The sequence below is a fragment of the Phoca vitulina genome, unplaced genomic scaffold (assembly GCF_004348235.1).
Source record: "Phoca vitulina isolate PV1807 unplaced genomic scaffold, GSC_HSeal_1.0 scaffold27, whole genome shotgun sequence".
In the NCBI taxonomy this organism is placed as follows: Eukaryota; Metazoa; Chordata; class Mammalia; order Carnivora; family Phocidae; genus Phoca; species Phoca vitulina.
In genome coordinates this window covers 15,425,897-15,497,985 of record NW_022589730.1, presented here as the reverse complement: position 1 = coordinate 15,497,985, position 72,089 = coordinate 15,425,897, and the positions used below count along the sequence as shown (strand labels likewise).

The 72,089-nt window shown below is 38.2% G+C and overlaps 1 protein-coding gene across 1 annotated transcript; it reads right to left on the bottom strand.

Annotated features, from left to right (window-relative positions):
* Positions 1–31,638: 31,638 nt before the first annotated feature.
* On the bottom strand, positions 31,639–33,502 carry MC4R (melanocortin 4 receptor). Its single transcript, XM_032422744.1, has one exon. It carries the CDS (start codon positions 33,090–33,092, stop codon positions 32,094–32,096), a length of 999 nt encoding a protein of 332 aa, XP_032278635.1. The 5' UTR covers positions 33,093–33,502; the 3' UTR covers positions 31,639–32,093.
* Positions 33,503–72,089: the final 38,587 nt, after the last annotated feature.

Sequence of the window (72,089 nt, the reverse complement as noted above, 5' to 3'; positions counted from 1 at the left end):
TTGGGTGTTGAGTTTGATAAGTTCTATATAGATTTTGGATACTAGCCCTTTATCTCATATGTCATTTGCAAATATCTTCTCTCATTCTGTTGGTTATCTTTTGGTTTTGTTGACTGTTTCTTTAGCTTGCAAAAGCTTTTTATCTTGATGAAGTCCCAGTCCCAAGTTTTTGCACTTGCTTCCCTTGCCTTTGGCGATGTTTCTAGGAAGAAGTTGCTGCGGCTGAGGTCGAAGAGGTTGCTGCCTGTGTTCTCCTTTAGGATTTTGATGGACTCCTGTCTCACATTTAGGTCTTTCAACCATTTGGAGTCTATTTTTGTGTGTGGTGTTAAGGAAATGGTCCAATTTCATTCTTCTGCATGTGGCTGTCCAATTTTCCCAACACCATTTGTTGAAGAGACTGTCTTTTTTCCATTGGACATTCTTTCCTGCTTTGTCGAAGATGAGTTGACCATAGAGTTGAGGGTCCATTTCTGGGCTCTCTATTCTGTTCCATTGATCTATATGTCTGTTTTTGTGCCAGTACCATACTGTCTTGATGATGACAGCTTTGTAATAGAGCTTGAAGTCCGGAATTGTGATGCCACCAGCTTTGCTTTTCTTTTTCAACATTCCTCTGGCTATTTGGGGTCTTTTCTTGTTACATACAAATTTTAGGATTATTCCATTCCATTCCATTTGAAAAAAGTTGATGGTTATTTTGATAGGGATTGCATTAAATGTGTAGATTGCTCTAGGTAGCATTGACATTTTCAGAATATTTGTTCTTCCAATCCATGAGCATCGTACATTTTTCAATTTCTTTGTGTCTTCCTCAGTTTCTTTCATGAGTATTTTATAGTTTTCTCAGTACAGATTCTTTGCCTCTGGTTAGATTTATTCCTAGGTATCTTATGGTTTTGGGTGCAATTGTAAATGGGATCGACTCCTTAATTTCTCTTTCTTCTGTCTTGTTGGTGTGTAGGAATGCCACTGATTTCTGTGCATTGATTTTATATCCTGCCACTTTACTGAATTCCTGTATGAGTTCTAGCAGTTTTGGGGTGGAGTCTTTTGGGTTTTCCACATAAAGTATCATATCATCTGCAAAGAGTGAGAGTTTGACTTCTTCATCTGCAAAGAGTGAGAGTTTGACTTCTTCTTTGCCGATTTGGATGCCTTTTATTTCTTTTTGTTGTCTGATTGCTGTGGCTAGGACTTCTAATACTATGTTGAATAGAAGTGGTGATAGTGGACATCCCTGCCATGTTCCTGACATTAGGGGGAAAGCTCTCAGTTTTTCCCCATTAAGAATGATACTCGCTGTGGGTTTTTCATAGATGGCTTTTATGATATTGAGGTATGTACCCTCTATCCCTATACTCTGAAGAGTTTTGATCAAGAAAGGATGCCTTACTTTGTCAAATGCTTTTTCTGCATCTATTGAGAGGATCATATGGTTCTTGTTCTTTCTTTTATTAATGTATCACATTGATTGATTTGTGGATGTTGAACCAACCTTGCAGCCCAGGGATAAATCCCACTTGGTTGTGGTGAATAATCCTTTTAATGTACTGTTGGAGCCTATTGGCTAGTATTTTGGTGAGAATTTTTGCATCCATGTTCATCAAGGATATTGGTCTGTAATTCTCCTTTTTGATGGGGTCTTTGTCTGGTTTTAGGAACAAGGTAATGGTGACCTCATAAAACGAGTTTGGAAGTTTTCCTTCCATTTCTATTTTTTGGACCAGTTTCAGAAGAATAGGTATTAATCCTTCTTTAAATGTTTGGTAGAATTCCCCCGGGAAGCCATCTGGTCCTGGGCTTTTGTTTGTTGGGAGATTTTTGATTACTGCTTCAATTTCCTTAGTAGTAATAGGTCTGTTCAGGTTTTCTATTTCTTCCTGGTTCAGTTTTGGTAGTTGATACATCTCTAGGAATGTATCCATTTCTTCCATATTATCTAATTTGCTGGCCCGAGAGTTGCTCATAATATGTTCTTATAATTGTTTGTATTTCTTTGGTGTTGGTTGTGATCTCTCCTCTTTCATCCATGATTTTATTTATTTGGGTCCTTTCTCTTTTCTTTTTGATAAGTCTGGCCAAGGGTTTATCGATCTTGTGAATTCTTTCAAAGAACCAGCTCCTAGTTTCGTTGATCTGTTCTACTGTTCTTTTGGTTTCTATTTCATTGATTTCTGCTCTGATCTTTATTATTTCTCTTCTCCTGCTGGGTTTAGGCTTTATTTGCTGTTCTTTCTCCAGCTCCTTTAGGTGTAGGGTTAGGTTGTGTACTTGAGACCTTTCTTGTTTCTTGAGAAAGGCTTGTATTGCTATATACTTTCCTCTTAGGACTGCCTTTGCTGCTTCCCAAAGATTTTGAACAGTTGTGTTTTCATTTTCATTGGTTTCCATGAATTTTTTTAATTCTTCTTTAATTTCCTGGTTGACCCATTCATTCTTTAGTAGGATGCTCTTTAGCCTCCATGTATTTGAGTTCTTTCCCACTTTCCTCTTGTGATTGACTTCTAGTTTCAAAGCATTGTGGTCCAAAAATAGGCAGGTAATGATCTGAATCTTTTGGTATGGGTTGAGACCTGATTTGTGACTGAGGATGTGATCTATTCTGGAGAATGTTCCATGGGCACTAGAGAAGAATGTATATTCTGTTGCTTTGGGATGGAATGTTCTGAATATATCTGTGAAGTCCATTTGGTCCAATGTGTCATTTAAAGTCTTTATTTTCTTGTTGATCTTTTGCTTAGATGATCTGTCCATTTCAGTGAGGGAAGTGTTAATGTCCTCTACCATTATTGTATTGTTGTTGATGTGTTTCTTTGCTTTTGTTATTAATTGCCTTATATAATTGGCTGCTCCCATGTTAGGGGCATAGATATTTACAATTGTTAGATCTTCTTGTTGGATAGACCCTTTGAGTATGATATAGTGTCCTTCTTCATCTCTTATTATAGTCTTTGGATTAAAATCTATTTTGTCTGACATAAGGATTGCCACCCCATCTTTCTTTTGGTGTCAATTAGCACGGTAAATGGTTTTCCACCCCCTCACTTTCAATCTGGAGGTGTCTTTGAGTCTAAAGTGAGTCTCTTGCAGACAGCATATCGATGGGTCTTGTTTTTTTTATCCAATCTGATACCCTGTGTCTTTTGATTGGGGCATTAAGCCCTTTTACATTCAGGGTAACTATTGAAAGATATGAATTTAGTGCCATTGTATTGCCTATAAGGTGACTATTACTGTATATTGTCTGTGTTCCTTTCTGGTCTATGTTAGTTTTAGGCTCTCTCTTTGCTTAGAGGACCCCTTTCAATATTTCTTGTAGGGCTGGTTTTGTGTTTGCAAATTCCTTTAGTTTTTCTTTGTCCTAGAAGCTTTTTATCTCTCCTTCTATTTTCAATGACAGCCTAGCTGGATATAGTATTCTTGGCTGCATATTTTTTTCATTTAGTGTGGGAAACAGAATGCCACAATGACCACTGGTGCATGTTCGCTGACGCCGAGATCTCTGAGAAAACTCGAGATTGCAGGGCTAAAAATAACCCAAAAGGATCAGAGTGAAATGCCCTTGGAACGTGTGGTCAGTTCTAAAGTACGCAGCAGAAGATGTTCTGGAGATAGGAAGCCAGCTGTAAACAGCACACTGTGCACTCTCCTCTTTGTTACCTTGTCCTGTAAATAGCACACTGGGCACTGCCCTCTTTGTTCCTTTATACATGGAGGAATGTTTCTGTATACATGGAGGAATGTGCCTTACTACGCCCCTGCTGTAAATCATTATAGATCTATATCGCTGTAGAAGGTATATAAGAGTATGGAAAATAAACCTCGGCACCTCGGGCTGTTTGCTCGGCGTCCCCTGTGTCTTGCTATACTATCGTCTCTTTTTCTCAGTTCCTTCACCGCCCCAGGTCCCCAACTCTCAGAAGTCGACAAGTGGCGCCCAAACAAGGACCTGAAGCCCCCATCGAGGAGTGATCGGCCAGCGCTAGGAACCCTACAGAAGGTGGTAAGTAGGAAAGTTTATTACAGGGTTATGGGGCAATCAAATTAAAAAACATCAGGTTTTGCTGCATTGATACATCATTTTCTTAAAGAATATGGAGCTAAAGTTACTAAGCAGCCCATAGAAAAATGTTTGGAAACAGTAGTTGAATATAATCCTTGGTTTCCGGACGAAGGCTCCTTAGATGAGGAGACTTGGATCCGAGTGAAAAATAATGTCTTGAGGGCTATGAGACAGGGTGAAACGATTCCCCTTGATTTCTGGCCCATTTGGGCTTTAGTACGAGTGGTGATCAATACTATGGAAACTGGGGATAAGTTATCCCCGGCTGAGTTTGCTAAAGAAACTACCAACTCTTTACATGTGTATGAACTAGATGATGATACTTTAGAAAAGGCTAAGACTGAAAGTAAAAAAATTTTCGTGGCTTCACAGTCCTGGCTGTTACCCACGGCCCCTCCACTTTCAATGGAGGACCCTGCTGAAGATGATCAACCCCCCTCTGCAGTAGATTTATTTCCTCTTAAACGATCTTCTCTAGCTCTCTACCTCTCGAAAAGGAACTCCGACGGCAAGGGGCTAATGATTTGTTTATGGCTTTCCCCATAGACCGAACACAGGCTATTGGTCCTGTCTATGAGGGATTAGATTTAAATACCTTAAGGGAACTGAAGAAGGCTTGCCACTCGTATGGACCCACAGCCCCTTATACTATAGAGATTTTGAAAGCTTGGGCAAATTCTGGGGAGTGGATCCCTTATGACTGGCATATGGTTGCCCGGGCTTGCCTTAAGCCACAGGATATATTAGAATGGAAAATGTGGTTATTGGATGCCACCTATATGAAAGCCCAGGCGAATTGGGCTAACCCAGCCATGCATTATATTTCTTTTGAAATGCTCACTGGCTCTGGCCCCTTTTCAGATGTTCGAGAGCAGTTGGTCAACACTCCACCTGCAGCCACAGTGCAGTATCTGAAATCGCCCTCGCAGCATGGGGAAAGCTAACCCCTTCAGGGGAAGTGGGGCAAAGTTATATAAAAATTGTGCAAGGCCCTACAGAAGCATATACTGATTTTATTTCTTGGCTTGAAATGGCTATTGACCGCCAAGTCGATAGTAAACCTGCCAAAGAGCACTTGCTAAGACAGCTTGCTTTTGAAAATGCTAATGAGGACTGCCAAGCGGCCATCCGGCCACATAGAGAAATAGGAGGTATTCTCGATTATCTTCGTCTATGTAGAAATATTGGCACTTTTACACATCAAGCCCGAGTAGCCTCCCTTCAACTCAAGGCCCTACAAAAACAAAAGGATATAAAATGTTGTAATTGTGGGAAAATAGGACATGTCAAGAAGGAATGCCATAAAGCCCCCCAACCTAGAGCCAGTTCTCTTTCTAATACCAACTCTAGCCTCTGCCCTCATTGCGGCAAAGGCAAACATTGGGCCAAGGAATGCAAATCCAAATTTGACAGGCAAGGTAACCCACTCCCATTAAGGTTGGGAAACGGGATGCGGGGCCACTCCCAGGCCCCGAACAACAACGGGGGATTCAATATGTCGCCTCTCCAGCAGCAACTTCCTGCTGCGCACATAAACCCTCTGTGTTATCACTCAGTCCCGCCACCCAGGGAAGTGCCACAGTAGATTTAACCACTCCTTTTACAGTAAATCTTCACCCTGATCTCAGGCCTCAAAAAATACCCACGGGTTATTACGGACCTTTACCAAGAGGAACCGTGGGGCTTATGTTGGGAAGATCTAGCCTAAATTTTAAAGGTATCCAGGTGATGACTGGAGTGATAGATTCTGATTATGAGGGAGAAATAATGGTGGTAGCAGAGACTCGGGTTCCCTGGACTTTTAAGGGAGGAGATAGAGTTGCCCAGTTATTATTATTACCCTATGTAGAAATTGGTCAGTCCCAACAGATCAGATGAGGAGGATTCGGTAGTAATGATCCTCTCATGGTTAAATGGGCTTCATTATTGAGTCAGACTGATCATCCTTGTATGACTCTTAAAATTAGAGGAAGGACTTTCTCAGGTCTATTAGACTCTGGAGCCGATATTTCAGCAATAGCCTCCCAGCATTGGCCTCATACCTGGCCCACGCAAGCAACCTCTAGTTTGGTAGAAGGAATAGGTTTTGTGATGGCAGAAGAAATTCGACAAAGTAGTGTGCCACTTAAATGTGAGGGACCAGACGGATTAGAAGGAGTTATCCAGCCTTTCATCTTAAATACCCCCATTAATCTTTGGGGAAGAGACCTCTTGCGACAGTGGGGAGCAGAGCTAATCATCCCCCCAAGTTGACCAGTTAATCAAATCATGACAAAGATGGGCTAAAAACCAGGACAGGGCTTAGGCAGACAATGTCAAGGAATAATGGAGCCTATCATTGCCCAAGGACAAACTCATAGGGCTGGACTGGGTTACCCTTTTTTCTAGGGGCCATTGAGGAAAAGAGGCCTGCCCCTATTTAAATAACATGGAAAACTTCTTCCCCGGTTTGGACTCCTCAATGGCCCCTTCTGATAAAAAAATTGCAGGCCTTAGAACAAATTATTCAAGAGCAATTGCAGGCAGGACATATAGAGCCTTCGCAATCTCCTTGGAACTCTCCCGTTTTTGTTATCAGAAAAAAATCAGGTAAATGGAGGCTCTTAATGGATCGTCGGAATGTTAATGCCGTCATGAGCCTCTGGGTGCCTTGCAGCCTGGGTTTCCTACTCCTACAGCCATTCCCAAACAATGGCCATTGATAATAATAGATCTTAAGGATTGTTTCTATACCATAGCCATTCACCCTGAGGATAAGGAGAAATTTGCCTTTTCTATTCCCAGCACTAACAATAAGGAACCAATGAGACGATATCAATGGACAGTTTTCCCACAAGGCATGACTAATTCTCCTACCATGTGTCAGTATTATGTTGGCCAGGTCCTCAGACCTTTAAGAGATCGTTATCCTTGATCCTATATCATTCATTATATGGATGATATTTTACTAGCGTCACAAACTGAAACCGAATTACAAGATGTATATCAGGCCACTTCTCAACATTTGACTTCCACCGGTCTCTTAATAGCCCTGGAGAAAATCCAAACAACTACTCCGGCTTCTTATCTAGGCACTGTGGTAGATAGAACCACAGTGAAACCTCAAACAATGCAAATTCGTAAGGATACCCTCCTTACTCTTAACGATTTTCAGAAACTCCTAGGAGACATTAACTGGATTCGCCCTCTCCTGGGGATTCCAACTTATAAATTACAAAATTTATTTAACACTTTACAAGATGATTCTGCTTTAGATAGTCCTCGCGCTTTATCCTCAGAGGCAGAGGCCGAACTGCAGTTTGTTGAGGAGCGATTAAAAACTGCCTTTGCTTACAGGTATGATGATTCTCTCTCCATGCTTCTTCTTATTTTCCCTACTCTCATTCTCCGACTGGTGTCATAGCACAAGAGGACAAAGCTCTCCAATGGGTGTGACTTTACATACAAAAACTTCTCGAACTGTTACTTCATATCTATCTCTTTTCGCTTCACTCATTCTCCAAGGACGAAAGCGTTCTATTCAAATTCTTGGTTTTGACCCAGTGCTCATTGTTTTACCTATCTCTTCCACATCTTTTAAGGAAGTCCTTCCCTTCTCTACTAATCTGCAAATATCTCTTGCTGATTATACTGGCGCATAGGTTGCCACTATCCGTCAGGTAAACTATGGGACTTCCTAAAGCGCACTGCCTGGGTTATAAATCGCGTGGTTCGTAACATTCCAATCCCCTCAGCTCCTACATACTTTATTGATGGCTCTTCCTCCGGGCGCACCGGAGTCTGGGGTCCCTCTATTCAATGCTCCGTAAAAACCCCTTACACTTCTGCTCAACAGGTCGAACTTGCAGCTTTATTGTTCTTATTGCAGAATGTTCATTATCCTATAAATATCATATCTGATTCTGTTTACGTAGTTGGCATTGTTGCGCCTTTAGAAACAGCTCTCATTTCCACAACTCATTCTATCATTAACCCTGTGCTTCAGGAATTACAATTAGAAATTCAATCTTGAACTCACCCTTTGTTCATTACTCATATCCACTCTCATTCTAACCTCCCTGGACCTCTTACATAGAGAAATCAGTCTGCTGATTTATTGGCTACTCCTATTTTTGAAACTCCACAAGCAGAACATGCCCATCTTCATACCAACACCAACCGCCTTCATTCTCACTATAAAATACCCTTGTGCTCTGCCAGGCAAATAGTCTCTTCCTGTCCTATTTGTCAACCCCTACATTTAACTGAGCATCCGGCGGGCATCAATCCGAGAGGCACAGCTCCTGATTGTATTTGGCAAATGGACATTACTCATTTTCCCCCTTTTGGACGCCTCTCGTATATTCATGTCACAATAGACACTTTTTCGGGATTTCTTCATGCTACTCCATTGACGGGAGAAAAGGCTGGGCATGTTATTTCTCATTTGCTTGAATGTTTCACTATTATGGGATTACCCACTTGTATCAAGACAGATAATGGCCCAGCCCAGCATATACTAGCAAAAAAGTAGAAGAATTCCCTGCAGAATGGCAAATACAACATATCACAGATATTCCTTATAATCCTCAGGGACAAGCTGTAGTGGAAAGGGCACATGCCATCATTAAGAAACAACTGCATAAAACTATTTCTAAAACGATGGGGGGAATCTCCCCCCCAAGACGTGATGGCACAAACCTTATTTATTTTAAATTTTTTAAACTTACCCCAAGGAGAACCATATACTAGAGCTGACAAACATTTCTCGCCAGCCTCAATCTCAACTCAGGACGCACCCGTGTGGATAAAAAATGAGGAAAATAATTAGTTGCCTGGGAAATTAATTACCTGAGGCCCTGGTTATGCTTGTGTCATTCCATATGGATCCAGTCAAGCAATTTGGATACCTCTTCGGAAAGTCCGGCCCAGGACCAGCAATGAGGACGACCCTCAAAAAACAAATGAGTGCCCAAAATCTCCATCACAGAGTGCTTACGACAGTGGCTAATTTGAAAAAAGAAAGGGGGAGCTGTGGGGAACAGAATGCCACAACAACCACTGGTGCATGTTTGCTCAGACTCCGAGATCTCTGAGAAAACTCGAGATTGCAGGGTTAAAAATAACCCAAAAGGATCAGAGTGAAATGCCCTTGGGACCTGTGTGGTCAGTTCTAAAGTACGCAGGAGAAGATGTTTTGTAGATAGGAAGCCAACTGTAAACAGCACACTGGGCACTCCCCTCTTTGTTCCCTTGTCCTGTAAATAGCACACTGGGCACTCCCCTCTTTGTTCCTTTATTCTGTTTTAAAGATTCTTATGTGCTTGACTAATCCTGTATACATGGAGGAATGTGCGTTACTACGCCCCTGCTGTAAATCATTATAGATCTATATCGCTGTAGAAGGTATATAAGAGTATGGAAAATAAACCTCGGCACCTTGGGCTGTTTGCTTGGCGTCCCCTGTGCCTCACTATACTGTCGTCTCTTTTTCTCAGTTCCTTCGCCGCCCCGGTCCCCGACTCTCAGAGGTCGACAGTTTAGTGCTCTGAATATATCATGCCAGTCCTTTCTGGCCTGCCAGGTCTCTGTGGATAGGTCTGTTGCCAATCTAATGTTTCTACCATTGTAGGTTACAGATGTCTTGTCCTGAGCTGCTTTCAGGATTTTCTCTTCATCTCTGAGACTTGTAAGTTTTACTATTAGATGTCAGGGTGTTGACCTATTTTTATTGATTTTGAGGGGGGTTCTCTGTGCCTCCTGGATTTTGATGCCTGTTTCCTTCCCTAAATTAGGGAAGTTCTCTGCTGTAATTTGCTCCAATATACCCTCTGCCCCTCTCTTTCTTTCTTCTTCTTCTGGGATCCCAATTATTCTAATATTGTTTCGTTTTAGGGTATCACTTATCTCTCGAATTCTGACCTAGTGATCCAATAGTTGTTTATCTCTCTTTTTCTCAACTTCTTTATTTTCCATCATTTGGTCTTCTATATCACTAATTCTTTCTTCTGCCTCATTTATCCTAGCAGTTAGAGCCTCCATTTTTTATTGCACCTCATGAATAGCCTTTTTGATTTCTACTTGGTTAGATTTTAGTTCTTTTATTTCTCCAGAAAGGGTTTCTCTAATATCTTCCATGCTTTTTTCAAGCCCAGCTAGTATCTTTATAATTGTCATTCTGAACTCTAGTTCTGACATCTTACTAATGTCCTTATTGATTAGGTCCCTGGCAGTCGGTACAGCCTCTTGTTCTTTTTGTTAAGGTGATTTTTTCCATCTTGTCATTTTGTCCAGAGGAGAATAGATGAATGAGAGAACAAAATGCTAACAAGGTAACAACGACCCCTCTTAATTTACACTAACAAATATACACTAACCAAATCAGAAGAGACCTGAAACCGGGGGAAAAGAAAGGGAAAGAAAGAAAAATGAAAAAAAAAGAAAAAGATTAAAAAAATATATATATGATCAAATATGATCAGGCTGGTGAATAGATCAGTGCCACACACTAGATTTTGGGTGTATTTTGGTCTGTTAGAAGAAACTGCCTCCCAAAATTTTAAAGAAAGAAAAGCTTATGTATGTACAAAAATAAGGGTAAGTACGATGAAGGATGGAATATGACTGTAAAGATGAAAATTATAAGAAGATTTTATAAAAAGAATTGATAGGATAAGAAGTTGGTTGAAAAAAGAAAGAGAAATAAAAAAAAAGAATGTGATCAGGCAGGAGACTAGAACAAAGCCATACACTAGAGATTTAGGGTATATTTTGGTCTGTTAGAAGAAACTGTATCCCAAAATTTTAAAGAGAGAACAACTCTCTCTCTCTCTCTCTATATATATATACCAAAAATAAGGTTAACTACTATGAAGAGATAGAATATGACTCTAAAAATGAAAAATAAAAAAGATTTTTAAAAAAGGGATTGATAAGATGTTGTTTGAAAAAGGGAAAAAGAAAAATTCAAAAAAAAAAAAGAAAGAAAGAAATTAACTTTGAAAGACTAAGGAATCAGGGGGAACAAGCCATGAATTCTATGTGTTATATTCCCCTACCGCGGGGGTTTTGCCGTTCTCCTTGATCGGTAAAGTTGGTCTTGGCTGGCTGTTCTTGCTGATCTTCTGGGGGAGGGGCCTGTTACAGTGGTTCTCAAATGTCTTTGCCGGAGGCAGAATTGCCCCACCTTTGCCAGGTCCAAGCTAAGTAATCTGCTCGGGTTTGCTCTCAGGAGCTTTTGTTCCCTGCAAGCTTTCCGTACAGCTTTGGAGGATGAGAGTGAAAATGGCAGGCTCCCAATCTCCGCCCCCCCACCCCCCCCAGGAGCTGAGAACTCGGGGCCTCACTCCTCAGTGAGCCCCTTGAGAAAAGCAGTCAATCACTCTTGTCTCCCTGGTCTCCGGCACACTCTGAGCTCACCCGGCCTATGACTGAACATTTCTATCTCTGGCACACGACCCCGTTTGGAGTCTCCAAACCCAGTAGATTCCTGTGGTGCACTCCTGCGCCGCCCCTCCTGGGGGAGGAAGGGGAGTCTCCCTGGATCTGCCGCTTGTTGGGTCCCTGCTTCCAGAAAGTGGTCGCTTTTCTGTTCAGAGAGTTGCTGCTATTCTTTTCTTCAGTCTCCTATTGAGTTCGTAGGTGTGCAGAATGGTTTGATCCCTATCTAGCTGAATTCCTGGGACCAGACGAAATTTAGGTCTCCTACTCCTCTGCCGTCTTGCTCCTCCAATAAAATATAATTTTAAATAGAGCTTTGAGTAGGGAGATATCTTGGGATAGAGGTCTTTAAATCACATCACTTAGTTTCCAACTAGCATTTAAAATTAATCCTGAGAAGATGAGGTCATGTTGGTAGTCCCCCAAAAGTGCCATCATCATCTCTCCCTCCATGTCACTGCTTGTCTTAGGTTTTCTCAGATGAAGAATAATGCAGAATGGACCTATCTACATAATACTTGTCCAGAGGGAAAGAAATATAACTTGGAACTTTGGTCTCCATCTTTTTCAGCCTTATATACTTGGGGACAGGTATACTGTATCAGTTAAGATACTTTCTGCTGTAACTAAACAGAAAATCCTGACTAAAAAAGCATAAATGATAAATAGATTATCTCATACAATTGTTAGCATGGAACTAGGGTGACAGTAACAAGTATTCTTTATTGAAGTTATATGTCAGGCATTATTTTAAGCACTTTATATATATTGACTTTTTAATTCTTGATAGTAACCCCTAAGGAAAGCATTATCAGTTTCTCTGTTTTACAAATGGGGAGAGTGAGGCACTGGCTTGTTCACACTCAGGGCTGGTTCATTCTGTGGCCCAGCGATGTCATCAAGAACCAAATCCTTTCTGTCTCTAGGCTCTGGTCTCTTTAAGCTATCAGATCTTTCTCTCACACTGATTAACTTAGTGATAGCAAAATGATTCCAGTGGTTCAAGGCATCATGCCCAAACAAAACAGTATCCACAGTAAAATGAAGGCCCATCACTAACGCATCTCTTGTTTTAGTGGTGATGAGATTACTATTATTATAATTATTATTTTTAGTTTCAGTGGTAGAATTTAGTGATTCATCAGTTGCATATAACATCCAGTGTTCATTATATCAAGTGCCCTCCGTAATGCCCATCACCCAGATACCCCATCCCCCAACCCACCTCTCCTCCAGCAACCCTCAGTTTGTTTCCTAGAGTTCTTCAGCATCTCTTATGGTTTGCCTCTCTCAATTTTCATCTTATTTTATTTTTCCTTCCCTTCCCCTATGTTCATTTGTTTTGTTTCTTAAATTCCACATATGAGTGAAATCATATATTTGTCTTTCTCTGACTTATTTCACGTAGCATAATACCCTCTAGTTCCATCCAAGTCATGGCAAATGGCAAGATTTCATTCTTTTTGATGGCTGAGTAATATTCCATTCTATATATAGAGCACACCTTCTTTATCCATTCCTCTGTCGATGGACATCTGGGCTCTTTCCATATTTTGTCTATTGTGGACATTGCTGCTATAAACATTGGGGTACATGTGCCCCTTTGAATCACTATGTTTATATTCTTTGGATAAGTACTGAGTAGTGCAATTGCTGGATCATGGGGTAGTCCTATTTTTAACTTTTTGAAGAACCTCCATATTGTTTTCCAGAGTGGCTGTACCAGTTTGCATTCAGTGGTGAGGAGATTCTTTTGGCCAGGATTTGATCACATGTTTATACTTACCTTTGGCAAGGGGAATCCCATTACCATGACTTGCTTAGGCCAATTGTTTGGAATGGAATGGATGTTGAGAGATCAGTTATCATAACAACTACATATATCTTCATAGTGAGCTCTCAGGGTAACCTAAAAATATTGGGAAATCACTATGGAAAAGGCAAAAGAGACTTCAAGTCTATTTTCAGCAAATTTTGATTGGATTTTACCTTGGGGGTCTTACTACACTCAGTTTGTTTGGCAGAACTTCCTCAGTATAGGCATTTATTTGAACTACCTATCATCTGTGTAATTGTCACAGAACACACTATTGTGTGTATCATTAAAACTTCTGTCATGTTGTGTTGAGATCAAATGTATCTTGTAGTGCAGTAAACTCAGCTAATTTAGATTGTTTCTTCACAGTTTGCTGCATATATAACAGCATCTTCTGTTGCAAACTAATTTATAAGTATTGTGATGAAGATTCTTCATTTTGCTTTATATGACTTAGTGGATCATTTGAAATTTTAATGTGTGTGATCCATAAAGATGAATAAAAGTGTAAGTTGTGCCAAATTTAATTTTTACAACACAATTCAAACTCAGAAAATCCGAATTCTGTAATACTAGTTTGTTCCTTGAATGGAAATAAAAGTTCTTTGGGTTAGGCCATTAGTAGAAAAGAAAAGTAGGCTGACAGCAGTTGAGTGTAAACTGCCTTTAAACCACTGACTACATTTGAAACTTCATGGGAAAAATTTGTAGAACTCTTCTGCAAGTTCCACAAAGAGAAGTCTCGGAAGGTAGTATGTCTATAAAACATTTAAGCACACAACTTGTCCCCTACAGGAACTGCAGTTCAATGGGAACACCACCCTTTAATTTCCCAAGGTGCTGACAATAGTTTATTACTTTCTTCAAGCCTTTCCTTTCTCATAGTTTCTATCCCTCCAAGCAAATACATTTCTTTTTTTAGATTCCTACTGTTCCTCTCCTCAGTTCTGAAAAGTTCCTGCACTTCTAAGATTTTTTTAAAGGGTTATAATCAACAGGGAAAGAATTTGGCCAATTTAAGAAAAATTTAGATTTATTAGGACAGCTGGTCACAGGTTCAAAAGGAGGACGGAATAATCCAGGTTTGGAGAGTCGGAGAAGCATGAATTTCTGCCCAGGGGGCCGCTGTTAGGTTGACTCTTCTCCCCTGACTTCTGGTCCTGTGTTGCAATGTTCACAAAATAGCAGAGTCTCCCTAAACTGAGAATGTTTGACATAAATGCCTGCCTGGAGGGCTGGAGAGGAAAATCCTGTCTATTGTCCTCTGATATTCTTTTTAGTCCTGTGTTTTTATGACTTAGTTTTTATGGACGTTTATAAGTTGCATACCCAAGCATCTTTTCTGCCTTTCCATTGAATACTTTCTATTTGTTCTCCCGGATCCACTCTTTACTCCTCTGTACCATACTTTGTGCCCAGGGAGGCTAAATACCACAGGCTTCTTCAAGGCCCACATTTCCCTCTGTCTTCTAGCAGAAGTTGGATAATAGGAGTAAGGAAAATTAGGAGGTCCGGGTGTTCATTTCCCTGGCTCTTTCTTGAATGGGTTTCCATGGATTGGCAGGGTTCCTTTTCCAGAACCTGGAGATCCTCATGAGTACTCTGTCTACAGCTCTAACTTCTTCAGATTTCTCCAACTAACCTCCCTTGTTAACACAGGTCTAGGGCTGTTACCAGTTTTCTGCTTTTGCTTTACAAGGTACTTTAACATGTCTTGTTCTCCTTACCCCTGCCCCAAACTTCATAAATATTACCCTTGTTAGGGCACCTGGGTGGCTCAGTTGGTTAGGCGACTGCCTTCGGCTCAGGTCATGATCCTGGAGTCCCGGGATCGAGTCCCGCATCGGGCTCCCTGCTCAGCGGGGAGTCTGCTTCTCCCTCTGATCCTCCCCCATCTCATGCTCTCTCTCTCTGTCTCATTCTCTCTCTCAAATAAATAAATAAAATCTTTAAAAAAAAAAAATATTACCCTTGTTAAACTCTTCTCAATTACCCATTGGATCTGACATCAAACTTGCTGGAGCACTCACTAATAGATCTCCCTTCCTAAGCGCACAATATCCTTTGGGGAATTGCTTCTCTGCTGTGGTGTAGCACCCTGTTAGTTTCATCCATAGCTCTAGGGGTGGGTCCTAATAGGCATAGGTCAATAAACATAATCACATCTCCCCTGTCCAGTGATTGCTACAGGGATGGGGAGTGACTCAGCCTAAACAGATTAGCTGAAGCTTTTCCATGGCTACATATTGGCTCAGTTTGGGGCAATGAGAAGGATGCTTAGGACTTCTGTTGGATGTTTTGGGAAGCAAACTTTCTCTATCCCTGGCTGTGAACAATAAAGAATAACCAATAAAATCTTATTTACTGCTGACACCTATAACACAAACATAAAATAAGCAACCCTGACGATGAACCTAATCAATGGAAGATGGAAAGCGCATTCATTGGGTTTCAGAGAAACACAAATGAATCCCTGAACAAGCTATGTCTGACTGGCATTATCTCTGAACTTTCCAATGTTGTGAGACAGTAAACTCCCATCCCCTCTTTTAAATAATGCTTTTATTGAAGTATAACAAACATTTACAAAAGTGCAAAAATCATGATTAAACACCTGATGAATTTTCATGAAGCGAACATACTCATGTAACTGTTACCTCAATCAAGGAACAGAATATTTCAGGGGTGACTGGGTGGCTCAGTACGTTAAGCGTCTGACTCTTAATTTCGGCTCAGGTCATGATATCAGGATCATGAGATTTAATCCTGTGTGGGGCTCTGCCCTGGGTGTGGAGCCTGTTTACGATTCTCTCTCTCACTTCCCCTCTGCTCTGCCCCATGAGTGTGCACGTGCTTTCTCTCTTAGAAAAAAAAGAAACTAAATATTTCAGATGCATCTCTCATTTCTCCTCATTCCTAAAGTTAACCAACACCAGAGATCAGTTATGCTTTTTTTGAACTTACTGAAAGATAATAATACGGTATATACTTTTATGTGTCTGGCCCCTTTGCTCAATTTTATGTTTGTAAAATAAATCCGGATTGTTAGGAATAATTGAAGGCCATTCATTTTTCATTGCTATATATTATTGCTATATTTCATTGCTATATGCTATTCTAATGTAAACCATAATTTGTTAATTGATTATAGATCGACAGGTTGGTTTCAGTTTTACAAATAATTTTACACCATTTTCACACTATTACAAGTAGTGTTATTATGAATATTCTTGTACATGTTTGTTTTCATTTTTTATTGAGATATGATTGACGTAACATTGTGTAAGTTTAAGGTGTACAACATGGTGGTTTGATACATTTATATATTGCAATATGATTATTACAATAACATTAGTTAACACCTTTATCATGTCAAATGTTTATCATTTATTTTTTGTGTTGAGAACAGTTAAAAATTAGTCTTTTAGCAGTTTTGAAGTTTATAATATGGTATTGTTGACTATAATCACTATGCTGTGCATTAGATCTTCATTGCACATCTTTAGATGAACACACTCACATACATATATTTTCAGTATATACCTGATACTAAAATTGCTGAATCATAATATATGAATATATTCAGCTTTTAGTGGATGCTTACAAAGAGTTTTCCAAAGTGGTTATACCTAATTATAATCCCACATCAATTTATGTGAATTTTGGGGTGTGTGGTGTTATCTTTTCATGGTTTCAAACATTTCCCTGTTGCCTAATTAGGTTGAGCCCTTTTAAAATAGTTTGTTGGCCTTATTGATATCCTATTTTATAAGGCTTTGGCCCTCTTTAAAATTAGGTGTTTGTCTTTTTCTTTTTGATTGATTGATTAATTGATTGTGTATGTGTATTTGAACAACAGCACTCTGTTTTGTTTGAGAATTTGATTTTGACCTTCAGTTAACTTTCTAGCTCTGTTCATCTGGCAACCTAACACAGGTAGGATATCAGTTGTGTTGCTTGGGGTCATGTAAAAATGACCCAATTTATAAACTTCATTGAATTGGGAGAACTACAAATACTGTCACTTCCTGAGACTGGTAACTCTTGTAACTGGGCTGTCTTCTGCTGAAGACCTAAAAGCCATGCCTTTGGTTTTGTTACAAGAGATTGCAATTTGAAGCATTTAAGCCAGGGTGAATCCTGCACCCAGTTGGTGTGGATCTCATTTCATTACACCTGAATCGTCCTGTCCTGCTCTGTGCATTGCTTAGAAGACTCCCACAAAAGACATCTGATGATGCCCTACTGGCAAGCTATGTTCTCTAACACCCTTCTGAGTAAACCCACATCAAATGTAGCCTAGTAAAACATTAAGTCTGAAAGTTTGGTTGTAACTAAGAAGACCTCCTGTTAGGACTAATGTATATTGATGAAACAAAATTCTTAAATTTAATGTTAATTTATCCAATTTTTCTTAATGTTAGTGCTTTTTGTGTCCTCTTTAAGAAATCTCTGCCTATGTCAAGTTTGTGAATATACCATCCTGTTTTTTAAGTCTAATTATTTTATCTTTCATATGTAAATCTTTGAGCTATTTTAATTTTTCTTAAAGATTTTATTTATTTATTTGACACACACACCTACACAGAGCATGAGCAGGGGTAGCGGCAGGCAGAGGGAGATGGAGAAGCAGATTCTCTGTTGAGCAGAGAGCCCGATGTGGGGCTCAATCCCAGGACCCTGGGATCATGACCTGAGCTGAAGGCAGATGCTTAACCACCTGAGCCACCCAGGCAGCCCTGAGCTATTTTAATTTTATCTTTATGTATGATGTGGTAGGGGTCAAGAATTAGTTTGTTCCCATGGGGATGTACAGGTAACCTACACATTTATTGAAATAGATCCGTCTTTTTCACTATATCTTGTTGTAATCAAGTGACTATGTATGTCTGGACATGTGTGGCTCTGTGTCTGGACTCTTATCTGGTCCACTCGTCCATTTTTCTATCTTGTACCCAAACCATGTCATAATTACTATATCTTTATGATGAGTCTTCATAACCTGTAGAGTAAACATTTTGTGTTCTTCTTTAGGATGTTCTTTGCCATTCTTAGCTCTTTGCACTTCCATATACATGTTAGTATTAGTTTGTTAATATCCACAGAAGTCTGAGATTTTGACTGATATCGATTCAAAGCTATAGGCCAGTTTGGAGATAACTGTCATATTTCATATATTAAGTCTTATAAACTGTAAACATGTCATGTGTCCATTCATTTATGTCTTCTTTTTTTCATTAATACTTTGTAGTTTATTTTTTTAAAAAAAGATTTTATCTATTTACTTGACGGGGTGGGGGGAGAGAGAGCACAAGCAGGGGAAGCAGCAGGCAGAGGGAGAGGGAGAAGTAGGCTCCCTGCTGAGTAGAGAGCCTGATGCGGGGGCTCAGTCTCAGGACCCTGAGATCAGAACCGGAGCCGAAGGCAGACGCTTAACCGACTGAGCCACCCAGGCACCCCAGAAGCATTGGTTTTAAGATTGATTTGTCCAGGCCCATCTCCAACCCCAGGCTGTTCCATGTGGTTCATCCATCCATGCAGAATTGCCTGCGAACCCTTAACTGCCCTATACTTTGCTTAGGCGCCCCTATACTTTGTAGTCTTTAGAGTAGAGGTTTTATATATATTTATTATATTTTTCTTTAAGTATTTCATGCTTTTTGATTCTGTCAAATGCATTTTCTGCATTTACTGGAATGATCATAGAATCTCTCCTTCTGAAAAATTAATGTGGAAATTTACAAATATTGAGATACACTTTGAATTCTTCCTGGACATAAAGTTACTTAGTCTTAATGCATTATTCTTTTATATATATTACTGGATTTGGTTTGCTCGTATTTTGTTCAGGATTTTGTGTCCATATGCACGAGAGAAGTCGGTCTATCATTTTTTCTTGTAGTCTTGTCATGTTTTGGTGGAAAGAGTTTGTTGGCCTTATAAAATAATTTGGAAAGTTTAATTTTTTTTCCCACCTCTGGAAAATTTTGTACAAGGTTAGTCTTATTTCTTCTTTAAAAGTTTGGGAAGAATTAGTCATAAAACCATCTGGCATTTTATTTATAGGAAGGCTTTAATTATCAATTCAATTACTTGGTAGGTAAAAAGTGTTCAGATTTTCTGTTTCTTTTGTTGGTTTTGGTAAGTAATGTTTTCCAAAGAATTCATCAATTTTATCTGCCTTGTCAAATGAATCGATGTATAGTTCTTTACAAATTAATTCATTATCTTTTAATGTCTGCAGGAGCTGTTATGGTCTCCTCTTTTTTATTCCTCATACTGATCATTTGTGTGTTCTCTATTTGTCCCTTGATAAATCTTACTAGGAATGATCAATTTTGTCAGCCTTTTTAAAGAACGTGTTTTAACTTTGTTGATTCTATTGTGCATTTGTTTACTATTTCATTCTTATTATTTATTGTATCCTTCTATCTAGAGTTGGGCTTGATTTGCTTTTCTTTCCCTACCTTCTCAAGATAGTGGCTTAGATTAAAGTTTTTCTTCACATCTTTCATCAAGACACTTTATTTGGTTTTTACTTACTTGCAACTGAAGGTGTCCTAACTGATAGACTCTATTTATATACCACAGTGCTTCTCAGTTTTCAGTGTGTGTGCAATTCATGTGGGGATCTTATTAAAATGCAGAGGTGTAGGGCCTGAGATTTTGCTTTTCTAACAAGTTCTCAGGTAATTCTAGTGATGGTAATATGAGGACTACACTTTGAAAATCAAAAATGTAATAGTGGAAAAATCTGCCAACAGAAAAAAGCAGAATTGTTTGTATCAGAAGATAAAGTAACTATACATTGTATGAATCACCTTTTGATTTGTATTTTTCATGATATATTTTGTAGCTTTGAAAGCTATTTGGTTTTTTTTTAAAGATTTATCTTTTTTTAAAGGGAGAGAGCAGTGGGGAGGGGCAGAGGGAGAAGGAGAGAGAATCTCAAGCAGACTCTGTGCTGAGCGTGGAACCCAACAAATGGCTCGATCTCATGACCCTGAGATCACTACCTGATCTGAAACCAAGAGTTGGACGCTTAACTGACTGTGGCACCAAGGCACCTGCTATTTGTTTTTTTAAACTAGAATTCTAATGTATTAATTTAGCTTTGACATTCAAAATATATTGTAAAAAGTCACTGGATTTGGATTCCATACCTGTGTTCTAGTTGACCAGAACCCCTGGAGCACAATTTATTCTCTTATCAAATTCACTTAAGAAGACTGAAGAGGAAACCCCAGGTCCCATGTATAGCATCACCTGCTAAGAATAAAATGTTATCTTGGTTAGAAATCAGTAGTAGCTATTTTCTTTTTCTTTTTTTTTAAATTGCAGTAAGAACAGTTAACATGAGATCTACATTTGTAAGAAATTTTAAGCGCAAGATACAGTATTATTAACCCTAGGCCTGATATTGAACAGCTATTTTCAATGAAATTCATAAGTGATCATCCTTATTTGATGGCTAAAATGGCAGACTGTGAATTAGCACCTGGACAGATAGAGAAGAACCTCAGGTATATGTTCCTTAATTTTATCAGCAGGCAGTTAAAAAAGAGAGCTGGTGTTTGTTGCAATGTTATAACCATATGGGAAAACTGAAATCTAAGGGAATTCAACAAAGGATGCTGGCCTGTGTAAAATCACCAAGGATTCATCCATGAGAGGACCTGTGTATGCACAGAAGCCACCCCTGTTTGATGAGATACTAAAGTATGTGAGCAATAATTCTTTTCATTTTTTAAATCAGTTTAAGGTGGGTATTGTACCCATTGCAGTATAGTCATAAATGAGAGCAGTTGTTACAGTAGAGAAACTATAAGAGAAAGGAATGCATCTAACTCTACATAGACAAATTAGTGTGCTTTACCATGAATAGATTAGATGAGAATTCTCAAGGGCATTTGAATAATAGAAAATTTGCCAGGGAGAATTCTGGGTGCTCTGGATTGACAGGAAGGAGACCAGCTAGGAAACAGCAAACTAAGCAGTAACTGAGCTTTGTAAGAAAAGACCGATTCGGGAAAGAGCTGTGGAGAGGTAAAGATGACTAAGGGAGGTGCATCTGGGACAACTGCAGCAGAAGATGCATCTCGGCAGGAACTACATCAGCCAACATTTTCATCCAGTGTCTTTGTAAACTGGGAATCTGTGAAACTTCAAGACACTGTATTTGCCTATTACAAAATACATAGTAATTACCATTTTAAAACACTGTTTCTCGTCCATTGTGGAGATGAAGCTTGCCAGATGTGGAGCTGGTACCCGCTAACTGGAGTGTTTTAGATGAAGATTTTCTCAGGATATCGGGTGGAGCCAAGATCCTGTGGAATTATGACAGTCCCCTAAAATAATCCAGGCTCTTCATGGCAAAGACCTTTCTAATTTAAGGGTTACAGTATGTTGTTTCACAACATGATGTAGTTTACTTATTCCTGGGTAAGAATTGTGGTGTCGTAGGAGACCCAGGAGAGTCTCCTCACAGGCCGAGAATCCTCGATTACTGCCATGACAATACTCTTTTTCCAGGTGCCTGGGTGGCTCAGTCGGTTAAGCATCTGGCTCTTGATTTCCACTCAGGTTATGACTCAGGGTCATGAGATCGAGCCCTGCATCGGGCTCTGTGCTGGGCATGGAGCCTGCTTAAGATTCTCTCTCTCCCTTTTTCTCTGCCCTCCTCACCTCCCCCATTTGTACTCTCTCTCTAAAAAAAAAAAAAAAAGGAAAAAAATATTCTTTCTCTTTTCATGATGTACTAGGGATTGTGAGTACAAAACACTTTTGTAAAAGTGAATTTCACAGGCATCTAGGTGTTTCTTCCTGGTTCATAGACATGTTATCTGAAACAGTGGAAAAGAATATTTATTGTTTGCAAATATCCTAGTGATACCAGCCCTTATTTAGAAAGGATCATTTTTGCTCTTTATGTTTTGTAAAAACAAGCAAACAACATGCAAGGAGAAACATGTCTCAGAGGGTTTCTAATATCTTCCCTAAGGAGAGGGACAAAGGAATGAAAAGGCCAGTCATGGCTTACAGAGACCTTTCTGTAGGTGCAGGGAACCTCTAACGGACCTACCCTCAGTCTCTGAAGGGGCAGCGCCAGTTCTGACGCCTAGAAGGATTTGGTAATTGGGGAATGTGACCTTCAGGCCAAGGACAGTGCTTGTAATTGGCACCACACTTGAAAAGAGACAAGATAAACAAATTTGGGGCTATACTCTGTTTTTTGCTCCTCTAAAGTTTTCATCCCCTTGTGATTAGAATAATCAGATTAAGATCTGCTGTTCCCCATTTTCTCTGTCTTTAGGTTAAGTTGATCCAGATAGCCTTGATTCCTAAAGTTCCCCTAAGTTTTCATTAAACTTCCCCACTATGGTGCTGCGTGCCAAGTGATGTGCCAATCTGCTCATTTTTTGACCACTCATTGCCATTTATTTGTGGCTTGTTGAAAAAAATGGTAGACTTTTATCGAAGAGTTTTTATTTCAGTTTCTCTGGCTAATTGATCATTCTTCCTAAAGCTGCTTGGTTAAACCCTCAGATGGCACTGTTTTCTAGACCTACAACATCAAATGGACAACCTTCACTTATCAGGCTTCCGAGAAACTTCCTCTTGGCAACTTCTTTCTTCTTATTTTGAAGATAATGACAGAGAAGTTCAGTGTTCCATAAATAGCAGAATAAGTGCAACAGTTTACAAAGCCATTTTAGGAAATTACTGACTTAAATAAACTCATCTCACTTGGCCTGTTTTCTACACTTCTGGATACCAGTGTGCATGTTTGTGTATGTGTGTGTATGTTCAATTTGTCCTTTAGAATTCTCTGTATATATTCTTTCATATTTTCCTCGAAAGATGAAGGCCTCTTTAAGGTTCATTGTTTAACTCTACTTCAGTCTCTCTGAATTTGATCATCTTCCTTTTATCGAAACTGATTACATAAGAGAGAGACTCTATTTTCAGATGTGTACAGTAAAATCTATTATGTAACAAAATGTCTAAATAAAAATGGAACCATATAATGCAGGACCAGGTATCAGAGTGTCAAAATGAATGAATCAAGGAAACATAAGCATTTCTTATGACTTCAGCTGAGGTGGTCTCAGTGCTAAGAAAGAAAGAGGTGGTAAGGGGATCAGCCCTTATTAGGGCATACTTGTGGCTTGTTGACCCCTCTGCTGTCACTCTGGAGGAGAATTTTAATAAAAGGGCAGTTAAGTCAGGATCTTATCCAGGGACAGCTTTCTCTCACAGTTGGTCACATCTGTAGGTGTGGGTGCTGACATCACCCCGTTCCGTCCTGTGCGTCCTCTGCACTCACAGTGGCCAAGAGGGCTGATCCTCCCCTTTCTGCTGCAGAAAGTACACAGTTATAAGCTGTTCCAGCATGTCTCTGCTGGTCCTGAAGTCTACTATCCCTGGCAGCAGGAGCTCCTGCTTTCCTGTTTGATATGTAGGCCAGCCATCTATGGGTAGATAGCCCCTGCTGAGTTAGGAGTGAAGTTCACTCTAGCCATGAATGAAAGACTATTTTGAAGGCGCCTCCTACTCTGAACAGAAAAGGGTGCATGTGCATAGACCTTACTAAAGCCACTGTCCCCAGGTGAGTGCTGAGCTTGTCATCTGCCCTCTAGGGTGTGGGAGGTGTTAAAATGCCATTTCATCTGCTGGTGTTTGGGAAGGTACAGTTCCTAAGTAGAGCTGTTCACAGAGCTACTTCTTGGTGCAACTAGGGAAAAAAGAACCCAAAAGAAAAGACAACCATTTATGGAAAATTACGGGAAAATTATTTAGTGGTACTACTGAGAGTTTTCAGTAAATATTCAGTATTTTCAGCCTCTTAGTCTGTATTGGTTCTTTGCCTCTGCATGTAATCTTCCTTGAAGCTAATCCATTTTGAGAAAATTATCCCTTAATAATATATGCCCCATTCCTTTCAGTCCAGTTTGTTAATAGAAGAGTCTGTACTCTGTTCTTACACTCCTGCATCTCTCATTCTACTTCTGTTTTCCATATAAGACCCAAAGCATCTGGTAGCTGCTTCAATATTTTACTGGAAATTGGCTCTTCTCATGTTTTCTTGTTTTTTCATCAAAACCTCATTTGTGTTGGCAGTTCCATTCTCAAATGAAATACACTAAATTTCTAGTTGGAGAATTTTCTGAACATTTTTCAGTTCTTTCTTTACTGAAATGACTGACACCTCATTCCTGAAAACTCACTCCTCTCTGGGCGTCAGCTATACCCCCCTGCCTAGTTTCTCTCTTGCCTCTGTGATCATGACTTTGTGTCCTATTCTTTGTTCAGAAACCTCTTAAATATTACTCTTAACAGGGCACCCAGTGCTGGCTTTTTTCCTCTATTTTTTCAAATTCCTTCCTTCACCCTCAAATATCTAGTGAGCTCTTCTTATAGACAAGCTCCATTCTAGGTGCTATAGGGAAGACACTGGATATTAATATTTTAATGATAAGGTGAACAATATATCCTGATGGATCTAAAATGGAATATAAGACAGAGAAATTAGTGGTGACTTCAGAGATTTCATTCTGATCAACTGGAAAGATCCAGTTGTCATCATCTGATGTGGGCAAAGCAGTAAGAGGAGAAATTTTGGGTGGGAAAACTAGGGGTTTAAAAGAGACTTGTGGGGCACCTGGGTGGCTCAATTGGTTAAGCATCCAATTCTTGATTTCAGCTCAGGTTATGATCTCAGGGTTGTGAGACCGAGCCCTGCACCAGGCTCCGTGCTGAATGTGGAGCCTGCTTGAGATTCTCTCTCTCCCTCTGCCCCTCCCTCCACCTCTCTAAAAAAAAAAAAAAAATAGCCTTGTAAGTTTAGGATTTGCTATGGACTGAATATTTTTGTCTGCCTGAAATTCACATGTCAGAGCATTACTGTTGTGGTATTTGAAGAGGGGGCCTTTCAGAGGAGCGTGGAGGTCCCATGACAGGCTGACTGTCCTTATAAAAAGAGGAAGAGAGCTAGTCCCTTCTCTCTTTCTGCCCCGTGATGATACAGCTAGACAGCAGCCATCTGACACCAGGAAGAGGTCTCCTACCAGGAACTGAACTGGCTGGCACATTTATTCCTAGCCTCCAGAACTGTGAGCAATAAATGTTGCTTAGGCCTTGAGTCAGTGGTAATTTGTTATAGTAGCCTGTATTGACTAAGACAGAATTTCTCTTAGAAAGCCAGTGTAGATGTTCAGAAAATAGTCAAAGTGATCTAAGTTGAAGCTACACATTTGGGAGTCTTCAGAATAGTGATAGTATTTAATACTTTTGAGACTGGTCGAAATGACCAAAGGAGTGAGTATAAAGAAGAGAACAGTACAAAGCACTGAGCTCTGGGGGATCCAGCTATTAAGTGTTTAGAGGAGAGAGGAGGAATCTGAAAAGTAATTGAGAAGATGCTTTTGAGGTAGGAGGAAAGCCAAGGATTTGGGTGTTCTGTGAGCCAAATACAGCAAGGCGGGGTGGGGGGGCAGTGACCAAAAAGTTCAAGTGTTTGTTGGTCCAAATAAAATAAGAACAAAACTGATCACCGGATTTCATAATTGCAGGTACCTTGGTCACTTAGCAAGAGCAGCTTTAGTACAGTAATGGGGGTGAAAGCCTCACAGGAATGAGATTGGAGACAGTAGGAGGAAGGACTTGCTGGCTCAAGACATGCTGAGGATTACTCATAAGCTTATCTTCCGCTGTCTGTATACATGCTCATGCCAACCAAATTTATATGTATATCCCAGCCTCCTCTGTGCCTGGATGCTAAGTAGGTTTCTTAAAAAAGCCCACCAAATCCAAATAAATCAGTCTAGCATCCTTGTCTTTCTATTTTGCCCGACAAGAATCATGTGTTCATAGGAGTCAAAACATCTTCTGTCCATACACTTCTGTGGTACATACAAAAAGGCAAAGACATTTGTGTCAGGCTTTATGTGTATGTTCTTTATTCAAAATCTCATGAATTTCATTTGATTTTGGAGTGTGAGTACAAAGTGACTGAAGTTTTGAGTCTCTGTTCCAGAGGAATATGAAATAATGGAAATGTGGAGTAAAAACGAGGAGCCAGACTTGTGTCAATGAACACTTCCGTTTTAGCCCTGTTGTTTAAGGTGAAAATAAGACCCTGATGTGGAAAATGAAGAAGGTTAGAGGTTGGGAAAAGTGAAAATGTGTAGATTTTCTTTCCAATATTGGTAGTAAATAGCTAATAGCTATATAACTAACGGGTAAAAATTACATACAGACCACAAATATCAACATTTTATAAATCATACAGTGTAAATAAAATCACACACACAAAATTACTCTGAAGACTTTCTTTCTTCTTGAATGAAAGAAGTCAGTAAAAATATGAATAATGCATGTTATTTTAAATGAAATCTTCAGGATATTGTGGCATTTATATGAAATCTGCATGCTTTGTTTTGAATGGGGCCATTTTGAAACTTTGGTATTGCAAATGAAACACATTTTGAGGAGGGAACCTTTTTGCAAGTAAAATTTTTAGCTTTAGTGGTTTTTTTCCTCAAATGGAATAATGGCCAAATTTATTGTTACATTTTCATTTTTAATTATAGGCAGTGGTGGCTTGAATTTAACAATGAAATTTCTTTCACTGTTTAAAATGTTAGGTTTAGAAATCAAACCAGAATGGTTTCATTTGCGGCTGAGCCCCATATAAAACCTCACCAAATGGTTCACTGATTGAGTTGCTGAAATTTTCCTCTTGGCTCTCTGTATTTGTGGGGCTTCCAGGTGCCTCTCAGCAGTGAAAGCATCACTAATAATTGTAAACTATGATTATTAATTCCATTAACCTAGGGCCAAATTCAACCACGACTATCACAAATCAAAGCTCCGCCGCCCCCCAAAGTGGCAGCATTAAATTATGCTAGGAATCCTTTATTTGTTCCATGCAAATATAACTTTTGTATGTTCCCTCTCACTAAGTATATTATAAAGTAAATACATTATATTCATTAAATTTTCATATAATATTGAATACATGCAAAGGAGTATTTGCATGTATTTCTAAGTTGTGAAGTATAATATTAAACCGGTTATCCCACACAAGAATTAGAATGTTACCGAAGCCATTGAAACAATGTGTGTTTTCCTACCAACTCCACTCACTATCTCCCCTGATTTTTTGGAAATGTTCCAAATGTCTTTATATTTAAAATAATAAACATAGAGATTTACTCTTACTTACTTCGCTTGTTAGAAATGAGTGAAATACTGAAAACACATTTGAGTGGGTTCCTGCCTCTCCTGCTATGGAAGTGAGGCTATCCAAGTATGTACCACTATTTAACATCTTCTAGAATCTAAACTCTGGTAAGTCTATGAGTGTAACTTGATCGATCATTACAGTGATAGATACCTATAGTGACAAGCTCTATACTAGATCCTTTAAACCAATTATCTAATTTTACATTAATATTTATCATTAACCGTATGATGAGATGATAGATACTAATATCTTCAGACTGTAGATGCTTAGCAAAGTTAAGTGACTTGCCCAAAGTTCTAGAGCTAGTAAATCTGGGATTTGAACCCAATATGCCCTAAGTCCAAACCCTATGCTCTTTCTATTCTCATGCACTTAGCTTTGATCAATATGTGATGGACCAATAACTGAGCATCCAGATGTGAGTGTAAATTCATTATTTGTACTATTTTTCAAGGGTGTACATTTAATATCAGTGCCATCAGCTTAGATAATGTTTCTTTTTGTGCGTGTGTTACCACTTAAATTTGTGGCATAAAGTTTAATGAGTGTCAATCTTTGAAGAAATGGGCTAATTGGTTATTGCATGTTTGGCACACTATCTTTCTTTCTTTCTTTTTTTTTTTTTTTTAAAGATTTTTTATTTATTTATTTGAGAGAGAGAGAATGAGAGAGAGCACATGAGAGGGGGGAGGGTCAGAGGGAGAAGCAGACTCCCTGCCGAGCAGGGAGCCTGATGCGGGACTCGATCCAGGGACTCCAGGATCATGACCTGAGCCGAAGGCAGTCGCTTAACCAACTGAGCCACCCAGGCACCCGACACACTATCTTTCTAATTAGCCTTTTTCAGTATTGAATGTGGCACTGCAAATTTTAAAACAATTAGCATTATTGGTGATAACAAATTATCCTTTTAACAGGTATGCCCATGTATCCAGTATGTTTAAATACATCAATGTATACAAAACAGTCCATCAAAATCAAGGAAATTAAGAAGTGTGATTTAAGAAAAGATACATAGTTAAGCCTAAGGCTGAGATTTTATTGATCATGTTGAGTCTGAAAAAAATAGCGAAACTAGTAAATCTTCATTCATGCATGGGTTTATTCATTTATTTTGCATTTTAAAAATAATAATAATTACCATTTTTGAGTGCCTATATATATTGAACACTATTCTGTGGAACTTTACAACCTTGATCTTATAACTGTGTTTTATCCTTCTAAGATTTCCCTCAGACAGGTATCATTATGTACATTTAACAATGAGAAAACCAACTTCAACAAAATCTTACAGCTAAATAGTGGTGTAACCAGGATTCAATCCTAGCATTCCTTTATGACTGGGAAATGGTACTTGTCTATAGAAGAAGGTTCTTGAAATTTGGGTCAGGGAGATCTGGGACTGGGTTTTAGGGTTTTGGTGCTGCCACTGATTATGTATGTGACATTAAGCAATCTCTCAGAGTCTGCTCAGAAGGTTGGATGAGATGATCTCTAAGATCTGTTCCCAGTGGTACTTTATTTAGTTTGTAGCATACTAAATATTCTGTTCTGTGTATTCCTTGTAACATAAAACAGAAGTCAATTCTTATTCACATGTTATTAAATAATTATTCAAAGATGGTTTTTTAGTAATTTGAAAATATTTAGTTTGGGCAACAGAGACTCTTGAAGCAGGTGGGGGGCATGGGACTACTAAGAGCTTTGGACATCGTGTCTGAGTGTTAGGCTAGCTGCTAAGTGGGCAGAAATCTTGTCCCTGTTCATGCAAGTTATGGTGACCACTATACAACTTTTTAAGTCAACTGCAAGTCTTGAAAATCACTCATTTCACCAATGAAAAATAATTTCTAATATATCTTACACTTACTAATTGAACTTTCTGGTGAAAATTTCAATAAAGGTATCTGATGCTGCTTTCACATCTGGAGTGTATATTCTTTACCAGTATTTGAATTATGCTCCAGATGTATGTTCTTTACCAGCATAATTCAAATACTAACTAATCACCCTTAACAAAATATTAAAGGATAGATGCATGTATCACAGTATTTATGCTGAAGTTTTTAAAAGTAAATTCTCACTTCTTGGCATGGTATTAAAAACTTCTGTCCAAACAAAAATGTTTAATAGCAGCTTTATTCATAATTGCCAAAATTTGGAAGCAACCAAGATGTTCTTCAGTAGATAAATGGATAAACTGTGTTACATCCATACAATTGAATATTATTCAGCACAAAAAGAAGTGAGCTACCAAACCATGAAAAGACATGGAGGAATCTTAAATGCATTTTACTAAGTGAGAGAAGCCAGTCTGAGGTTATATACTGTATGATTCCAACTGTATGACATTCTGGAAAAGACAAAACTTTGGAGACAATAAAAGGATCAGTGGTTGCCAGGGGTTAGGGATGAAGGAGGGATGAATAGGTGGGGCACAGAGGATTTCTGAGGCAGTGAAACTATTCTGTATGATAATGTAATGGTGGATACATATCATTATACAATTGTCAAAACACATAAAATATACAATACCATGAGTGAACTCTAATGTGAACTATGCAGTTTGGGTGGTAATGATATGTCCCTCTGGGAGAATCTTGGTTTTACTGGAGAAAGAGGGAGTAACATAATAGAAGGATGTTTGGAGAACCGGAAAAACTGAGTAAGATGCAGTCTTAGCACTTAAAGAAACTGAAGCCTAATGTTGTGACCTGGGCATATAGAGGAGACTGGTGGGGCAGGCAGGTTCATGACTAACACTCACCCCAACTCTGTAAACAGCCCCAAGAGGGGATGTAGAAGCGAAGACAAAAGAGCCAGATTTCCTTTCCATGGGAGAAGTGGGCTGGTTCTCAACAGACAAAGCAGCATTTGATATGACACTTGAAGGAGACATAGAATAGACAGCCACCACACAAGATGGGGCATGCTTAGAGCTCTCTCTTCCATATCTCCAGTCCCCCGACCTTTGGGTTCTGACTGTTAGAGCAGTCTATGTTTACATCCTCACATTTAGTTTTGCATCAAAATAGAGGAATCATAGTGAATCAAGTACCACCTTTCAGTTGTAAACTTGAACTTCACCATTCTACTTTTAAGTAATGTTTCCACATGAATGCTGAAAAGTTCCTCAGGACTTGTTGCCAATATGTGGAACATTCATATTTGATTTAAGAAATACCTTTGCATGTGATCTCTGCCCATAAGCACTTGAAGACATTGTAAAGTAAAGGATAGTTTGTTTAGTGGTAGCCCTCAGCCTGATATATTTTCTCTCTCTTAATTTTCAAGTACCTGTAAATTGGAAAGTACAGATTTTATTGCTTAGTAGCTAAATCTGTGGGATGATTTTGGAAGAAAACAATATTCACTTTCCAAAGTGTAGTTGTGGAAGGCTGATTTGTGTTACGATGTCCTCAGGGGATTCAGGTAGCGCCTTCCTTCCTGCTCGTCATGTATCAGTATCACAGGCTCCCTTATTTTAGATTTTACAAGTATGGCATGGATATATGTGTGCTATAGATTTGGTTTGTAAAGTTAGAACCCTTGGCAATGACTACTTAAACTCCAGTGCAGCAAATAAGCAATAAATCAACAGCCAGTCACTTCCATGTGAAGAGTAAAAGAACTCTGCTGAGTGTGTAGTTCTTTAGAGATCGGAAGCCGGACCTCTCAGGGCAGCACCCCCTTTTCTGAACATTTCAGCAGATGCTGGGTCCCTGGTTAAAGGAATGAAAAGGCCTTATTCTCTGATTTTATTAATGATGGTTGGAAATAGTTTCGTATCAGGAAGTTCAGCTTGACATGTTAACTTAAATTGTCCAGAATACTTTAATTCCTATAACTACTATCTCCCTCTACCACAAACTGAATTGCCTTTGTGGAATATCAGAGTGTTTGCATGGGAAAATTAATCTCTTTGTCTTTGAGAAACAGACATAGATTTATGGCTCAGAATCTTGGAGTTTTGGTTTTTTTTTTTTTAAGCTGTTTTTCTCTCAACAAGAGCTTCATTTCTATGTCTGCACAGGGAGAATGAACACATTTTATTACTTAAAATTTCAGTTCATTGTTTTAATGAACAAGCATCTATTCATCAATATTTCCCCCCAAATGCTACAATCAAATTTCTACATTTCAGTGTTATATAGTGTAATATAAGAAGCCACTTATTAGCATATATTTAATGATTCTGTGATTTCTATGTTCCTAAAACAAGCAAAGTGTCAAATCATTGTGAATAACAAGAAACATTGTTATGCTTTTAATAAGAGCTTTTTTCTTGTCTATAAATTCATAGTGCCTACAACCTCTAAATGCATAAACACTGTACAGCCAAAAAGTAGCATGACATTAGACATGTACAGAGACTGGGCATTTTTTTCATATCAAAACATCATAAACTTAAATTTACACAATAGATATTCTCAACTCATGCCTTACACAGAAGAAGAAGCTGTTGTCGAAACACATTGTTCAGGTTGTGTGAGAATGAAGAAGTCTCACATGCACGTTTTTAGTATCTCCTCTGTCCCCATTTAATATCTGCTAGACAAATCACAGAGACCGCCCAGGGGATAGCAACAGATGATCTCTTTGAAGGTTTTTCTCAGTTCTTGGCTCCGGAGTGCATAAATTAGAGGGTCGATGATGGAATTACACATGATCAGGATGAGATACAAGTTAAAGTGAGACATGAAACACACACAGTATGGATTCTGGGGACAAGAGATGTAGAATATTAAGTGGAGGAAGAATGGGGCCCAGCAGACAACAAAGACCCCAATTAATATGGTCAAGGTAATCGCACCCTTCATGTTGGCACCTTGGCGGATGGTGCCAGTGCGTGGGAGGACAGCGATTCTCTTAATGTGCAGTCTGGCCATGAGGAACATGTGGACGTAGAGAGAAGCCATGAGAGCCAGCATGGTGAAGAACATGGTGATGAGGCAGATGATAACAGCACTGCTGTCCGAGTAAATGATGAACAGAATGCCCGAAACCGTGCAAGCTGCCCAGATACAACTTATGATGATCCCAACCCGCCTAACCGTCATGATGTTATGGTACTGGAGAGCATAAAAGATAGTAAAGTACCTGTCCACTGCAATTGAAAGCAGGCTGCAAATCGATGCAAGCAAGGAGCTACAGATCACCGAGTCAATGACATTATCAATATTCACTGTGAAACTCTGTGCGTCCGTATCAGTACTGTTTAACAGGGTGATGACAATGGTTTCTGAGCCGTTCGAAACGCTCACCAACATGTCAGCCACAGCCAGGCTACAGATGAAAAAGTACATGGGTGAATGCAGATTCTTGTTCTTGGCTATTGCCACAATCACCAGGATATTCTCCAACAAGCTGATGACCCCCAGAGTCACAAACACCTCAGGAGAGACAAAGAGTTGCTCATAGCACCCTCCATCAGAGTAGCCTTTTCCAAGGGACTCACTGGCATTGGCGTGCTGTCGGTAGGTGCTGAGGTTCCAGAAGTGGAGAGAAGTGTGCATCCCGTGGTGGATAGTGGAGTTCATCCTGCACCAAGTGGATGCAGATCCCCACGGCACTGATTCGATCTCTTGGGTCAGGTAGCCTCAATGATTTTGTCCACGTCTTTGATGCTCCGAAAGTTCTGAGGCTAAAACTGGCATGCCAGTTGTAAGTAAATGTCACATGCTCCAAAGCCTGGAGATGGAGCTTTTCCTGTCTTCCAGGTGCAGCTCTGATCCCCTTCACTTTAGAAGCTTAGGCTTCCAAAATGCTCATTCTCCGTTCAAAGAGTTTGTTCTTTGCTTTTTTGTCCTCACTCCCACCTTAACTTTAGTCTTAACGCATTCAGTCAGGTCTTTTCAAAATAATTCTCCTAGTAGCTGCTGTGCCACTGGGACCCGAATCTGTGGGCACGTGTTCACGTCAGCTGTTAGTTCCCAGCCTGAAGCGTTGCTTTGAGTGTTAGTAGCTGCTGCTGATTTTATGGTGTGTGAAGGAAAAAAAATGTTCAGAGTGGCTCCTCCTCCGCTTCCTCCTGACCAATCCAAACGCGCTGGACGTCTGTGAGACACGGGGATGTTCCAGAGATACAAATTGCAGGGCAACACCGATTCAGATGCAGAAGCATGTGGAACTGGGAAGCTAGCAGGATGAGAGAGACTGGATTTTCCTTGTCAAGTTTTCAAGGGAAACAACTTGGTCCCTAGAGGCCATTCTTTGATATCACTACAAGCCAGGCACCCCAGGTTTATTCCTGCTTCAAAGAGAGGTGTGTGTGTGTGTGTGTGTGTGTGTGTGTGTGTGTGCGCGCGCGCGCGTATGTTCCTGAAATAGATACACTGCCTTTTTGGTCAGGATATTGAATTTGTTTACTCTCAGTTGCTTTGAATTAAGAATCCAGGAAATGATGCTTCAATTTAAAATACCTGAAACACAGGGAGAATATTTGATAGTACAGGTACACTATGCTCTGAATGGGAGAACTGATGTAAATAGCTACAGTTTATCAAAGGGTTCAAGACGGGGTTCATTTTTTATGCACTAATACCTGATATTTCTCCATTACAGAGTTTCTGTTATCATGGCTGGGGAAGTTTTATTTTCATTCATGATATTTAATAACACCATATGGTGTTAATATAAACTATATTTACTCTGAGCTCAAAAGGAAAAAGATCAATAAATAAGCAAAAGTCAGTTTTTAAGCTTTATTGAGATATGACTGATATAACAAAATATTATACATATTTAATGTATACATTTTAATGAGTTTGGACATATGCCTCTACCCATGATACTATGGTCACAGTCAAGGTCCTAAACATATTCACCACCTCCAAAAGTTCCTTGTGAGCTTGTGTGTGTGTTTTTTGTTTGTCTGTTTTATTTGTTTTGTGGTAAGAACACTTAACATGAGATCTATCCTCTTAACATATTTTAAAGTGTACGATACCATATTACTAACTATAGGCACCATGTTGTGCAGTAGACAACTAGAACTTACTCTTCTAGCATAACTGAAGCTTTATATCCATTGGGCAGCAGTTCTTGACTACGGTCTTAGCAATGATTTCTTGGATTTAACACCAAAATTTTAGGCAACAAAACCAAAAATAGACAGGTGGGATTATGTCAAACTAAAAAGCTTCTGAACAGCAAAGGAAATATCACAGAGTGAAAAGAGAGCCTACAGAATGGGAGAAAGTGTTTGCAAACCTTCTATCTGATAGAGATTAATATTCAAAATTTGTAAGAATCTCTTACAACTGAATAGCAAAAAAATAAAAACAAAAACCAACTAACCAGCCAAACAAAAACAACTCTTTAAAAATGGGCAAAGACAGAATCACACCTATAAATACAGAAAACAAACTGATGGTTGGTAGAGGGAAGGGGGAAGGAGAAATGGGTAAAATGGGTGAAGGGGAGTGGGAGATAATAGGCTTTCAGTTATGGAATGAATAAGTCGTGGGAATGAAAGGCACAGCCTAGAGAATATAGTCAATGATACTGTAATAGCATTGTATGGTGACATATGGCAGCTACACTTGTGGTGAGCATAGCGTAATGTATAGAGATGTTGAATCACTGTGTTGTATATCTGAAACCAATATAACATTGTGTGTCAACTATACTCAAATAAATTTTAAAAATAAAGTAAAAATAGAACAAAATAAAATAAAATAAAAATGGGCAAAGGCCTTGAATAGACATTTATCCAAAGAAGATATACAAATGGCCACCAGGTATATGAAAAGGTGCTCAACAATTTAATTATCAGGAAAATGCCGATCAAAACCACAATGAGATATCACCTCACCCCTGTTAGGATGGCTACCATCAAAAAACAAAACAAAACAAGAAAAACCCAAAAGATAACAAATGTTGGTGAGGATGTGAAGGAATTGGAAACTTTTTTTTTTTTCAGCAATCTACCCCTGTAACTGAAAGTTTTGTCAATTAAATGCACACGTACCTTAGCAACTTCACTTCTTCTAGCTGAGACCGGTAAATGCTAGTTATTAAGAGTTTCTGAATGTTTTGTTTAAGCTAAGTTTGAAAGATGCTGGCCAAGTTACAAATTAATTAAGCTTCAGGTTATAAAATTTTATATAATGTCCTTTTCTTGCTATGACTATTGTTGGTTTTAGCTCTGTATGGTTTGTGGCTACTGATAATAGGGAAAATAAGAAAGAATTATTCCAGGGTTCATTTGAAGTTCTCAGTTATTTAGGTAAGGGCTTTATCTTCTGTCCGTTTTGTAACCGAGAAAATGCTATTATCATTCCTGAGTACTGAGCTAAATCAGTATCTTCCAGCCATCCCTAGAATTCAGCGGGGTCTTGTGACTGAGTTCTAGCTAATGCAATATGGGTTGAAGTGATGCGCATTAATGCTAGCTCCCCTATGATCCTACACTTTTTTTTATCATTGATATATAGCTGCAGAATGTCTGTGGCGTCTCATATTGTAGATGGCAGAACTACATCATGGAAGGAGCCTACGTCTCTGAATAACTGCACAGAGCAGAACTCACTCCTCCAGATCCCCCCACAACCTAGCCCACCAACTATTGGGAACTGTGATTTGAATAAGCAATAAATATCACCGTTGTTAAAGCTGCTGAAATATTGGTGTTATCTATTACAACAGCTAGCATTAATTACCTTGACTTTAAAACTTTATTGGAGCTGTTTATAAGGAACAAACCCACATTACATGGAAATCATTTCTTTCATTTGTTTGGGATTTATGTGAAGAGTGAATTACCTGATAAGCATCAGATAGTCAACTCTGTATAATCTTTTTCCTGAGTCAGCTCTTGATTTTGTGCTACTTACTTCTGCTAGTGGTATCATTGTTCCATTTGCTTGGCTCAAAATTCAGAGAAGCTTTGATTTGTCCATCTTTCTCAAAAATCACCATGTGCAATCACTTGTAAAATACCTTCCATTCCATCAGTGTGTCTGACTCCTCTTTTTCTCTTTACCAGACTCACTTCTCACTGTTTGCCTTCATGGAAACCTGACTGTAGTCAAACCCACATGCTAAGTGGCACCCACACTAGGGATTTTCCCATGAGTTTACTCTACTCCCACTGCATGGAATGCTCTTCCCCTGTATTTGTAAATGCACTGTCCTTACTTTGTAAAACTTAATTATATGTATTGTGTAATTTATATAGAATTATATAATAGCTAAAAATTAGTGATCAAAAACAAAACCCACTTTCTTTCAGCTTTTTTTTTTTTTTTTAAGATTTTGTTTATTTATTTGAGAGAGGAAAAGAGTGAGCAGGGAGAGCAGCAGAGGGGGAGGGAGAGGGAGAGAGAATCTGAAGCAGACTCCGTGCTGAGCGCAGAGCCCCACACGGGGCACAGTCTCATGACTATGAGATCACTACCTGAGCTGAAACCAAGAGTTGGATACTTAACCGACTGAGCCACCCAGGAGCCCCTCTTTTAGCTTTTTACAAAAAAAAATTTTTATTTAGAGACCATGATCACACTGAAATCTCAGAAAAAACCATATACAGTTAATATCTCAAATTTAATTATTTGGTGCATATTTATAAAACCTTGATTGTATGGTAAATCATGCTGAACGATGACATTTTGTCACCTCCAAAGAGGCATTTTAATTGCCTGCCATAGTTTCATTCTCTATGAGCCAGAAGAAATACAGCCAGCAATGTAAGAAACATCAATGGTGTTTTTGAAAATGTATTGCAGAGTTCTTTTTTTAATACACACAAAATTGAGTTAGATCATAATAGATTTCTCTTATGAGTGAAATCCTTGTTTTATATTTAATAACAATAAATATGAAACATTACCAAAGAAAAGTATTTATCAAACTGTGCTAGATGGACTACCATTTTTAGGAGACGTTAATGTTTTTTCTACTGCAAAATAAAAGGGAAGATTCCAAGGTCAAGTAATTTTGGAAAATACTGCAAACTCACTGCCTTCTTGAAGTTTCAGAATTTACTTTAGCATATAAAGTTTATGAAATTTCTTACTAGAGAAAAATTCAACACAGCTTCATCCACTTATTTTCTCAACTTATTTGAATGTAGAACCTACCTTCTTCCACTTTTATTTTTCAAGTACCTATTATACTCAATTCAGCTATCATGCTCATTTTGAAAACACATATTTGCCCTAAACTCAACTGATGTATCAGGGAACATTTTGAGCACAACAAGAAATTTTTGTTTTTGCACTGTTTATACAACGGAAACAATAGGTGAATATGGCAAACTGTACCTAGGTGAACCAGGATACACGGGACACATGCAACACACACACTCAAATATTTACCACTGCCTCAGCTCCCTGCGTACGTGATGAAGCACAGCACTCCTCACGTAGTATTAGTTTCTTGTGAGATTTCCGATAATCCCTCTACCACTTTGAAATAACTCTGAGCTGTAACCCTTTTGAATCTCACTTCCTCAAGGGAACTGCAGGTCTTTTTCTTGGTAAAGCTCCATATTTCTTGTAGGCTTATGTAATTTTAACATGTGTAAAGCTGCTCTGCTCTTTTTATTAGGTTCCTCTCTCTCTCTTTTATCTAATGTATCCCTGTTGTGTATCTAACTGCATTTTTTCCCATAAACCCTAGTTGTTGTTTTGTAGGATTTTGCACAGCACTCTGAGTTTTAGATTACATATATCACATTACAGCGGGGCTAAATGTAACATGAATTCTGAGCACAGGGTAATGTATGGAAGTGTTGAACCACAATATTGTACACCTGAAACCAATATTACACTGTATGTTAACTAACTGGAATTTAAATAAAAACTTAAAAAAAGTAAATGTAACATGTGTTGGAATATACAGTTTGGGAAACATTCACGTAGAACAAATTATTCTGACTACAAAATTCGTATTTGAAAGTGTTTGTTACCATATGTACCATGAAATAGAATCTTTATTTATAATAACATATCTCTTATGTCTATTGGCTGATGTGTATACGTCTTCCAGATTATGTAACTGCTTTCTGTACATAGAATGTCCTAGTAAAATCAATATACAATTTTTATACTATAGATAGATAGATGTTATTATTTTAGGGAATAGAGTGTACAAGAATAACTGAATACTTAATGTGAACATTTTATTGCCTGTTATAAAATAAAAAATAATATTTTTTAGGTTATGATATTTATCATATATTTTAAGAGTTCTATGAATATTACATGGACTGAAATACATTTTTTGGTTGAAATCTGTGTTCTTTATTGTTTATTATTATTATTATTTAAAGATTTATTTATTTATTTTAGAGAGAGAGAGAGCAGTGGGGAGGGAAGAGGGAGAGGGAGAGAGAGTTACAAGCAGACTCCTCGATGAGTGTGGAGCCCATCACAGGGCTCGATCTCATGACCCTGAGATCATGACCTGAGCTGAAACCAAGAGACACTTAACCAACTGCACCACCCAGGTGCCCCTGTTTATTATTATTTTTAACAGAAAACAAGTGTAGTTTTCTATTGCGTCAATTTAAATATATCAGTTTCCAAACCTTTCAAAATTAGACAACACTAAAATAATATAGTAACTTTCATTAAAATACTTTTACTCCTAACACAACATTATTAAAATGTTATTCTTTATAAAACTGGTACTATGAAACCTAAATCAGTCTCAAAATAGTAGAAATTTTTCTTTTAAAAAATCACTCTCATTTGGCTGATAGCAATAGCCTCTGTATCGTTTTCCTGCCTTTCCTTAAACCTCTTTCCAGTTTGCTTAATTTGCCTTCCTTCTAGCAACCAATATTTTACTGAGCACCTACTGTTTTCCGAATATAGAGGCAAATAAGGCATGGGACCTGCCATCTAGGGACTTTGGTGGAGATACAATCTAAATGGATAGACTTAATTGTAAGTTAATAATTCCTACGTATTGTGACCAGTGGTATATTAATAGTAATTAGTAGAAATAATCTGTGCTTGGGTTGGTCTTGTTCATTGGAGGTGTTTTATTGAGATGAGAATTGGAGGAAGATAGGATTTAGCTGGGTGAAAGGTGGAGAGGGCAAGAATTCTAGGTAGATGGAGTAACTTCTGCAAAATCAGGAAGTGAGAAATAACATTGCACATTTGGGGAATGGCAAATACTTTGGCATGGCCAGAGCACACAAAGGTCAGGCACAGAAATGAGTCTGGAGATGTTAGCAAGGGCTCATCTGGGGCTTTGCATGTCACACCCAGGGATTAGGACTTTACTTCCTTGGCCTCTACGACGATACTTACAAATCTTAAATGAATCCCCCATCACCTTCAGGATAAAGAGTTTCAAGACTGAAGGAATAACATAATAAAATTTGGGAATAGCTCAGAGTGGAATTATGAAGTGTAAAGGTGGGGAGTTAAGATAATACTGGATAACTACTAAGATGCTATTATAGAAGCCCAAGTAAGAGTCTGTGAAGACCTGAGGCAAACCAGTAACAGTTTTGGGGCAGATAAGACTACTCTGATCAGTCATGAATGGAATGAGGACAAGCAAGAAATCTTTAATGCCCTCCATTTTTTGGCTCCAGTGGATAGGTGGGCGTGGGTGCCATTAATCTGGTTGGTAGGTGGATTGGCTCTCTCGATTTCCATTTGAGCCTCCTTCAGTTTAGAGTTCAGAAAGCTAAAATCTGTATTGCCCAGTCCCTTTGTCATCTGCGTTCTATATGTGAATCGGTTTTTCCTGGTTAGATATATTCATAACAGTTTTGGAAAGCATAAGTGGGACAAAAATCACCTTCCCAGAGCCCTAGCAGGATCTGACGGAGGTGAATTTTGGCATCAGGTGGCAGGTCACCCCCTTTGTGAATCAGGGAGAGCAGGAGTAGCAACTATCTCCTGATCTATGGATCGCAGCTCCAGTGGTGTGAAATTGGAAGGAAGTAGAATGGTGGAGGGCCCATGGCCATTCCAAAATTTTTGTGAGCACCTTTTTCCTGTATTAAGTCCCCATCTAGCTGATATACTGAGAGTGTGTCTGTTTTCCGCACTGAATTAGGATTGTTCTACCTGGTTAAGGAATAATGAAGAAGGAATCCTCTTATGAGACAAAATTTACAATTCAGTTGTTAAAATTTTGAATTTGAAGTGCTTTTGAGACATCTAAATAGAGATACCCACTTAGCAAAGATGAGTACGGAGCCCAGAAGAATAATTTAGTACAGAGACACGTATTTTGGCTGCAGTAGATATAGGCTGTACTGGAAGCTGTCGGCTCCTACCAGGAACGGGGAGAAGAGAGGACCGTGAACAGTATCACAGGGAACACATGTACATATGAGGCAAATGTAAGAAATGTAGGCAAAAGAGACTGTTAGTCTGGGGCTTCTGGGAAGAGGGCACCAAGGTAGGACTAAATGTGTAGATTTTACTGAGCAATGACTGAGAGGGAAAAGAAAATGGGGAGAGAGCCAGAAAAAGCTGTCCAATCACAATGCAAGCCTGACCTTGAGTGAGGAGAGAGGGAAGAAGGGCTGGGTGAAAGCATCTGCTATGAAGTCTGAGGAAGGTTGGCAAGACCTGCTGGGTAACCCTCATGCTAACGCTGCCCTTCAGAAGTATCCTGTGTCTCCCAGCGGTGGGCCTGATTTAGTGTCCCTGCTGCGCACAGTTATTGCAGGAAGCAGCCTGCGGGCAGCGTGATCTCGGAGCAAATGTGGCAGTGGATTTCGGAGGGCAGCTGCTGGGGCCCGCGGTCAGGTAAGCTCCCTATAGTTGGAGGTCTGCAGGTGCGCTCTTGTGGCTGCCATGGGGCCTGAAGAGCCCCCGCAGTGGCAGAAGGAGGCCCGGGGGAGAGTCACTGGACTATCAGAGAATAATGGGTTTAAAGGAGAGAAAGTGGCCACAGGTGCAAAGCCAGCAGAGCCATCCAGTGAGATCAGGATTTGTTCTTTTTTTTCCTGAATGAGTGTAGTTCTTTTTGGACTCTGTTTTATTCACATATCTTTACTGATCAAAAAATGTGACATGAAAACATAAATATATAATTCCTATCAGATCAGTAAATTCTCAGTAATTCTAAGAATACTTTCAAATAACATATGGCTAATTAGGTCAATCATAGTAACTTTATATTTGTGTGTATGTGTAAACATTTTTAAGCGTATGTGGCAATTTCCTCTCTGTAAGGTTGCAATAGTAATTTCAAAGGTTACTGTGAGAAATAAGTGATTTAACATATATGACTAATGTCCTGCCCAGACTAAATGCTATATAAGCATTAGTTATATTTATTTTGCATTTTTCCAACTTAAGATTTTTGCAGCTCTGTAGTCTACCTGGGGATTGTATAGTCTGCAGAATGCACCATTTTTGCACACTGATCATGCTTTCAGTTTTTAAAGACACTCCCTTTTTTTTTTTTTTTAAGAGAGGAAGAGTGGGGAGAGGGGAGGAGGGAGGAGGGAGAGGGAGAGAGAGAATCTCAAGCAGACTCCCTGCTGAGTGTGGAGCCTGACTAAGGGCTCAATCTCACAACCCTGAGATCAGGACCTGCGTGGAAATCAAGAGTCGGTAGCCCAACCAACTGAGCCACCCAGGTGCCCCTAAAGACACTTTAGTTACAAAATTTGATTTCTTATTTGTGTGGGCACTGAAAACAATGCCTCTTTGTGTGCAAACACTTCATGTATCTATTTTCGGCACAGCAGCAGTTGAGAGTGGTATTGTTTAATGGTTTCATGCTCAATAACATGTAGGTTACAGTTATACACCCAAGTGGGCTCATTTTCTTACATATAAATGGAGACCTGGAGGTTTGCTGCATGGTAGTAATCAAAATCTGTAGAAGACTCTTCCTTTACAAGAAACCTGATGTGGTCTTTGTACTAGTGGGTCATTTGGGAAAATCTCATTTTTGCTTTTCAGTGGATTTTCCTTAAATTGGGGTGTAGGAGGAAAATAGGAGGTTACTTAAAATCTTTTCTTGCCTTGCTGGGGAGCTAGGAAGTGCCTTGTTCATTAAGCCTTCACTAATAAATATTCTAAAAACCTAATATTCTAAATACCTACTAGGTATTTACCCCAAAGATACAAATGTAGTGATCCGAAGGGGTACATGCACCCTGATGTTTATAGCAGCAATGTCCACATAGCCAAACTATGGAAAGAGCCAAGATGTCCACTGACATATGAATGGATAAAGAAGATGTGGTATATATATACAATGGAATATTATGCAGCTACCAAAAGGAATGAAATCTTGCCATTTGCAATGATGTGAATGGAACTGGAGGGTATTATGCTGAGCGAAATAAGTCAATCAGAGAAAGACATGTATCATATGACCTCACTGATATGAGGAATTCTTAATTTCAGGAAACAAACAGAGGGTTGCTGGAGTGGTGGGGGGTGGGAGGGATGGGGGTGCTGGGTGATAGACATTGGGAAGGGTATGTGCTATGGTGAGCGCTGTGAATTGTGTAAGACTGTTGAATCACAGACCTGTACCTCTGAAACAAATAATACATTATATGTTAAAAAAAAAAAAAAAAAAGAAGAAGAAGAAGAAGATAGCAGGAAGGGAAAAATGAAGTGGGGGAAATCGGAGGGGGAGATGAACCATGAGAGACCATGGACTCTGAGAAACAGGTCTTCTAGAGGGGAGGGGGTGGGGGGATGGGTAAGCCTGGTGATGGGTATTAAAGAGGGCATATACTGAATGGAGCACTGGGTGTTATATGCAAACAATGAATCATGGAACACTACATCAAAAACTAATGATGTAATGTATGGTGATTAACATAACATAATTAAAAAAAAAGAAGATGTGGCATATACATACAATGGAATATTATTCAGCCATAAAAAAGAAAGAAATCTTGCCATTTGCAACAGCCAGAGAGTATAATGCTAAGCAAAATAAGTCAGAGAAAGAGCATATAATTTCACTCATATGTGGAATTTAAGAAACAAAACAAATGAGCAAAGGAAAAAAAAAAGACAAACCAAGAAACGGACTCTTAACTATAGAGAATAAACTGATGGTTACCAGAGGGGAAGTGGGGACGGGGGATGGAGAAAATAGGTGATGGGGATTAAAAAGCATACTTATCATGATGAAAATAAATAAATAAATAAAAACCTAATATTTATTAGAGTTATAGTTTTCTATGGGTAGTCAATATAGTCTCAGAAAATTTCATATAATTTCATTTTCTGATTAAATTTTGTTTCTGAATTGATTCTGAATTTTAAATGCTTTTAAATTAAAAGAAGCTTCTACCTTTCCCTGCCCCAACTTTTCTGTTAATAAATAATCTGTTCAGATATTATAGGTGACCTTCTACTTAAAAAAAACTGTAGCAAACAAATTTGTAATAAAATTTGGCATTCCTCCATTTCTGATTTTGTAAAAAAATCATTAAAATTTCATAAATAACTTTAAGAATATATAAAGTGTCTTCTCTCCTTTGAGCAGAAATTAATCATGTGAAACAAAGACAAAGGGGATTTCAGGGACAACTTCATCAATGGTAGAGTTAAGAAACAGCATGGAGTGTAAGGGACATGAATCATATAAGGATTATTTGGAATATAAAATAAGAGTCAGGTATGGTAAGGAAAGAGGGGAAGTAGGTTGGCAGAAATCTGATCATGGAAGACCTTTTAAGGTCTGAAGATGTTTGAATTTATTCTATAAAGGTATGATTTAAGATGAAGGTGTTGGATGCTAGGTTGGTAAAGAGAACTAGGGCATTGGTAATAGGATTGGACATAAGAGGACACTTCATATAAATATCAAGTTAATGAACTTTGCAATATGATTTGGATATGAAGAATGAGGAGAGGGAGGAGTCAGGGATTAAAGCAGGTTTCTATCTTGGTCTGCTGGGTGGTTGGAGGTGCCATCGTCCTACAAGGGTAAGAGTCAATTGAGAAAAGATGAATAATTCCGTTTTGGACATGATTAGTTGGATGTATCTATGGGTCCTCCCTAAGAGATATAAAAGTCCATAAGCTAGCTAATTATGTGTCTAGCTAGAGGTGAAGTCTGGAATGTACATTTGGGAGCCAATAGAGTAGTGATTTAACCCAGTAGATGATCTAAATTGAGAGAGAATTAGTGTGCAGATAATAAAAGCAGGTGATTCATTTGGCTGCCAGAATGTTGACTGGGTCAAGGATATCCTGATATGTCAATCAGTTGTTACAACTTATTTTGGAGACATTAGGGCAACCAAAAAGTTTCCCACATCGGTGTACAGCAGGCCATTATCATGGCGATTTATGCTTCAAATTTCCTGAGGTTCAAAACACAACAACATGCCTAGAGTATGTTCCAGCATATATAGCTATTTGAATTAGACTTCAAGGTTGCACCCTAGCTTGCAAACTCAAGGGTGATCTTGAATAACCTTTTTTTAAACCAGGTTTTTCATTCTTATACATCTATTAGTCTAACATATTTATTTCATATTCTATATGTATTGTGTTCACTGCCTTGATGCCTTGAGTTTTTGTCACTAAAGGTGCCATCATTTTGCATATTGATAGGATTATTTGCATGTTGATTATGATTATTAGCGAATGAACTATGGAAAAATTAAGAAATTATTTCTGAACAATTCAATGGTAGTCAACTGTGTATGAAGTTCTTATACAGAAGAATTTCTGTATAAGTGAATCAATAATATTGAATTATTTTGGATTTTAACATTACGTAAGATATTTTAGTAAGTGTTGGGCATTTGGACTCTAGTTAATAGAAAACACCTTTTCTTAAACTCTCTGTAAGAGGAAGTACACTGTTTTCATTCTTTGCCTTACTCTTCTGTGGTTCACTAACAGCCCCTTTGGTATTGAACAAAAGAAATCCTGTTTTTTTTAGATTAGTGCCTCAAATTTAATTGTTCTTTTCAAATGTGATAAACCCACAATTTTCCAAAGCAAGCGCATCACTCTATTTATAGATTTTCTGTCTAGTTCAATCAGTAGAATACAGTCTAACCTAGATGATTCTAACACTAGACTCAAGACCCTTTAATAAGATTAATAACAGATTTTAGGTCTCTGGCAATTAAATAATATCCTTTGGCTTCAGTGGTTCCTCACACTTCTCCAGTAAACAGTGCCACTCAATGTGAATTCTGTTGCTCTAGGATATGACTCTCAGTTACCTTTAAAGTTTTAGAACTTTAGAAACATATTACTCTGTAACTTGGATTTATGGTTATTTAGGTTGGAGAAGTTTCCATACCTAAGATTATAATACTAAACAAGTTTTGCCTCTTTCAAAACAAAGGATATATTGAAGGTTTATGTAGCTATTAATATTTTAAGCTCTGCACACTCATTGGATATAAAATCACTGAAGGGTTTTTGACAAGAACAAAAAAAAAAAAAATGCGTGGATAACTTCCAAGCTATTTTTCTATGATAGCTCAATAGTGCTAGCCTTCAAGGTTGCATCGCATTTTTTACATATGTATAATTGGAAAGACTGAATTTCCTCTAAAAATTAAACTTGGTCACACACAGCCTAATGGATTGCTTCTAAGCAGCCTTGTTACCCTCACAATCCTGGTTTGGTATCTTATTCTCCATATGCTATAGCCTTTGCCTCTATTTGGGATCTAATAATCATTGGTCTTCGATCAGGCAACTGCAATTAACAAAGTGAAACTCTATGAATATGATTGCTGATGGATTATATCAGGATGATAGGGTTTGGCTCAGTTTCACAAATGTCATTTTAATTCCCCAAGAGGGATAAAACCAATGCTTTTTTTTTTTTTTTTAAGAGAGAGAGAGCGTGTGAGTGGAGGAAGGGGCAGAGGGAGAGAGAGAGAGAATCTCAAGCGGACTCCATGCCCATGCCCATTACGGAGACCAATATGGGGCTCCATCTCACAACTCTCGAGATCATGACCTGAGCGGAAATCAAGTCGGTCGCTTAACTGACTGAACCACCAAGGCACCCCAAAACCAATGTTTTTAATTCACATTAGAGGACCACACCAAGTTCATGATCATAGCTTGATTATTGCTGTATGACGAAATTTAACACTTGTTGAAAATTTCATTTTTCTAAAATTCTATGCATTTATTTATTCATTCTGTCAGTCAAAAAAGTTCACTAAATACCTTTATTAGTTTCCTAGGGCTGCCATCACAAAGTACCACAGACTGGAAAAGTTAAAAAACAGAAATTTAGGGGCACCTAGGTGGCTCAGTTGGCTGAGTGTCTGCTTGGGTCATGGTCTTAGGGTCCTGGGATTGAGCCCCCCTGGGGTGATCCCTGCCCAGCGGAGAGTCTGCTTCTCCCTCTCCCCCTGCTCCTCCCCCACCCTCCCTGCTTGTGTTCTCTGCTCTCTCTCTCTCAAATAAATAAATAAAATCTTTTAAAAAATCCCAGAAATTTATTTTCTCGTAGTTCTGGAGGTCAGAAATCTGAAATCAAGATGTCAGCAGGATTGCTGTCTTCTCAGGCCTCGCTCCCTGACTTGCGGATGGCCACCATCTCCCTGTGTCTTCTGCACCTGTTTTTTTCTTCGGTAGCTGTCAGGATCTAAATTTCCTCTTCTTATGAGGGTACCCATAATATTTGATTAGGGCACACCCTAATAACCTCATTTTAACTTAATTATCTCTTTAAAGGCCCTATGTTCAAGTCCAGTCACATTCAGAGGTCCTGGGGTTAGGATTTCAACATACGAATTTCGGGAGGGAGGACACAACTTAGGTTGTAACAGCACCTCCTCTGTATTTGGCACTGGAATCTCTGTTAATAGTCAGATATTTACTTTTTAATTCAAAATCTGTTTAGGAAGCCAGGGACTATTCTAGGTTCTGGGGATGTAGTAGAGACCAAAAATAGACAGAAATCATGTTCTGGTGGGCAGTGCATAGAGGCTAAATAAATTAGTGATACTCAGAATTTGTTTCATATAAACTTAATTTATATTAAATCCCCAAAGCATGTAAATCAATATAGAAAGATTTTGTGAGAATTTGTAAGCAAATCAGTGTTTGGTTCCAATATGTATAGCCATCATTGGCCTGGTGGGACCTTCTAAATTCATCATTATTTTCTGGTAGTATAAATGATAGCAAAGTTAGCTTTGAGTCAATGTAAAGTGATATTGAATATTACGAAGGATACCCTGATTTTTCTGTTGTACAAGTGGAAGGTGTCAGGTATTTGACAGAACGTGCAAATTTAAGCTGCAGTTTTGTTGAAATTGCATTTCATCTCAATGTGTATTTTGTTACTGGTGACACATTTGAAATATCCACTGCAAATCTGCTGTTGCCACAGAGCCAACATTTCTGGGTTTTTTATTGTTTTTTTCTTTTCTTTTCTTTGTCTCTTCTTTCTGTCTTTGAATAAAAATCATTCGTACATTTAATATAAACTACTAATGCAGTGTGTACATTTCAAGCAAAAGCTTAGATGCTTATTCATCTATCTATAATTCTGTAACTGATTTTTAATTTTTTTTATCATGAACTCTCCTGTCCGCTCATTGATAACATCGAGAAGTTTTGTATAAATAAAAACAAACCAGGGATTTTTTTTTTTTTTTAGTAATTTTCATGTAAGAATTCAGTCCTATTTAAGGGTTTGCTTTTTCTCTTGGGGTTCTGTACTTTCTCATTTGTCTAGTTTGGCTTGAAGTTTTCTGTGCTTAGTAGGTTGTCATGCTGTGTTACTTGTGCAAAATCAGCCCTGTCTGAAGCCTCATCTGGCCCGAGGTTTATATTGACACTGGCAGAGGGGATCCTGGTCCATCTGTTTCTGAGCAGGACTGATGCTTGAAGCTCAGGCCAGCACTGACTGGGTAGGCTTGTAGGCATCCCTTATGCTCCTGAGCAGCCCTGATGTTCCACTGCTCCGTGGGCAGATCAGGCCAAGCTTTTGATGTGGACCCTCCTCACCTTCTGATGGATAAGTCCATAGGCATTTACAGCTAATCACTTTGCCTATGTGGCAGATTTTCTAATGCTTTCTTTTTGCATTCCAGCCATGACATTTCTCTTCCTCATCACTGGTCTTGTGTTCATATAGCTTGGGGATGGCAGACAGTATTTGGTTAAAGGGAAACCCAAACTGTTAGCCTACTAGTGAGAGTTGGAAGGGTTCAGTGGCTCCCACTTGTTTGAAGCTTTCTTTAGAAAGTGGAATACTGGACCCTTTTCTGTCCCCAGCATTTGGCCCAAGTTCCAGAGAAACAGGAAAAGTTCCATTCAGTCTTTTGTTCTTTCATATTTCTTTGTTACTGGATTTCCTTTAGGGGGCATAATTTGACATATTACAAATGTATCAGAATTTGTGGATTTGTACCAGCTCTGGAACAATTGTTCTGTAGGTAGAAACATAATGTTCTCTTTATCAGAGTGAGAGGCTTAAGTCTTTGTATGAGTAGTTTGAGATTTAAATCCTTGATCATATCTCAGGTGCGCAATATGACTTAAATGGATAAGTCAATTTACTGATCTTGATCTTGTAATTCTTCAGGTATTTATTGACAGAGGGTCAGTTGATATGGAGATTAGAAATGATGGATTGTGCAGTCATTGAAAAAGGAACATTTCCATTAAATTTGAAAGAATTTTTTTTTTATTACCAAACAGATTTTAAGGAAAAGTTTCTTTAACTGATGAGAGTATGCATTTATCTTATTTGGTCAGTACACTATGCTGTCCTTTGGTCAGAAAAATGACATATAGGAAGTTCTCCAGGGCTTGCTTTCCAGCTACTCATTTTAAGTCAATAAAATTATAGCCTAATAACATTTACCCTAAGAATCTCATAGATCTTCATTGCTCAAAGGAATTCATATTCCCGGTGTATTATGAAGATTGCAAAAATGATTTAGCTGGAAAAGCACAGTCTAAGAATTTACTGCAAATTGAAAGTAAATATAACCACTTTATAACCACCACAGAGATAGCTAGGGATGTTGCTTGCTTAACTGATGAAAGCATTGGTTTATAAGAGAAATGGAATGTGTAGCTAAAAAAACTCAAGCATTCATTTTTTTTGCCTTTTGATCTTATTCTGTGGAGAAGGACTAAAATTAAGGATGACCCTACTGCCAATATGCACTACAAATATAAATGAATTAGCCAATTAAAATGTTTGTTCATAAAAATGCCCTGGAATTACCAACTACTTAATAGAATGCCATAGTTAAAAATGCATAGCTTATTTTTATCATTGCTTTTTAGAAAGCAGCTAATTATGGTAAAAGGACTTGAATCACCAGCATTATTTGTTCTCTAATTATTAAATTTGTTGACCAATTCATTTATCTCTTTGGATTTCCTTAGTTAAGATCATTTGAAGAGTCCCCCCTACTGATTCTCTTTGTAGTTGTTAATTAACTTGTATTGAGCAGTGCCCCTTCATTTGACTATGAGTCAATGTAGTCAGAAGTGACTACATTTGTTTCATATTGCTATCTCCATCATTATACTTATCAATCACCAAGTTCATGAAAGAAGATAAACCATACTTCAGCTCTATAAAATCAGTCTTGTTATGTATAATGTCTCTTTTTTAATAATATTAATAAACTGAGTATGCTATTTTATCTTTTATCAGGAAAATTTATTTTAAAAATATTAAATGACTGTACGTAGAGCTATCAAATGAAATGTTTAGGATGAGAGAAAGCAACATTGGTAACTTTTAGAGACTATCTTATGTATGTATGTATTTATTTATTTATTTAAAGATTTTATTTGAGAGAGCGAGAGACCACGAGAGAGTGAGAGTGGGGGGGGAGGGGGGAGAGAGAGAGGGAGAAGCAAACTCCTCACTGAGCAGGGAGCCTGATGAGGGGCTCGAACCTAGGACCCTGAGATCATGACCTGAGCCAAAGGCAGATGCTTAACTGACTGAGCCACTAAGGCACTTGAGAGAATATCTTTTAGACAAGAAGTCGAGGAAAGAAAGGATCCGAATACATGTCAAGCTTTTCATTATTAACTCTATGAAAATATTTGAAATTGTAAGGAAGTAGAATTCAAATATAAGCATTTCAAGTTCATGAATTTCTTGTTTTAAATAAACTATTTTTGAGAGCATGAGTTTATTTTTTATGAAAATACCATATTCTTAAGAGTTTGCCGTCATCCAACGCCAACAAAGGTTATTAATTAAGAATTTGTTTCATGTGGCAGTGCAATAGTTCATAAAAGAACAAATTCTCTGAATGTTCCTTCACTTCTGACTGTATGACATAAATTTTAGGGCAAGTTGTAAGGGCAAGGAAATTTGGAATAAGCAAAAAAATATTACTTAGTGCCTCCAGTTGAAAATAGCCTTATGCAGACCACAGCCTTCTGCATTATCTGAATCTAATTCTGTGGGGGCTCCGAACCTTATATTGCCTTTTTGCTATTTTACAATTGTAAGTTGCAGATAAATGATGGTAATGCAAATAATTCTCATTTATAAGCATTCAAATAAATTCTGTCAGATGGAGGTTCAATATACTTGCCTTCCCCTTGTGGAAAAAGCTATGTTAAGTCCATTTATCAGTTCACTTCAGTACTCCTGATCTATACACGTGTCTGTTTTTGGATCCTCCATGGAATCTGCCTGATTCCCTTATTAGTAATGAGTTCATAAGGTCTTTGACATATATATGATATTTGCACAAAAGTCATGATTTTTACCTTTATTTGAAAATTTCCCTTTGACACAAAATAACAAAAATAATTCAGTGCAAATCATATTGATAGGCATTTAGTAACTCATCATCTCATTTTGGAATTTATTTTATAGAAAATTTTTAAAAATGGAATTACACTTTTATTCAGCATTATTGGTGATTATATGTACTTCCATAGTCACCTGGATAGCTACTGAACCCTGAGCTCTCAGTTATGAGATATGTTTTAAATACAGCTTTGGCTATTGAAAAGCACTTTCTTATATCAAGCTAAAATCTACATGCAATTTCTAACTATTGATTCTAGTTTTATTTCTTATGTGATGCAGAATACATATAATCTCATTGCCACATACTTATGTTTCAAATACAGAAAATAGGTATATTCACTGTTAGCCTTTGTTTTCCCCTACTAGGAGACATCTCCTGAGTTCTTTAGCCTTTCCTAATCTGAGAGAGATTAGAATCCCTTAATTATTTTAGACATTCTGATATGGCACTGCTTCACCAAAGACCCTCTAATTCTCTGAATATATATTGAGGATTGCATTAACAATTTTGGCAACAACATCACTATTTTTTTGCAGATAGAGATAAAACCATAATATGTACTGCTGCCACCCGTATTTTCTGTACACAGCATTTGAAGATTCACCATATTACATTTAGCCCATTGGGGGCGTCTGGGTGGCTCAGTTGGTTAAACATCTGCCTTTGGCTCAGCTCATGATCTCAGGATCCTGGGATCGAACCCCCCACCCCCACCCCATCGGTGAGGAGTCTGCTTCTCCCTTTCCCTTTGCCCTTCCCCTTGCTCATTCTCTCTCTCTCTCTCTCAAATAAATAAATAAAATCCTTAAATAAAATAAAATAAATTTAGCCCATTGTTTTCATCTCTTAAGAACACTTCAGATCATTACTCTTTCTTTTGTTTTGTTGTGTTTACTGATTCTTTGAACATTTTTATGTCTGTTTGGTGCTGCCCTGTGGATAACAAAGATAACATGTTTTTTTTTTTTTTCTTGAAGTCTCATGAGGGAGGCAGACATTTAAAAGTGCAATATTAGAAACCAGGTTCTTAAATGCTCAAACAGGAATGTTGCTATGTAGGCATACGAATGGTATTATTCTGCTTTTTGAGAGACAAAGATGGCTATTTGATTTCCCTACCAGTTTTGTGCAGATTAAAATTCTTTATGTATAAGTTTAAGAGTAAATATATTTTTGAGGCACCAACTGTGGCACACTTAGGGGCCTTCCAAGTTTAGACTTGAATGAAACTGTGCAAAATGAATTTAATTTCCTGAAAATATTAGTATTTCAATGATCATCTAAAGAAACAAAGGAGAGAACTGCTTCAATGAAATGCAGCTTAATTAGCTCTGTATTTGTCAATTTATTTGAATCAACAAGATCAGAATATGCTAATATGATTTGGCTTTTAAGTACTGGAATCCTTCTAGCTCCTTTTACCTCCCTTTCCCCTTTGTAGCCATTAAAAAATCCAGTTTGAGGTAAATAGAGAAGATGACTTGAATAAGAACTCACTTAGTAAACCCAACTTTACTTCCTCCTATAATAACCCAGAGTATGCTGCTCTGAAGCAGTGTGTGGTGGTCATCTTGTGCAGGTGATTTTTATAGTCTTTCTTAACCTAAAAGGATATCAGGAAAAACCACATAATTTTCTCCCTATGAGCTGTTATTGTTTTGATCTAGTATGTGGTTGGACAATTCTGAATTTTTTGCAGTATTATGAAATATACTTTTGTTTGTTAGCTCTGGGACAGCATAGCCTGAAAGTGACACAGACAAAGTACAAAGCCTCCAAAAGTGAGTGACCAGAATACTGACGAGGCTGTTATTCATGTCAAATAAGAAACAGCAAAGAAACAGGGAGGGTTTTATATGTGGTACTTTACTGTCCAAGTTTATTCGTGCCACTTGGCTTCGAGCATGCTTATTTTTTTAACCAATTTTCCATTTATTTTCTTGTAATTATTTTCTTGCAAGTAGCGTTTTTCTTCATATTATTACATTTTATATCTTGTATTTTGGTGTTTGTGTCATTTTCTTAAGATTTGCATATTTCTTTCTAAAGTATCAATTAAAGTGCTTAAAGATTTGTTAAATATTTTCTTTCTCTCTCTCTCATTTTTTTTAAAGATTCCACCTCTTTATTTGGGAGAGAGAGCACAAGCAGGGGGAGCGGCAGGCAGAGGGAGAGGGAGAAACAGGCTTCCCGCTGAGAAGAGCCCAGTGCAGGGCTTGATTCCGGGACCCTGGGATCGTGACCAGAGCCGAAGGCAGACGCTTAACCGACTGAGCCACCCAGGCGCCCTTGCTAAATATTTTCTTAACTCATGTGTCTTAGCTCAAGCTGCTATAACAAAATACAACAGACTACGTAACTAAACAACCAAACTATTTTCTCCCAGTTCTGGAGACTGGAAGTCTGAGCGCAGGGTGTCAGCATGGTGGGGCTCTGTTGAGAGCTTTCTGTGGCCTTGCAGATGGTCGTCTTCTTGCCGTGTCTTCACATGGCCTCTCCACAGTGTTGAGCATGGAGAGAGAGAGAGATTCTCTCTTCCTTTTCTTCCAAGGCTGCCAATCCTATCAGATTCAGACTCCACCCTTCTGACTTCATCTAACTTCAATTTCTTCTTAAAAGCCCTGTTTCCAACTATAGTCACATTGGGGGTGAGGGTTTCACCATATGAATTTTGGGGGGCCACATATCGGTCCATAACACTCATGGCATCACAGGGTGAGAGTATGCACACCCTTTGATCATACTGTGCTCAGCTCATTATCTGAACAACTTAAGATTTGTATGTCAGGATTTTAAATGACTCAATAATTTTCTATGAAACAATAAACAAGAGTTATATCAGCTCCTGGTCTACTGTAGCCCTAGTATAGTGAAACAGAATAGTGTAGGATTATGGGAACTCTGCTAGAATCCTACTCTGCCACTTGTGAGCTATGTGACCTCAGCTAAAGTAAAACATTAAATGAGTTAGTATTCAGGGATTTAAGCAATACAGCGTACATAGTAAATATTCTATAGACGTTAGCTTAGAATATCAATAATATTACACTCATCAATTTCTATAGGCAAACTCTCCTTCTTTCTTTGCTGTTTCTCATTTGACATGATTAAGAGCCTCGTCAGTATTCTGGTCACTCAAATTTGGAGGCTTTGTACTTTGTCTGTGTCACTTTCAGGATACACTGTCCCAGAGCTGAACAAGCAATAGTATATTTCGTAAGACGGCAAAAATTTCAGATTTTTTGTCCAACCACATATTAGATCAAAATAATAATAACAGCTCATAGGGGGGAAATCATCTATGTGGTTTTTCTCGATTTCATTTAATTTTCCTAAGAGACTTATCATTGAAATGAAATAGAGTAGTATTGAAATACTAACTTTTGGGACAAAATATTATCACTCATTTTGTATATTTAAAATCTTAAACTTGAGGTATGACTTAGATGTTAGCTTTAAGAAAATTCAATTTATTGATAAAAATGTTCATTTAATAATAACTTATGTTTTGGATTTAGCAATAAATCGATATATAAGAGTGGAGGTGTTTTATTTCTGTGAACTCATTAGAATGTAAGCTCCAGAAGAACAGAGATTTGTCTGCATTTTAAACTGCTATGTTTTTACCACTTGTTATAGTCCTTGGGAACATACTATAACTTCAGTAAACGATTACTGAATCAGTGAATGGCTAGTAGTTCACCATAACTACTATATGTGTTCCTCAGCCTGTGACATGTCCCGGGGATATAAAGAGTACATTATCCCTGCCCACGGAGCACAGTGCAGTGGGAAAGGTCAAATGTATTGGCACAATTCACAGTAACTTATGACATAACACAGGTATGGACTAGGTGAATAAGATCACAATGGGGAAAGTGTGTGCCTGAAGGTGACAGAGAAAGTCAGGAAATGATTCAAAGAAGAAGTGATGGGTTTGTAGAGTGTTAAAAAAAAAAAGCGTGGAATTTTACTGGTGTGTGGGGGTGCAGGAGTGTTTTGAATAGAACATAATTCAGTACAGAAAAGAATAATAAACCTTGGAAGTGGAAATCTAAACCAAAGAAGGCAAAGTTGGCATGGAAGTTGGAAGGTAACAAGGCTGATTTTGCTGAGTTGAAGGACTGGGTCTGAGATTGGGGTTCAAAAGAGAGATCAAGCCTGAATATTCAAAAAACATAGGTAGATGGTGAAGGCACATGGTTGGACAACAGTGTTCATGGAAAGTGGGGAGGACTTAGAGTCAAAACCAAAACCCTTTGGAAAGCCAACACTTAATTTTTCTAAATGTGGTGAGTAAGTAGGAGAAGGGGCTAGAGGGGCAAGAACAGGATCACGAGCAGATGGCATCAGAGATATCAGCTGCGGGGGATGACAGAAGCTTAGCTGCACCAGGGAAGTCAAGTTAGATGAAGATGGCAAAGTGCCGATTGTGCTGTCCTTGCAGACGCCCCTGGTGACTCCAGCAGGAAGGACACCGTGAAGCTGGACTCCAGCTGCAGGGGCCTGAGTGAACGGGAACCATGACATACAGGCAGAAAGACCACACCTTTACCAAGCTGAGTTGTGACTGGAAAGGCAAAGAGAAACAGAGGCTTTGGTAATCATTTCTTAGCCACTGCGTCCAGCCTTTCAGAAAGATGAGTCCTAATTCTTGATGACTTAGTAATATAAACAAATAATTTCCCTCTTTTGCTGTTCATCTGAATTGAGCATGAGGGATACTTGCTGAGAAGAGTCTAGAGATAAAAGGGAAGAAAGCAGAGGCAAGAATGAGAAATAACAGTGGAGACCAAATGGAGTTGGTGGAGTTAGAGGATCTTGAAAAAGGGGCAAAACTCCACAGGGACAGGATATTTGTCTGTTTTGTTCACTCAACAATAGGCACTCAACAAATACTCGTGGAATGAAGGAATATGGGATCTGGTGTATTTGGAGGTGGTAAGCATGGGTAGTAATTTTACTTTGTTAGAAGTGTGATGATAGAACATTTAGCTTCAGACAAGCAGAACTGGAGATCACCGTGTGAAAGCCTGGTGAAAATGGACAATGGGCAGGTGGAATCTTAGGGGAGAAAGTAGACATGGGGGAAGAAAGGAGAATCCACACATAGAACTTCCTAGGGTAGAAGTCAGGTTGCCAGATTTACCAAATAAAAATACAGGAGACACTGTTAAATTTGAATTTCAGATAAACAACGAGTAATTTTTAGCCTAAGTATGTCCCATGGAATATTTGGCAGCCCCAGATAGAAAATATCAGCAGAAGGAGGAAGAGAGCCTCTGCGTTTGTGAACTGTGTCCATGTGGTGCTAGATTTGGGGACTCTCCTCTAATAATCCCTAAAAGTGCATTACACAGAGACAAGGAATGGAACTTAATAGGAGTGTGGAGGCAATCATTTTCTAAAAAGCTATTTTGAAATAAGAGGAGAAAAAAGTACAGTTGTTCCTTGTCATGTTTAGAGGAAATGGATTATTTAAAGGTTTTTTGAAAGAACAAAAATGCTCCAACAGGTTTTCTACTTTAACAGGAGAAATTCTATTAGAAGGGAGATTTGGGCAAAGACAAATCAATAATTTAATTGTAAGAAACATTGCCTTTTGCTAAAACCCTTTGTTCTCTGTGTTGTTCAAACGTTGCTATCTTGCTCAAGCCATAAATCATACACCATGTATGAATAATGCAAATAATATAAGGTCTTTTGGTTACCTAAAATATTTATGCTGACTGAATAGCTAATGAAAGATGGAACTTGAAAATCTGTTGCTAGGATTGAACATACACAGAGAAGTTAACATACACTTTTCCCTTGCTTGGCACAAGCATGTGATGTGCATGTCAAAATTTACTTTGTAAGATCCTTGTGATTTATCCATCATGGAGCAGGACATAATTTGGATCTAGAGCAGGGAGGTTTTTGTTTATTTTATTTAATAAAGTTATTTCTCCTTTTTATCTAAAACTACTTCGTAAAATTATTTTAACTGTTATATACGTATAATTTCACAAAGGCATACTTTTACATACATGCACACCTGTAATTGTAATAAAGAGACTCCATTTTTGATGCTTGGCTTCTGACAGCTTTCAGCTTCCCACCTTTCCCCTTTTTCCTTTGCTAGACATCTGTGTGGTCTGATTACGAAGCTCAGTGTCCTCCGTTCCTTGGCGCCGGTGAAGATTTCACACCAGCCTCGTCCTGCCTTGTGGGTCCCCTCATCCTAGCTCCACCCCCTTAACACCATCTCCCTTGGTTCTTGTTTCACTCCTAACAGAAACAGAGCCCTTCCTAAGGAATCCTTCTGTTTGTTCTGTGAATAAGGAACTATTTCACATGCAAGGTTGCCTATGTGTCATTTGTCTGGACACCTATTAATTTCTGCAGGGGGCAGGGTAGGGAGATGAGTGCTGCTCAGCCTCTAGCAGGGGATGCTAGCTGCCACAATAAGAGTGATCATATACATTTTTTTCTTAGTACAGTTATTTTGTGTGGTTTGATACCTCCCTCCCTCTTTCTCCCTTCCCATATCAGCAACTGCAAAGAAGGTACCCACTGTCTTGATTTCTAACACCATGGATTAGTTTGGGCTATTTTAAAGTTACATATACATAGAATAATACAGTATGTGTTCTTGCCGATGTTATTTAATGTTTTGTTTGTGAGCTTTTTTAATACTATCATTTTAGAATAGTTAGTTCACTCTCATTGCTCTATAGTATTCCAGTGAATATCCCACAATTTATCCAGTTCTGTGCTATTATGAACAGTGCTTCTGTCAGCATTCCTGTCCACATTTTTTGGTGCACATTTCTGTTGGATATTTACCTAGGAGTGGAATTACTGGGTTGTTGGGTATGTCTATGGGCTGGAGTAGATATGGACAAATAGTTCCCCAAACAGGTTATACCAATTTAAAGCTAGCGTCAGGTGTTTTTTAATTTATCATCTATACTCCTAAGCAGAATCAACCTTTCTTTTACATTTAAGGCCACTGATGAGTATTTATACACACTCCAGTCTCCTGAATTATTTTAGTATTGATAAGATTGAAAGTTTAGACTTCTTTGTTATATAGATAAAAAGTTAATTGATAGAAAGTCCTTGAAGTGCTGTGACAGTCTCTCAATTGCATCTAATTATTTCTGTATAGCATTATTTTTATAGAAGACTTTTGATCTTGTCGTCAATCTGTAAATTGGAGTAGTTCCCAGGGAAGGGTTGAGAAGTGATAGATGATTCAACTAATCTTCATATCTCTTAGAAAATGGATTTCTTGTGTTAGGTTGGTCCTTTAGCCAGACTCCTTTGCTTGCATGTATTGGAGATCTTTTATATTAGAAAATGGTCTTTTAGAAAAACCAAATCATTTTCTTTTCTTCTGCTGTAATGAGCATCCAATCTAGTCCAGGCACTTCATTTTCACCTCCTATTCGGGGACTTTCTTAGTTAAGATGCTCACTTATATATAAAATTTTGAGACAAAATGTACAACACTTCAGATTAAGTGGTAAATGCTACATTGGGCTGTTGATTCTTCTCGTGAAATGCTAAATGCTGATGATAAAATGATCAATATCTGTAACAAGCATACCTTCAATTATCACATGAATTCATCAAGTGAATCTCATCTGTGGCAGAATAAATAAAATGATGATTTAATGATTTTTTTAATGATTCATGGATGATTCAATTTAATTAAGTATGTTGAGAAAATTGACAAGCTAGATGTGAGTACAGTGCTTAATTTTTCTCTTATTTTTTTATTTTGGTCCACATTCTATTTCAAAATCAGAGCAAGATGGATTAAATATTTAAATGTTTAAAAAGAAAGAAGAAAGAAAAAGTAAAAATACTCTTAAAGATGGATCTTTTTCTTATTTTGAGATAGGATGCTATTGTCTATATTATTTTCTTTATGCTTTTTTCCCTTACATGTATGTATTTATGTTTATATGTGTGACTATTTACTGTATTAGGGTTCTCCAGGTAAACAGAACCAGTAGGTTGTGTATGTGCTTGTGTGTGTATGTATGTGTATACATATATATGAAATGAGGAATTGGCTCAGGTGATTATGGAGGCTGTGAAGTCCCATGATCTGCCATTTACAATCTGAAGACCCAGAAAAGCCCGCGGAGTAATTCAGTCCAAATCCCAAAGCCTGAGAACGAAGGGAGCCAGTGATGTAAAGACAAGCTCAAGGGTAAGAGAAGATGAGATGAGATGTTTTAGCTCCAGCAGTGAGGCAGGAAACAAAGGGGCAGATTTCTTTCAGGTGCCTTTTGTTATGCCCTCAGCAGATTGGATGATGCCCACCCACATTGGGGAAGGCTGTCTACTGAATGCACCAATTCAAATGCTAATCTCACCCACAGGTATCTTCACAGGCACACCTAAAAATACTGTTTAATCTGGTTACACCTTGGCCTGTTGAGTTGACACATAAAATTAACCATTACATTTACCAAATGGAAAATTTACAAAATTGAAAAGCCAAAAATATCTGGTTGAAATATTGATACAAATATGGCATAAAATTAAGTGAGTTTATCGACTTAATACATAGATGATACATACAAAATTTTCTTATTCAGAATTCCTTAATAGGCAATATATAGAGCGTATGAAAAGAAACATACAAAAGAGATAACACGAATGCAAAGACATTTATGAAAACATATCTAACACTCTAACAATCAATGAAATGTACTTTCAACCAGCATTGTTGCTGTTTTGGTTATCAAAATGGCAAGTATGAATGAAATGATTTTAATCAGTACCAGCAAGTGTATGGTGATTTAAGTTCCTTCATGTTCTCCCACGCAACTGAAATTGATCTAGTCTTCCTGGAAAGCAATTTGCAAGATTATCAAGACACTCCGAAATGTTCTGAGCCTTTGTTTTCCTTTTTTGTACATTTTGTCTGAGGAAGTGAGTTTATGATAAATCAGAATTCATGTACAAAAATGTTCATAGCTAGTGTGATTTATAATGCCCCCAAACTTGATGATAAACTTCTAATTCAGGAAATAACTCAATCATTACTCTACATCCATATGAGAGGATATTGTGAAGCTGTTGAATCTGATTTCCTCAAAACTTGCAAAAGATCATTATAAAGTAAGTGGGGGGAAAAAACCAGGATAAATTTGTTATGATACCATCTGCTCAGTATTAACCAAAACCCATTTCCTCTCTTTTCTGGCAACACAGCTGGAATATATTTATAGTTAGGTAGGTCAGGTGACTGAGCACTAATGGAACATTTATAGAAATTATTTTCTTGTTCTGGTCCCCAAATACTTCTTTTTTTTTTTTTTTAAAGATTTTATTTATTGGGCGCCTGGGTGGCTCAGTTGGTTAAGCGACTGCCTTCGGCTCAGGTCGTGATCCTGGAGTCCCTGGATCGAGTCCCGCATCGGGCTCCCTGCTCGGCGGGGAGTCTGCTTCTCCGTCTGACCCTCCCCCTTCTCATGTGCTCTCTCTCATTCTCTCTCTCTCAAATAAATAAATAAAAAAAATCTTTAAAAAAAAAAAAAAAAGATTTTATTTATTTATTTGACAGAGACAGACACAGTGAGAGAGGGAACACAAGCAGTGGGAGTGAGAGAGGGAGAAGCAGGCTTCCTGCGGAGCACAGAGCCCGATGTGGGGCTCGATCCCAGGACCCTGGGATCATGACCTGAGCTGAAGGCAGACGCTTAACGACTGAGCCACCCAGGCGCCCCCCCAAGTACTTCTTAAGAAAGATTACCTGTGCTTGTTTCCCTTCCAGTGAATAGACACAGATGACCATGGTGACTTTCGAACAAACAGGTTGATGATGGAGAAACTTGTCCCTGAATGAACATTCCTCCCACCCCTAAAACACACCTATGTGCCATTACTCAAGACTCGAACACATTTGAGCCTCTGAAAAGTTTGGGATGTAAATTTGTTAGAGCAACTACTAACATTGCCCTAAATAATTTACCCCCATGTAGTGAATGTAGTGTGTAGAAATAGAGAGAGGGAGTGTGGGAGAGACTGGTAGGAAATAGGATGTGCATCCAAAGATTGAGAGTGGTTGTTACAGGTTTATGTTTTGCTTTTTTAGGAGGCCACACAGCTGTCCCTAAAACTTACCACGGGTACAGATGAGCAGATTGTTATTATTAAGAGCAATAACACAGTTCTCATGGCTTCTTTCCATTTTGGCTTATGGAAAGTAGAATGCTGCTCATGTAATTCTTGAAGTCTCCGGAAGTTGTCCTGTCTGTGTCCTGTATTGAAGTTGCTGCTTTAACTCCATGTAGACCCTTTCTGGAGCTCTGGGAATCTTCTGAAGTGCATTGCCATGGCTTCCAGGTACCTTCATCTCTCCTGGGGCATCACTGAGGTACAACAGAGTGAGAAAAACTGAAACGATATTCAAGATTTCCATTTTATTCTCCCAGGCTCAGCGCTGCCAATAAAAACATGGTTACTGTTTCAAGAGGGCGTCCTTCTCTTTGGGGCACTGAAACATTTCCTTTATTGAGTAATTTGCCAATTGTTTTAATCAGATTAGGCTTCTCGGTTAATATAGCATGGTCGTATCACTGGAACATGTCCAGGATTTCACTGTTTCTACATGGAGTTAAAATAATTATTAAAAATAACAGTATTATGAGTCTTTTTCATAAAGTGGGGTGAGAAAATTTATTGTGTCCATTTTATTATTCAAGTAATATCTGTTTTATTACCTATTATCATATTTGATCTTTATAATCAAAATTTGGCTATATCACAATACTAATTCAATACTATTCCTAATGATAATCTGTATAATTCTTTTCAGCATTTTTTACACTTATTATAACCTGTATAATCATACTCTTAACAATTATTCTTACTTTGCACATTTTATAGATAAAGAGCTGAGGTCAAATAATTTTTGACTTAGCCAAGCCTATGTAATTTTGGCAAGGTCAAAATATGATCTGTATTAGCCAGACTCCCAAGAAGCAGGTGACGTACTTGAAATAGGGTAATTCATGAGAGGTTATTTACTAAGGAAGCTATTTCTTAAGACATGTGTGTAGATAGTTCAGGGACAGGAAGTTACCTCCTCTGGACCTGAGGGGATCAGAGAAGGAAATGGTTACTGGAACCTGGAAGAAGAGGTTCCTGGGGAGTCAGCAGCCTTGAGAGAGTCAGTGACCTTCAGAGGGGGATCAGCAGGCTCAAGGCAACTCACAGGGGAGGTGAGGAGAAATAAATGCACCGACCTCACTCTTCTCCCTCTTTCTGATCTGCTAGGGTCCTCTTTGACCAAATCCAACCAAAAGCCAAGGGAAGCTTTTACATGGTTGATAAAAGTCAGCATGGGAGGTGGTGCAGAGAAGGGTGGAGAAGGGTGGAGGGGCAGGGCATCTACTATGGTACCTCAGGCTCCATTTGATTAGCAGGTACTCCTTCTGCCTTCACAGCAGAGATACTGTCCTATTGACCATCAAATGTTAAGTGATGATTCACAAAGTCTCTTTTCCTGTCCTTTTCTCCTCCAGTCTGTATTGCAGTGCTCTTGGTAGAAGAGAAGAGGGAGAGTAAACTGGTTCCTGAAGATTCCACTGACTCCAGTGACTTATAAATAATATTAAGTAATCAGAGATAGAAAAGAACCTTGTACCATATATTTGTTATTTTTTGGCAGCTTCGCCTTTAAATATCCTTGCTGTACACGTGAAGTATTATAAGCCAAATATATGCTCCTACCCAGAATTCACATCTGGAGGAGGATACATACACTCGCAAAGGGACAGGAGAAATCACTTGATGCCACAGCAGTGGAATCCAGAGTCATGTGCCAGTAGCCATGGTGATGTGAACCGACGTTCACTGCTCCTGGCATCACTAGTCAACGGCCGGGGGTGGCAGCATGGTGGCTGTCCTTAAGTAGACAGTTGCTATGGCATGACCTTGGCTTTGTCTCTGCTACTCAGAAGACTGCCTTAATTCCTGCTACTTCTTTGTTGACTCTGTGATATCTGGTATCCTGTTCATAAATTCATTTTCTACTTAGATTAGCAAGATTAGGCTTCTGTTATTTACAACAAGAACTCTCACAGGAATAAACCCTCACAATGCAAGCATGATTTTTCAAACTGCAGGTCACAACCAGTAATGGGTTGTGAAATAATAGTTAATTAATACTTAATAATAGTAGTTATAGTAGTAGTTGGTAATAATCATTTAAACAATACTTTAAAAATTAGAATACAATAGATGAGAAAATATAATGTATCACTTCTGTTAAAATGTTGTATTATTTCACGAGAACTTTGTGTGTGTGTGTGTGACTGTATAAATGTACTGAACTCAGTGTAAAATCTCTTTTTAACATGGGAAATGATCAAAGAAGTTTGAAAAACATTATTCTAGAGTATATTACAATATTCTGGTTATCCTTTTTTTTCCATCCAAGGCAGATTAAGGAATTCATGGTCTCACGACAGTATGGATAGAAAATTAGTAACTTTTGAATGAGTTCCAGAAGTTTGATGTTATCAGAGAACAAAGGTCAAGGTTAATTATGAGCCAAATTTAGGTCTTACATTGTATGTTTAAAAAAATGGTGTACCAAGCTTTCATGAAGCATGGTAAATTTTTCTCTAGCATCAAAGCTTTGAAAGTAGGCAGAGAGGAAAATATGAGTGTGTGAGGGTAAATGAGGAAATCAACAATTAATATTGTACTGTGTTCCTCCGTTTACAAGTTGCTTTCAATCCCATTTGATTTTCAAAACAAACCTATAAATAAATAATGTTATCTGATCTTTATGTATGAGAAAACCAGAACTCAGGGGTTATACCTTGCCCAAACTCATCTTTAACATATATAGAGCTCGGAAATGACTTAGCTGGACTTCAAATTAAGATCATTTGAATATTCAACAAATAATTGTCTTTAGATTTCAAGATTTATTCTTTCTATTATTCTGTTAAATAAATAGATTGCCAAGTGGGCTGATTTATTATTATTCATGATCTCTTCTCTGAGTTAGTCTATAGCTGAATGATTAGTTTGACTTAAACATTGGTAGTGTGTCTCTCAGGAATTCACACCAAAATTTAAATTTATTGAGAACTACAGGCGGTTTAAGCTACATGGACTTTATTTATAATGAAATCTGGGAATCTCCTGGAAAATAACTTATTCAAAGATCATGGAAAATCTAGGTACACAAACTTAGTTCAAAGATGAGTCCATGTTTGAGGGAAATGTGGATTCAGTATATCACAAAGATTCTCCTCTAATCCAGCCTTTTTGGACCCATGTCCAGGTCCCATGGTAATGAGGTTGTGCTGATGAGTGCATTACAATGCCACTTAAAAGCTTTTCTATCCTGTCTATGATATAGATAATATGTAGACTCTGTGTGGGAGTGTGTACCTCATCCTCAACATGGGTAATTGCTGGACCATAGATTGGGCACAATGGTTTAAGTGGGTACCTATGGAATGAAAATAAAGCGGGAGACAGCATGAAGCATCTAGGTGTGGTTGAAGGTATCAGCAAGAACCGGGAAGCTGCTCAAGACCAGCAGCAGGAACAATGAAATGAAACCTCACTGCAGGGGCTATAGACGCAAGGGTGGATGCCACAGGATGTGGAGAGCACAGATTCACAGGAAGCTTAGCTATGTCGGGCTCATGACCCACAGTATGCTTATTTACGTGACCCACATTTATGAACACAGTGCGGTATTCATTAACAGGGATAAAATGATGATCCAGACAGGCATGGGTCCCATCTCCTCACCCCCCACCCTCATGCAGTTTAGAGTCTAGCCAAGAAAACAGGTAAGTGAAGAAGGAGTATGACCACTAGGGTTGTTTGAGCGACTGGACTTCCTGAATTTGAGGGTTGCGGCAGAGGCAGAAGCAAAGGCTTGATTACTGATGATGTGTTTCTGCTGTGCTCTTCAGATGAGCGTGACCTAAGGAATGTTGATCGCGGTCCACAGGTCTGCCATAGCGCTTCCCCACTCTTTGTTTTACCATGGTGATTTCTCTGTAGGCAGCTTTCCCTTACTAGTTTAAAATGTAGTTAAGGATTGAAAGAGTATCTTGTTTGTCTGTATTCCCCACAGCAGGATGTCTAGAATAACTTAGTTTGGTTTAATTAACAGGTTGCTCTGAATTGTATGGTTTCAAGTGTCTGTGCATTTGAAATGGACTTTAAAGTTGTACCTTCATTATTTACACACCAGGTAAAAGAAGATTGTCACAGAGGTGAAGAACCAGGCCAGGGTTCCTGGGGGGCGTGAGATACAGACACAGCGTTTATGCCCTTCTTTAAGAGAAGCAGTTTTGCTAGTGTTGTGATGAAGATGGACTAATTCTATTTTATTTATTTATTTAAATTCAGTTGGTTCTTATAATTAATAACACAGCTATGGTTAGCTCTTTTTTTTTTTTTTTAAAGATTTTATTTATTTATTCGTGAGAGACAGAGAGAGCGAGAGAGAGAAGCAGGCTCCCAAGGAGCAGGGAGCCCGATGCGGGACTCGATCCCAGGACCCTGGGATCATGACCTGAGCCGAAGGCAGATGCTTAACCATCTGAGCCACCCAGGCACCCTAGCTCTTTTTAAACTATTTAATGCCTGCTGTTTTGGTCTTCCAGGACAGTATTGCAAGCTGAAGAGGGACTAATTTTATTTTATTTTATTTTATTATTTATTTATTTATTTTTTTAAAGATTTTATTTATTTATTTGACAGAGAGAGACACAGCAAGAGAGGGAACACAAGCAGAGGGAGTGGGAGAGGGAGAAGCAGGCTTCCCGCCGAGCAGGGAGCCCGATGCGGAGCTCGATCCCAGGACCCGGGGATCATGACCTGAGCTGAAGGCAGACGCTTAACGACTGAGCCACCCAGGCGCCCCGAGAGGGACTAATTTTAAATGAAAAAAAAAAAAAATTACACACACACAAAAATCACAAAAATGAAAAAAAATCACAAAAAAAATCACAAAAGAACTCACAGAGTCTTAAGCTGAAGTTATGTGTGCTTTATAATATATATGAGGAATTGAAATTCCTGGTAAATAAGATACTACAAAAATCTTTAGAAAGCTTACATTAACAGAGATAATGCCTGGAATATTCTTTAGCACAGCATACCTACTTAACTAGAAAATGAGCTTTCCTTTTAAAATTTGTGGTCTGAGAACATTTCGACATATTTTGAACAAAGTCATTAGAATAGGTATTATACTTCAATGAGCTATGTCATAATTTAGTTTTCTTTAGTTTTCTTTATACCTCTTTATTTTTCCTTTGGGAAAATAAATCTTGGTTCACTCAATAAAATTTATCACAAGCCTTATTTTTTTTTCCAATTTCCATTTGAAGCAATCATTTTCTTGAAAATTTGACCATTATTTCCTGAGTGCAATATCAAAAAAGTCTATTTCACTTGAATTAGTAGATTGTTAGATTTTGTGATAAAATTGCTTAATATTAGGGGCGCCTGGGTGGCTCAGTCGTTAAGCGTCTGCCTTCGGCTCAGGTCATGGTCCCAGGGTCCTGGGATCGAGCCCCGCATCGGGCTCCCTGCTCGGCGGGAAGCCTGCTTCTCCCTCTCCCACTCCCCCTGCTTGTGTTCCCTCTCTCGCTGTGTCTCTCTCTGTGAAATAAATAAATAAAATCTTTAAAAAAAAAAAAAAAAGCTAAAAAAAATATTTAAAAAAAAATTGCTTAATATTTCTTTTACTTTGGACAGTTTTAATGATCTTACTGGACTTCAATTTTTAAGCCCAAGGAATTCAGTTCAATGTGTTTTTATTAATATAATGTTCTTAATCATTAGTGAATAAATTAACTTATCAAAAATTTATTTTTAAATTAGGTAAAGAATAATATGATTTAAAAAACGTAACTACTCTTTATCACCTCTCCAAAAACACCTCATTTATTTGCCAGAGGATGTTGAAATTTCTTCGTTGGGAACTTACGGCTTTTACATAGATATTTATTCTTGTTCCATTTCAGCAATTTTGATGTATGAACTTACTAAATTCTATTATACATCTCCTATGTATAGAGGATCTGGGGTTTTCCTGTCCATAAGGTGGTTTTTAGCCTAATGCATTCTATCCACATGATTGGCAAGTGGCATAGGGGAAGCACTCAGAATTTTAGAATGGTTTTCATACACAATGCCTGCTTTAGCCTGGGGTCAAATAACTTGATATGATTGAGGAATACATAAAAAACTCTCTTCACAATTATTCCCTACTAGCCTGCTACAGTGCATTAAAATAGCCATTTGAATTTATTCCAAAATCTAAGTCCAACACATTAAATATACTATGTACTCAACCTATAATTGATGAGTAACCTATAATTGAGGTAACATAGCTACAATGGATTCATGTTTTCTTGAGGAGGCTATATGACTTCAAAGCTATAAGAACTAAAGGAATTCCAGAGCTAATGGGTTAGTTTCCAGAATATATAAAGAACTCTTGCAACACAACAACAAAAAGACAAACAACGTGATTGAAAAATGAGCAGAGGAATTAAATAGACGTTTCTCCAGAGAAGTTATACAAATGGCCAGTAAGCACATGCTCAACATCATTAGTCAATAGGGAAATTAAAATCAAAACCCAAGTGAGATACTACTTTACCCCCATGAGAATGGGTATAATAATTTTTTAAGACTTTGTTTATTTTATTTGAGAGAGAGAGAGCGCGCGCAAGCATGAATGGGGGGTAGGGGCAGAGGGAGAGAACCTCAAGCAGACTCCATGCTGACAAGGAGCCTGACACAGGGCTCGATCTCACAACCCCAAGATCATGACCTTCGCCAAAATCAAGAGTCAGTTGCTCAACTGACTGAGCCACCCGGGTGTCCTAATGATAATTATTTTTTAAACCCCAGAAAATAAAAAGCGTTGGCAAGTATGTGGAAAAATTGGAACCCTCATTCATCGCTGGTAGGAATATAAAATGGTGCACCTTCTGTGGAAAAGAGTCTGGCCATTTTTCTTAAAAGGGAAACAGAATTCCATCTGACTCAGAAAAAGTGTAGGTTTATGCCCAGGAAAATTGTAAACATATGTTCAATCAAAGATCTGTATATGAATGTTCATAACAAAAAAACTGCAAAAATGTAGAAACAACCCAAATGCTTATGAACCGATAAATGGATAAATAAAATGTGGTATATCCAAACAATGAAACATTATTCAGCCATAAAAAGGAAGTACTAATACATGCATGAATGAATTTTGAAAACATTATGTTTAGTGAAAGATGTCAGACACAGAGGCCCCATGGTGTATGATCCCATTTATAAGAAATAGCAAACCCATAAATACTGACACAGATTAGTGGTTGCCAGAGATTGGGGGGAGAAGGGAATGGGGAGTGACTGCTTAGTGGATATGGGCTTGCTGTTTTGGCATGATAAAAATGTTCTTAAATAGAAAGGGATGATTTTTGTACGATATTTTGAGTGTACAAAATGGTTAGAAAGGTGAGTTTTAAGCTATGTGAATTTTACCTCAATAAAGTAAATTTGAAAGCCAATCAAAACACCTTGCCTGTTGAGCTGGAAGAGGTATGCTAGGTTGGGATGAGAGTGCCTGTCATATGATTCTTGAAGCCATGCACTGAGTTCATATTCCCATGTGGACAGCTCACTCAGAAGTAACATGTTTGTAACCAGTAAAACATGGCATACTTGTGAGACACTGAGAGGAGCCAGTTCAGCCCTGCCCTGACTCCTGAATCACTGCAGCTGTGACGTAATAATTATGTGTTGTTTGAAGCCGCTAAATTCGTGGTAATTTGTTACGCAGCTATAAATAACATGTTCCACTCTACTACTTAATTAGCTATGTGACTTTGGGCAAGTTCCTTAACCACTGTGAGATTCAGATTCCTAATATATAAGTATGGATAATCATTGTTGTAGTGATAATCAGTGGATGATATAACTAAAGGAAAATCAATGTTGTAATCAATATTGTTAAGATTCTTGTGGTTACTAGATGAGATAGGACATGTAAAGAATATAAAAGCCTCTATCAGGGGCTCAATTAAAGCTATTACTATTTTGTATATTATCTAAGTAGTGATTACAGATCTGATGTAGTTCTTCTGAAATAGTATGTTATTTTATTTTATTTATTAGTCAGAGAGAAAGAGAGAGAGAGAAAGTACGTAAGCACAAGCAGATGGAGTGGCAGGCAGAGGGAGAAGCAGGCTCCTTGCTGAACAAGAAGCCCGAAGGGGACTCGATCCCAGGACTCTGGGATCATGAACTGAGCCAAAGGCAGACACTTAACCGACTGAGCCACCCAGGCATCCTGAAGTAATATTTTTCATCTCAAGTAATATTGATGTTCACAAGCTCAATCAGCAATATAACATGGGCAGGAAGGAAAATAATTTAAAAATTTCCAAACACTAGCTTCAATTCCTTAATGATTTCTATACTCAACAATTAGTAGAATTGTTTTGTTATCCTCAGACATGGAAGACCATATTTTTGAAATAATCTTTTCCTAAAGGAATACAAAAAGATCAAATCAACAAAGCATAGCCCATTAAAAAAAATCTACTTAGAAGCAGGGACCATGAACCTCTAGAAACAATTAGGAAAAAGTTAACAGATTGTTGTCAAAATAAAAACTAATAGAAATGTTAATGTTAATGTCAGAATGAACATTGAATAGGAATCAAAAGTTTTTATTTTAGGCAAAAAAAACCCCACCTATCAATAATTTGTTTTTTTGTTTTGTAAAATGGCAATAATGCAACTGATAATTTAAATTATTTCCTTGGTGGTTATTTTTCTATTTTGCCATGAGACTAAAATTAAAGGGATAGAACATAGATCAGAGGGCATATAGGGCTCAGAATGAGATCTCTGAAAAATAAACAAAATTATTTGGCAGCTAAATCCTTTGCTTATTATCTTTCTAGAGTTATATTTTTGATTTTCCCCATGACTAAAACAACACTCTTAAAACTCAGCTGATCTCCCGGGCAGCTGTCTTTGGTCACTGAAAATCTTTTACTTTCTTGTAAGCATCCAATGATATAAAGGTTTTTTTTTTTTTTTAACTTTTTATTGAGAACAAATCATGAAAAGGATTATCTGAATATTATAACTTATAAAGGAAATCCAATTATCTTTAGACACTTCTGAGAACACAGGAAATATAAGGTACATGTTGGGATTTTTTCAATTTCCGAAGGTGCTATTTATTAAGCTTCTAGTTATATGTGAAGTTTTGACATCAGTGGCAATTTGGAAACTTGGATATTCAGAGTTCTAGATTGTCAACATTTAATTATGTGTTTGGTTCATTTATACAGGATAAATTTTGGTTGACTGATGAATAGAAATGAGTATTGGAATGATAGTGACTAATCCTATGAAAAGTGAAAAATAAAAAATAAAAAAGACATATAAGGTGTCTTTATGCCCTAACATTATTAAATTTGGATAATTGTCCTCCTTCCTTCAGTGTGCTATCTCAAATGATGTAACAAATATCTTGAAGAAAGTTTCTTGTCAAGGGCTATTTTAGGACCGCAGACCTGCCTCCTCTGATTTACGATCTGCACTAAGTTTCAATCTACGTAGGATGGCCATGTGATTTGTTATCCAGACCAGGACACCTTTGAGCATAAAGAGGGATGTTATTAATAAAAATGGGACAACAGGTGAAAACTGGGACTATCCTGAGCAAATTGGGATATATAGTTAACCCTGAAATTATGCACCCTCTGAACCCTGATGCAGATGAGATAAAACTATAGGGCAGAATTCCACATTTTCTTGCCTTCACTCCTTTTGTTTCTTGGTTGTTTAGTTATTCATTCATTCATTTATTCATTCATTCATTCGACAAATATCTCCTGAGCTCCTATTATGTATTAGATGTTCAAATTATTCTCAGCGGCAAGAAACTTACAATGCTTCTGGACTTCATATTCCACCCAAAGGTTGAAGTGTTGTCATAAGGTAATTTCAACAAGGAGCACAGCTCTGTTGACGGATGCACAGGATGTAATAGAGTTCTTTGTGGTTTGGGCTTTCTTGTACCTTTGAAGAGTGCTTGTCAGTCCTGTATTAAGGTGCATGTAGTAGTTCTCTCGCTCTGTTCTGCCTTTTGTTGGCTGTGGTATAATTGTTTGCCTGTCAACCGCTCTTCTCTGCTGTTTGAGGAGTTGCTATTACTTTTGATTTTCCCCTTCTTTTATCTTGTTGTTTCTGTGTTTTGTATTGCTTGTGTATTCTGCCTTTTGATGCATCTTTAAAGTGAGTTTTAGACTGCTTCTGGGCTACAGTAGTTCCCAAAGTCCGACAATTCTAGGCATTTGTTCTCTTTGGGTCTCGCGTTAGTTGTACCTGGGGAGTGATCTATCACATGAGCATACAACCATCCAGGGTGAACCAGGCACCATAGTGCTTTACATATACTATCTCTTTTCATGGTAGTCCTGTCAAATAAGATTATTATTTTTCAGATGAAGAAATGGAGGGTCTGAGAACTAAATACATTGCAAAACATAAAATCAAAATTGAAATCAAAGTTTTATTTGACTTTAGAGTCATGCCTCCCACAATGCTTTGATTTTAATTTTAGGAAATCAAAGAATTACTGTGTTAATTTTATGCTTTTTAATGTGAAGTCTCTTAAAATTTTATTTGTAGGTCTTTCCTGGGATCAAAACCAGAAAAATAGTAAACTTAGGTAATTTAATGTATCAAATCTTTAAAATTTTATTGGCAAATATATCTGGTCTTCTTACTTTTTTTTCAGTTTTCTTTCAGATACTTGGAA

What these genes read in the sequence shown, in the direction of transcription:
- MC4R (XM_032422744.1), bottom strand. Translation starts at nt 33,092, where the DNA reads ATGAACTCCACTATCCACCACGGGATGCACACTTCTCTCCACTTCTGG.